The sequence below is a fragment of the Hevea brasiliensis genome, chromosome 1 (genome assembly GCF_030052815.1).
Source record: "Hevea brasiliensis isolate MT/VB/25A 57/8 chromosome 1, ASM3005281v1, whole genome shotgun sequence".
Classification (NCBI taxonomy): domain Eukaryota; kingdom Viridiplantae; phylum Streptophyta; class Magnoliopsida; order Malpighiales; family Euphorbiaceae; genus Hevea; species Hevea brasiliensis.
In genome coordinates this window covers 41,205,054-41,277,142 of record NC_079493.1, presented here as the reverse complement: position 1 = coordinate 41,277,142, position 72,089 = coordinate 41,205,054, and the positions used below count along the sequence as shown (strand labels likewise).

Below are 72,089 nucleotides of genomic sequence, written 5' to 3'. Positions count from 1 at the left end.
AACCAATTTTCTTCTTGAAAACCCATTTGTTCCCTATAGGTACAATACCTTGTGGGTCAACAAGATCCCAAACTTGATTCTTATACATAGAATCAATCTCGATTTCATAGCATCAATCCATTTTGAAGAGTCTATATCGATATAGCTTCTTCATAGGTAAGTGGATCATCTCCATGATCTACTTCTTCATGAGTAGACAACTCTTGTTCTTCTTCATGAAGAAAACCATATCTCACTGTGGGTGAGATACCCTGGTTGTTCTACGAGGAACAAATTGTAGATGTTTCATCAATGGGTATAGGTTGACTAGATGGATCTATATCCATCTCGACCATTGGTTGGTCGAATTCCCCAATTCTAACTCTATTTGCCTTCCTTTGCCTCCTTCTTGAACAAACCGTTGTTCAAGAAATGTGGCATCTCTACTTATCACAACCTTTGTGAAGTAGGCAAATAAAAATAATATCCAAAACTATCTTTTGGATATCCAACAAATCGACCTTTTTCTCGATCCGGTCTCCAATTTATCGGTGTTCACTTTTGATATAAGTGGACAACCCCAAATCTTAACATGCTTAAGACTTGGTTTTCTTCCATGCCATATCTCATAAGGTGTGGAAGAAACTGATTTTGATGGAATCCTATTCAATATACAAAGTCGATTCTAATGCAAATCCCCAAAAGGAGATTGGCATATCAAGATAGCTCATCATACTACGTACCATATCCAATAGGGTACGATTTCTCCTTTAGATACACCATTCGGTTGTGGCGTTCTGGAGGAGTCACCGAGAAACAATGCCATGCTCTCTCAAGTATTCATCAAATTCAAGACTCAAATATTCACCTCCACGATCCGATCGAAGAGCTTTAATATTTTTTCCTGTTTGATTTACTACTTGATTTAAATTCCTTAAACTTTTCAAAGGATTCATGTTTGTATTTCATCAAATACAAATACCCAAACCTTGATTTATCATCGAAAGGTAATAAAATAATGAAAGCCCTCTAGCCATTTCTTTAAATGGACCACATACATCACTATGTATAAGCTCCAAAATAATTTCAGCTCTAAGCCCATGTCCAACAAAGGGTGATCAAGTCATTATGCCCTGAAGGCAATATTCACAAGTTGGAGTAGGCTCAGAGCCCAATGAGGATAGAATCCCCATTTTCTACAATTTTGAAATCCTATCTTCTGCAAAATGACATAACCATAAGTGCCAAGTATATTTTGAACTTGAGTTGGTTTTCACCATGGCATTGCTTTCATTTAGATTGCTACACTGCCGGTGGAAACACTTTCTTCGGGCAATGGAAACACTTTCTGTTGGCAGTGGAAACACTTTCCTTTGCCTCCATCTGCTTTAGTCTTACTTTTCTGTTTTGCTATTTTCTTGGAAGGACCAGAATCGAGGTTTCTTTTCTTATTGCCTTTCTTCTTGTTGGACTTTCCAGTAAGAAGAAGCAACCAAAGCTACCTCTTTTTCTTTATTGCCTGGCATATTCTTTTGGGCAATAACCAGCATGTTGAGTAATTCAGCTAAGGTGCATTCCTGTTTAGTCATATGGAAATTTGTTACAAAATTCCCAAAAGACTCAGGAAGGGACTAAAGGATCAAATCCGTTTGTAGTTGGAAATCCATGTTGAAGTCAAGATGTTCCAACTGCTCAATCAGCCGAATCATCTTGTGGACATGATCCCCAACATTCTCATCCCTCGACATCCTCATACGGAATAGCTGTCTAGATATCTCATACCTAGCATTCACTGTGCTCACCATACAACTCTTGTAGGTGAAGGAGGATTTCACTCGCACTCTGCATGTTCTCATGTTGCTTCTGTAACTCATTACTCATGGAAGCAAGCATGTAACACTTAGCTCTCATATCATGCTCCTTCCACTTGTCTAAAGTATCATGTTCCTCTTGTGTGGCCTCTGGAGGTAAGGGACCAGGAACATTTGAATATAGAACATATCCTATATGTTCAAGGTTCAGGACAAGTTTCGAATTTCTTAGCCAATCGCATGATTAGGTCCTGTCAACTGTTGTGATCAAGTATGCTTGCAAGGATATTGGATGGTGGTGGTTGTTTTGTGCTCATTTTTATCGTAAAATTAATTGCAGAAAATAACCAGATTAATTAGTAAATGTATCATGTAATTAACCAAAATGATTATGGTCTTTTAATCAAATTAGTCCTCCCACTAACTTAGCGAATCCTACACTTCCAAAGTAGAAAACGGAAATCCTAGTTGGATGGATTTCTAGTGGGTGATTGAATTCTTATAATTCTATTGATCATCCTCAGGTACATCCATTATTGGAATTACAATAAACTATAAGTGAGCAACTCCTTGCCCATCACATCTCATGTGAGGTTCAATACTTTTACTAGCCCCTAATGCTCAAAATCTCAGGTACATCCAATATTGACTTATCTTGCATTAGTTAAGTTGATCCCATTGAGCCAGTAATTATGCAAATAATTTTAATGTCCTCAGGTACATCCAATATTGGCCACCAAACCATTTACATATTTACAACATCTCATGCTTAACAATTATTCTTAAGAAAATCTCTTAAATTAATTGCATCTCATGCAACTATTTAAAATTTCTTAAAATAATTGCCCCAATGGAGGGCTTATGTTATAATTACTTTAATTATAGCATTTCCAACTTAATCATTTGTTTGGAAGATTTTATAGCCATCCTAATTACTATTAAGGTCTCACTTTGCACATTATCCATTTAGCATGCATATATCATATAATTGCATACATTCCCATACATCTCATGCATTCATGGATAAGCGAGAAATATGGTATGATCATGGACTTTCTAAGGGATTCAATTCTGAGCCACCAAGAATTGAATCAGGGCATTCCTAGGTGCATTTCATTCATTCATTTTACAAGAGTTGCTGAAGGAGTACATAATCAACACTTGATCTTGAATTCCTCCCACTGGTCCCACCAATGCTCTTGACCTCCTTGAACTTCTTGCAATCCAATATTACATAGTAATCCTTGGCATACCAAGGCGAATTTACAAGAACTTAAATAAATGAAATTACAACCCAAAAATATTACAAACTTAATAATATATGCCCAAAATAAATTAAAATAAATTAATTTATAATCCCAAAGAAACATAAAAGAAATAAATCCAATCACATTGGTCTTTTATAGTCCATGATCATCCATCATGCATATCACTATTTAACAATTAAATAAAACATACATACTTATATTAAATTGAATATCTCATATTCAACTTAAAATCCAGATTTGAATATGATTCAAATAAATTTAAAAATTCAGATTTGAATCTCATTCAAACAAATTTAAAAATTCAGATTTGAATCACATTCAAACAACTTCAAAAATTCAGATTTGAATCACATTCAAATATTTTTTAAAAAATCAGATTTGAATCACATTCAAATATTTTTAAAAAAATCAGATCTGAATTTTATTGAATCAATTTTAAAAAATCAGATTTAAATATGATTCAAACAACTTTAAAAATTCAGATTTGAATCACATTCAAACAACTTTTAAAATTCAGATTTGAATCACATTCAAACAATTTTTAAAATTCTGATTTGAATCATAATTTAATTGTGTGATTAAAACAACTAATTAAACACTTTAATTAGTCAAAGAATAGGCCTTAGATCATACAACAATTGCAGAATTAAAAGCCAAACCTTGAACCACCCAAGGAACCATTGATGCCGCCACCAATGGTGGCTTCACCATGTGTGCCGCCACACCTCATTATCCAACCAGCAATAAATCTCTTGATCTCATGATCAAACACACAATTAAATTATATAATCAACAATCTAAATGGCAAATATAGTGGCTCTGATACCAATTGAAGGAACGGAAGCGTGAAAAACAAGATTATACCATTAAATTCAAAAATTTTCACCTAGGGTCACATGCACCATGCAAGATTTATTTTTATCTATTTGATTTCAATAATAAACAACATATTAAAACTCTTTTAATATGTTTTTGGATCTGTATTTGCCATTTAAGATTTTAAAATTAATCAGATTAATTTTAGAACCCTAGATTAAATCAAGAACGATTACACTAACCTCTTGATGTGCTGCAGCGTGTCTGCGCCTTTGAGATTCGTCTTCAGGACACCAGATGTTGTCCCTCTAGCTTGTCCACACCAAGAACACCTATGGCAGCCCTTGAACAGCTTCTAAAGCCTTTTCTATTAATTAGAAATTCAAGTTCTGCCTTTTAAGAGATTAGAGATATAAACAGGACACTAGAAACAATTTCTAGTGTTCTTAATTCAAGAGATTGATGGCTAATCTCTTTGAATTGATGAGAGATGAAGAAGAATGGCTGGAGAGGCTCAAAGTGGCGTGACAATTGAGAGGAGAGGCTGCTGGTTATGTTTTCCATTCATAACCACACTTAAATAGCTAGGTTAACACATTAAACCCTAGCCACATGTCACCTTTTGATTAGCTCTAGGTTTAAGTGACCCAATCACATTGTGCCAAGTGTCAAACCTATATTTAATCTTGATTTTAATCATCTTACATGATTAAAAATATTTGGCAAGCTTATTTGTTATGCCATGTGTCACCATCTCATGGTTCCAAGTGTCAAAATGTGAAATGACCAAAATGCCACTGTGTCTTAATTTTGATTTCTTAACCCAAAATAATTATTTTCTTCTTCTAATTAATTTATATCAAATATAAATTAATTAATTAATCTCTATTAATTAATTTCTCATCAATTAAATTCATATTTAAACACTTTAAATATAAATTTAATTTATACTACACATCCAATAATCTAGATTTGGTTTCAAGTCATGCTAGGGACTTTGCAATTTTATTGCAAACCAAATCTATTTAATTAATCAATTAAACTCTTTAATTAATTAATTAAATCATATTTAAATAGGTGATAACTTGTGTATGTGTGTGACTTACTAGGCTCATCACTAATTGGCAATGAGACATGATATCAACTCTTAATATCATCAGAACTCTTTCTTACCATAAATGATTTCTCTAAATCATTTTATGAACCTCATAGACCATGGTTAACACCTAGCATAGCATGCCATGGCCACCCAATTAGTAATAAGAGTTACCTTAAATGAACCTATAATCATATGTTACCATGCACTAAAATCTCTCACATAAAATCCCAACTCAAGCCGAGTCATGGTTTATGTCAAACTCCATTTGCTATGAATATTATGTTCTCTTTTAATTCCAGTTCTTGATTAAAAGATTTTTCTCATCGTAAACTCTTTTCGAATAAATCTATCTGTCTGCCAGGAACTTGAAACATCAAGAACAATTAAATGAACATAGGATTTTATCTCTATTTACTTAGAGGAACAGATTCCATCTTGATCAACACCTACCTCCATATATAACTAGCAGGAGCCAACACATGCCCATATACCCATACATAGTACAAGTATGAAAGCAGTATCAAACTCAAACTACCTATATACAAGATAACTGTGCTATCTCAGGTCTAAAAATTATATGCACTGATATGATTTATGACAAAACATTGACAAGAGTAAACTCCATGTGCTTGTCATAAGTGTCACTGGTTCGGCCTACTTATCATTTATAAGTGCCTATCATGTTTGTTATATGGCATGAGACTCACCATTCCATCTTATTTATATCTCATATAAATAACTTGGGAACAAACATGAATACAATCTTTCTGGATAAGTCATGTCCTTATTATGAAGTATCCTCGATTGTGAACCTATTTATGATACTTTGTGCTAGAAATATTGTCACTCATATTCTTAACAACTTAAGAATAATATTTCTAACAAAATATCAATGGACCTTTTCTATTACACATAAATATATTATGTAAACGGAAAAGTGGAAATGCCTTTTATTAATAAAATTATGTACAAGATACATACTAAATGATATGCTCTAGGGCATACTACTAACACTATGAGTTCTTGGTAATGCCATTCGGGTTGACTAATGCTCCAGCTGCTTTTATGGGCCTGATGAACACTATCTTCAGGCCATATTTAGATTAGTTTATTGTGGTGTTCATTTATGATATTTTGGTGTACTCAAAGAATGTAGAGGAACACGATAAACACTTGAGGATAGTATTGCAGACTTTAAGAGAGAAGCAGTTGTATGCCAAACTATTGAAATGTGAGTTTTGGCTAAAAAAGATTATATTTTTGGGGCATATTATATCTGCAGAGGGTATCCAGGTGGATCCTAGCAAAGTAGAAGCCATTCTTAATTGGAAGCCACCTAGAAATGTCACGGAAGTTTGGAGTTTCCTTGGTTTAGCCGGGTATTACCGAAGGTTTGTGAAGGGATTCTCCATGCTAGCATCTCCATTGACCAAGCTACTTAGGAAGGATGTAAAATTTCAGTGGACTGATCGGTGCCAGGAAAGTTTTGATGAGTTAAAGAGGCGTTTAATTGAAGCTCCAGTCTTAACCTTGCCCACTTTGGGTAAGGAGTATACCATATACAGTGATGCTTCTCATAACGGATTGGGCTGTGTGTTGATGCAAGATAGGAATTTCATTGCCTATGCTTCACACCAGCTTAAACCGCATAAGAGGAATTATCCTACACATGACTTGGAGCTAGCAGCCATTGTCTTTGCCTTGAAGATCTGGAGACATAACTTGTATGGAGAGATATGTTATACATACACAGATCATAAAAGTTTGAAATACTTGGGCACACAGAAGGAGTTAAATTTGAGGCTAAGGAGATGGTTAGAGCTGATAAAAGATTATGATTGCTTAATAGACTATCAGCCTGGAAAGGCAAATGTTGTAGCTGATGCTTTAAGTCGCAAGACTATGGCTAGTTTGAGGGTTTCTCCTTTGTCCATGGTGCATGAATTAAGGGCATTGCATGCTAATTTGGAGATTAATGAAGATGGGCAGATGGTAGCTACTTGGCAAGTGAAGCCAATGCTGGCAGAACAAATTAAAGCAGTTGCATAGAAGGATGATAAGTATGTGAAGTTGATGGAAGAGGCTCAGGATGGCAAGAAAATAGAATTATCAGTAAATGATGAGGGCTTGTTGTTATATAAGGGCAGAATGTGCATTTCTGAGAATGTTGAACTGAGGCAGACCATTTTAAAGAAAGCACATGATTCACCTTTTGCAATGCACCCTGGTGGAACCAAAATGTATAGAAGTGTGAAAGAGCACTATTGGTGGAGAGGAATGAAGAAAGACATTGCAGAATATGTTGCCAAATGCCTAACTTGTCAGCAAGTCAAGGCAGAATACCAAGTGTCTGCAGGGTTGCTATAGCCATTGCCAATTTCCCGAGTGGAAATGGGAAAGAATCACTATGGATTTCGTGACAGGACTTCCATGTACACAAAAGAATCATGATGCAGTTTGGGTTATTGTTGATAGATTGACCAAGTCTTCACACTCTTTGCCAGTGAGAATGGATTACAGCCTGGAAAGATTGGCCAAACTGTACATTGATGATGTTGTGAGGTTACATAGAGTGCCAGTGTCTATTGTGTCGGACAGAGACCCAAGGTTCACTTCTAGATTCTGGGGTAGTCTCCAAAAAGCCCTAGGAACTAGATTGAACTTTAGTACAGTATTCCATCCACAGACAGACGGCCAATCTGAAAGGATCATTCAGATTTTGGAGGACATGCTTCGGGCTTGTGTGATTGAGTTTGAAGGGAGTTGGGACACACACTTGCCTTTAATTGAATTTGCCTACAATAACAGTTATCAATCAAGCATCGAGATGCCTCCATATGAAGCACTTTATGGCAGAAAGTGTAGAACTCCCTTGTGTTGTGATGAAGTGGGCGAGAGGAAGTTGATTGGCCCAGAATTAGTGCAGCAGACGGAAGAAAAGGTTTAGCTCATTAGAAACAGACTCAAAGTTGCAACGGATAGACAGAAGTCCTACATTGACCTAAAGAGAAGAGATATTCGGTACAGTATGGGTGACAAGGTGTTCTTGAAAGTTTCCCCATGGAAAAGGATCATGAGGTTTGATAGAAAGGGGAAACTAAGTCCTCGCTTCATTGGGCCATATGAGGTTCTGGACAGAGTGGGTCCATTGGCATATAGACTTGCATTGCCTCCAGAGTTGGAAAAGATTCACAATGTCTTCCATGTCTCCATGTTGAGGAGGTATAGATCAGACCCCTCTCACATTTTGCCTGTAGAGGAGATCGAAGTGAATTTAGACCTGACATATGACGAAGAGCCCATAAAGATCTTAGCACATGAGGTGAAGCAGCTGAGGAACAAGCAAATACCTCTAGTGAAAGTGCTGTGGAACCGTCATTCAGGCCGGGAGGCTACATGGGAGTGTGAGGAAGACATGAGGAGATAGCACCCACAGCTATTCAAAGAATGAAACTAGGTAAATTTCGAGGACGAAATTTATTTTTAAGGAGGGGAGAATTGTAACGCCCTGAACCTCCGAGTTATGAATAGTACCATTTTTAGTCCATGACTAGTACTATGTAAAGACACCTTGAGGACCAAAAATAAATAAAAAATTAATTGAGGTAGACACAATAAAAATTCAAGTGACCCAAAAATATAAGGATTCACCGGGTATATTGAAAAAGAGAGATTATGAACCGACGAGGGGCAATTTGGTCAATTCACCTCAAGAGTTGACTTTTGACCAAAATGTTAATTAATTTAAGTGAAATTAATGAATTGAATTATGGAATAATTTTTTTTAGAAAAAGAATTCAAGTATAAAGTGAAAGGAAAATAAAAGAAACAAAAATCTAGAATTTTAGGTCCATTTTGACCCAATTAAAATTTTAGGACCAATGGGCTTTGAACAACTCAATAAAAATTAATTAAATAAATAAATAATTGGGATAAGTATAAAAGAAAGCCATCTTCCTCCCTCCCTCATTTAGTTGCCCCCCATACACCTCCTCTCCCTCTCTTTTCTTTCTTCTCTCTTCATTCTTCCACTTACAACCTCTCTCAACCATTGATTTTCCCCACTTTTTCTCCATGGGTTTTCCATCCAATTGGTAGAAAACATTAAATTTATCTTTCATTGAGAGATTAGAAGCTAAGAGAACAAAAGAGTTAGAAAAAATTGAAGATTAGAAGTGGTCACTTGAGGTAAGTTTCTTTTCATGTTAGATTAGTTGTATAAGCCTTGAATGAAGTTAACTTATGATGAAATTTCATGAGAAATTGAAAGGAAATATGCATGGAACCTAAACTAGGGTTTTGGCCAACTTAGGGAAAATTAGGGTTTTAATGTATTTTAGTTAAATTGATGATAAATCTAAGTTAAATTGAAGTAGTATGCACGATTGGGAGTAGTAAGATTTCATGGGATTGCATAAATTAAATTATGGAAGATTAGGGTTCATGGGAAAATTGGGTTTTGGTGCTAGAGAGTGAAATTGGTGTGTGTGTAGTGTTAAATTATGGTCATTTGAGGTTTATTTAGTTTGAATTGACATTGGATTGATGAATGGAGGTAATGAAATGGTAAGATTAGGGAAAATTACAAACTTTGATGCTTGAAAATTGTGGGGTTTGTGTTAAAAAGTACCATTGATGTGTCAATGATAAATTATAGTCATTTTGGGTGAATTAAATGTGAATTGAGATTGGTTAGTGGAAGTAATTGAAGAAATGAAAATTTTAACTTAGGGTAGAATTTTGCACACTGAATTCAGTGTGTTTGGAAGCCCATAACTTGAGCTACACAACTCCAATTGGTGTGAAACCAATTGGAAACGAAATGTAAGACATAGGGCTAAAATTTTTGTGAAGATACCCTGCCCCAAAAATGACCTTAAGCTATCCGAAATGAGCCTTGAACTTGGAGACAGAAATCTGGAACCTGCAGAATTTGACTATATGAACAGTAAATTTTGCATAGCCATAACTCTCTCTAGAAAACTCCAATTTAGACGATTCTTGATCTGATGGAAACCTAAGACATAATAGAACATTTCATATGAAGAACTTGAGGCCAAATTATGGACTTAACCCAATCAAATTGCTGAGCAAATTTGAATTACTACATCTGCAGAATTGCAGATTTACCATATGAATAGTAAACTTTGCATGGCCATAACTCTCTCTAGAAAACTCCAATTTAGGTGATTCTTGAACCGATGGAAACCTAAGACATAGTAAAAAATTTTGTATGAAGAAAATTAGACCAAATTATGAACTTAACTCAATCAAATTACAGAACAAATTCGGGTCACCGAATCTGCCAGAATCTGGGCACCTAAAATTGACCAAATGAATAGTAAATTTTGCAAGGCTATAACTCTCTAGAAAACTCCGATTTAGGCAATTCTTGAACCGATGGAAACCTAAGACATAGTAGAACATTTCATATGAAGAATATTAGACCAAATTATGGACTTAACTTGATCAAATTGCTAAACGAAGTTGGATTGATAAATCTGCCAGAGCTAAATTTGCAGCATGAACACTGACGTGAACAGTAATTGTGTTTTAGGCATAACTTGAGCTACACAGCTCTGAATTAGGCGATTCAAAAAAGAAAATAAATTTAAGACCTAAATGAACAATTTTCATGAAGAACACCTCACCTAATTATGATCGAAACTAGGTACAAATTGGGTTCAAAGATTGGGGCACCAAGCTGTCCTAAAACCAAAATATTCTAAAATTTTCAAACCTAACTTGGGATGCATTAGACATGCATATAATGAGTTCTTGGCAGCAATTGAGATTGGTATTGAGGTATTCTATTTGTGTATTTTCAGTAGAAAAAGAAGTTGGAACGGACAAGGAGAAGTAGGTAAGAAGGAAGGAGAATTATTGAAGGTTTGTGCACAATTAACCTTTTTCTTTGTTTTAGCTTCGTAAATTGATTTGAATAAGTTTGATTTGAAATGAGTTTATTTTGAATGAGGTATGTTTTTCTCTTGTATTTGAGGAATTTGTGTGTTGCCACCCCTTTTATGGGTTTTATGATGATTTGAATATGTTATTATTTTTCAAACGTGATTATTGATTTAGAAACTCTAGAAAGTTGTTTTGAAACCACAGTTAGCATGAAAGTCCCTTCGGAACTCCCCAGTAGTAACGGCTACTTGGGGTTTTATAATTGATATTGATTATGTCTCCCATTAATAATGGTTAGTGGGGTAAGACTACATGAGTACTCATTAGCTAGCTAGCCCTTCCCTCATTAATAACGGTTAGTGAGGTTGAGATTGCTTTGTCGTGGTGTACAACACGGCACTGATCGTGAAATTTTGTGTCATGGCCTGAACTGTGTGTTGATGTTGGCAACACTAATGCTTTGTGAATTGTGATTTATGAAGTATGATTTCTCATTTGAAATGTTATTCCAATAAATGGCTCTTATGAACTTAGAACTATTATGAAGTTTTCATGCTTAAGAAAAATGTGATTTATTATGCTTTGACAAATTGCATTTTACCTTAAGTTTTAAAGTTATTAGTTGTGCACCACTGAGTGATATACTCAGCGATAGCTTCTTTATGCTGTCGCAGGTAAGGGAAAGGAGAAGGCTGCCGAGTGAGAGACTTGGAAGCAGCATTTTGGTATTGTTTGTGAGTATATATTATAGTTATGCCCCTGTAATTTCCTTTTGATGTATTTTGCACCTATATGCATGGATGTACGGACATTGAGTAGTTTGTATTTAAAAGCATTGCATTGCTATCACATTTTGAGTTTGTAACTATTTTGTATTTTACTTTGAGACTTATGAAAATGTAACTTTTGCAATATTTAGTCTATCATTATTTCCAATGAATGTTTACATGGAATTTTAACTATTATCATGCAGTTTTTCGCAAAAGATTTGATAAGATAAAAAGCTATGGTTTGTATTAAAATCCTTTGTAGCATAACTAATGGGTTATCAGTAGGTGGAGTTTGGTGATTCATTAGGTATGCTACGGGAACATGTCGTGCCTTACAAGGGATAAGGTGTGACATGTTAAGTTGTCCAGGTGTGACTTCTGGTTGAATGAGATTTCATTCCTTAGACACATAGTGTCAGCTGATGGGATTAGGGTGGATCCCAAGAAAATAAAAGCAGTAATGGAATGGAAGCCTCCCAGGAATACAACTGAGGTCAGAAGTTTCTTGGGGCTAGCTAGGTACTATAGAAGATTTATGAAGGGATTTTCTTTAATAGCTACTCCAATGACCAAGTTGTTACATAAGAATGTCAAATTTGACTGGAATGACAAGTGTCAGACCAGTTTTGAGAAGTTGAAGGCTATGTTGACAGAGGCAACAGTGTTAACATAGCCAGTGTTGGGAAAGGACTTTGTGGTCTACAGTGATGCCTCTCATAATGGGTTAAGGTGTGTATTAATGCAAGAGGGGAGGGTGGACGCCTATGCTTCCAGGCAGCTAAGGCCACATGAACAGAATTACCCTACCCATGATATAGAACTTGCAGCAATTATCTTCGCACTGAAGATATGGAGGCATTACTTGTATGGTGAAAAGTGCTACATTTACACATACCACAAAAGTCTGAAATACTTAACAATCCAGAAGGAGCTCAACCTCAGACAGAGGCGATGCATTGAGTTCTTGAAGAACTATGATTGTGTGATTGACTATCATCCTGGGAAGGCAAATGTAGTTGCTGATACTTTGAGCAGAAAATCCATCACAGCTTTGAGATCATTGAATGCCCGTCTATCTTTCGCTCAAGATGGAGCTATTTTGGCTGAGTTGCAAGTGAGGCCAAACTTGCTATAGCAGATATTAAATGGGCAGACGGTAGATGAGAAGCTAAAGGCTATTATGAGCAAAATCCTAAAAGGGAAAGAAACTGACTATGAAGTGAAAATAGATGGGTGTCTGTACTATAAAGGAAGAGTATATGTACCAGATGATGGGGAATTGAAAGCCAGTATTCTGAAAGAGGCATACACCAGTGTTTATGCTATGCACCTAGAAAGTACAAAAATGTATCATGATCTGAAGCTTCAGTATTAATGGCTTGGTATGAAGAAGGACATAGCTGACTATGTGACTAAATGCTTGACATGTCAGCAAGTCAAGGCAGAACATCAAGTTCCATCAGGTTTTCTACAGCCTATACACATACCTGAATGGAAATGGGATCGGGTCACCATGGATTTTGTAAGTGGTCTACCTCTCACCCAGAAGAAGCATGATGCAGTATGGGTGATAGTAGATAGATTGAAGAAGTCAGCACACTTTCTGCTAGTTAGGACTGACTACTCACTGGAGAAGTTAGCATAATTGTATATCAGTGAGATAGTTAGACTGCATGGAATTCCACTTTCCATCATATCTGATCGAGACCCAAGGTTTACATCGAGATTTTGGAAGAAATTGCATGAATCCTTGGGCACACAACTCCACTTCAGCACAGCTTTCCATCCTCAGACGAATGGGCAATCAAAAAGAGTAATTTAGGTAAACAATTAAAACTAATTGAACTAATACAAATATTGAACTGAAATGATAATAATAACATGAAATATGAAATATATGTCAGGTCCTTGAGGATATGCTGAGGAGTTGTGTCATTGATTTTGAGGGAAGTTGGGATAGATACCTTCCACTGGCAGAATTTACATATAACAATAGCTACCAAGATAGCATTCAAATGGCCCCGTATGAAGCACTGTATGGGAGGAAATGTAGAACTCCCGTGTGCTGGACTGAATTGGGTGAAGATAAACTAGTAGGGCCAGACCTAGTGAAACAGACTGAGGAGAAGGTAAAACTAATCAAAGCCAATCTAAAGGTTGCCTCAGACAGACAGAAATCCTATGCCGACCTGAAGAGAAAAGAAATAGAATATGCAGTGGGTGACAAAGTGTTCCTCAAGGTGTCACCATGGAAGAAGGTATTAAGGTTTGGAAGAAAAGGTAAGTTAAGCCCTAGATTCATTGGCCCATATGAAGTCATTGAACGTGTGGGTCCAGTGGCCTACAGGCTAGCTTTACCACCAGAGCTGGACAAGATCCACAATGTGTTTTACGTGTCTATGCTAAAAAGTTACCGTCAGATCCTTCACATGTCATTTCCATGGAAGAAATTGAAGTACAACCAGATTTGACATATGAAGAAGAACCCATACGGATCCTGGCTCGGGAAGTGAAAGAGTTGAGGAATAAGCAGATTCCACTGGTGAAAGTGCTTTGGAGGCACCATAACACCGAGGAGGCAACTTGGGAAAGTGAAGAGACGATGAGACAACAGTTCCCTCAACTGTTTACATCAGGTAAATTTCGAGGATGAAATTTAAATTAGAGGGAAAGAGTTGTAACACCCTCCCTGTAGCAACTCCGTACATTCTACTGTTCCAGTGACTAGTATCGATCTGGACAATTAGAACGTCTGAAAAAATATTTAAATTAAAGTGAGGAACCATAATTAACTCAAATATTAATAAGAAAAATTTAGGAAAAATTTTAAAAATAAAATACAACCAAGTAAAATGAGCAGGTGCCCAAGTGATGGGTAACCCAATAGGAAGTTGCGGTTCTCGCAACTAGGAGCCCTAGACCAGGGGGAAAATTCATAAAATAATTTTTGAGACTCTAGAAAAGAGTCATTGAGGGTTCTATGGCATTAAAATGCCAAGAAAATTTTTAGAAAAAATTTTCAATCGGTACAGATAATTTTGGTCTGTTAAGCCAAACGGAGGGCATTTTGGTCATTTTGCCTTTAGAGGTGATTTTTGGCCGACTTTTCCAGTTAAGTAAATAATTATTATGACACAAAATATGAATAAATATTGCTAAAAAATTAAATTGAAAATGAGTAGAGAATAAAAGAAAAGAAAATGAGATTAAATGTCAAATTTGACATCATATGATGTCATTATATCCTTTTCCACCAATCACATTTAAAAGCTACTAAATTAAGAAATAAAAGAAGACAAATGAAACCAAAAAATATCAAAACAAATCTGCCTTCTTCCTTAACCAAAGACTAGCCTTCTCCCTTAACCAAAGACTAGCCTTCTCCCTTATCCCTTCCACCCAACCCTCCATGAAAGCTCCACCAAAGCTTCATAACTCACCAAATCTCACCCCAAAACCCTAAACACCCTTCACAAAAATTAATCCCCACATCAAGAGCAAGGTTTTGATTATCATAAAGTGAAGAAATTCCAAGGTTTATACAAGCCAATAAAGAGACCAAAGAGGTTAGTGCATGTTAATTACTTAATCTTGTTTATTTCTTAAAATTTAGTTTGGATATGAACAAATAATTAAGAAATTGAGATAAATCATGTGTGAAATTGAGAATGGAATTTTGGCCAGCTTTATGGGAGTGGTAGTTGATGATTTTGATGGATTTAAAATGGCTTAGAAATGGTGTTGATGTGTAGACATAAATTTGAAATGGATTAGTATGCCTAATTCACATGTGTTGTGTGAACCTTGAATTTGAGCTAGGGTTTGGACACAAAAACTTGGATCTTATTCATGTGTTGGTGAATGAAAGTTTAAATGGTCAATTAGTGATCATTTGGCTGTGTATGATGAAGAATTGAAGTGAGTTGTAGCTTGGGATTTGAGTTTGGCTGAGCTGCCTTGTGTGACCTATAGGTCTGGATGTGAGTCCAGCCTGTTTGGGCAGCTATAACTTGGGTTGTGTAGGTTCAATTGGTGCAAAGACAATTAGAAATGAAACTAGACACATAATGGCACAACTTTGGTATAGAAACCTTGCCCAGAAAACCAAACCAAGTTGACCTAAAAATTGCCCTAATCTGGGTGACCTGCAGTCTGCCTGGGCAAAATGACCAAATGAACAGTATTTATTCATTTAGTCATAACTCAGTGTAGAAAGGTCCAATTGACTTGAAATTTAACCAACAGAAAGCTGAGACATATACCTACAACTTTTATGAAGAACACAAATCCCAATTCTGACCATAACCTAGTCAAATTGCCAACCAAACTTAGGTTACCAAATCTGGCAGAACTAGTTTTGCCCAGAATTTTAGATTCTGTCCAATCCGGCCAGTTATGGTTTTTAGGCCATAACTTGAGCTACAAAACTCCAAATGGAGTGATTCAAAAAAGGAAATGTAACTAGACAAAATAAGGAACAACTTTCATGAAGACAATTTTACCAAATTCCTACTGTACAAATAACCAATAGAACAGAAAATATGAGGCTTGAAATCTAAAAATTTTGAATAACTAACACTAAGCTTAGAAATGGTATTGGCAACCAATACCAACAATTTTAGAATGCAAAATGTGGTATGTTGGAGTATTAGAACCAATGTACCTATTGTCTATGCAAAAGTCAACATTTTAGTTGACTAATGAAATGAATAGTAACACCTAAACTTAAATTTTCAAGAATTGTAAAATTTTAAAATATAACATGCCCTAGTACACCTAGCAAGATTGGTTTGGATAGGTTGGCATGCCAATAGGGTTCAGTTAGTAGTACTGCACATGGCATTATTTCATTCTGTGATTTCATGGCTTTTAGCCATTCTGACATTATGTTGATACTTGGCCTTGTGCCTAATGTTATTATAGCTTATTAGCTGTTCAGTTGCACACCGGGAGATACATATGTGACCAATGGTGTGACGGCCCGAGGTACTTGATACCCAGTGCCAGTTTACCCATTTATCCAGTCCAGTCATCCAGTATAGGTTACTTGGGTAACCAAAAATGAAAGTGGATAAATTTAATAAAATTATGAATATAACAAGTACAAAATAAATAAGATTACCAGTAATGATCGAAAAATTGTCTGCATAAGACATCAAGACATGCACTGAATATTTATTTACTGTTTTTTCTTTTTATTTTATTATTGACACCACTAAGCATTATTGCTTAGCGTATTGCTTTTTGCCACGTGTAGGTTCTGGGGAGACCGACCGAGAGCCCAGTAGACCACAGTCTGGGTGAGATCTTCTGGAGCTCTGCATAGTATCCGTATCACCTCACCAACATCAGTGCATTGGTAGGACACTAGGTTTCATTTTGGATATTTTGTAATTAACTTTTATTTTCTCATGTGAAATTGAGACTCATGTAATATATTTTGTTATCAATGTAAATAGTGGAAATTACGTTTATGAATGAAAAGTTGAATATTTATTTATGATTTGTACATGAATATCCTATGAAATGAATGAATGAGAATTGGGAGTATATTGAGAAATATTGAGATTTTGTTGATGAAATGGAGTTCAGGATTTTCTCAGGTTCCAAATAACTGTTTTCTTCATTTTTAGCCGGTACTCTGCCGGATTTTCTATAAAATTTGTGGAACCTCAAATAAATTTATGATTTCAATAAATGACTTCAATGAATGATATTTCACGAATTATACTTCATAACTATGAAAGAAATAAATTAGGAAGGATAAAAATGATTGAACTAAAATAGGGTGTTCTGGTACACTGTGTGATATATCTTACTCGGCTATACTATAGACGGGTAAGGGGTATCACATAGACAAAGTCTAATCTAATTCTATAACTCCAAGCTCTATATTCTGGCCCCTGACACTGCCCTAACTACATCATGCTCTACATCTCACACTGCTAAGTTCTATATCTCAATCACTACTCTCACTAATGTGGTCCCATTTTGGGTTCTCCATCCTTATCGTTTACCCTGCCTAAAATAATACCTAGCCTAGTTTATATCTTAACTTCGTTCTTCTTATTCTGGGCCCTTCAGGTTGTCCTTTAATTTATTTTTTTTATCTTACCCAAAATAGAACTCTGACTATTTTATTCCTAGCTCCACTCTTACTCTGGACCTGATAACTATAGTAGATAACTTTATAGATAACTTTATCTTCTAGTGTCTCTGCCAGGTCATCACACTTCTGTGCTATTCGAACTTTATCCTCTAACTACTCTAGCTAGCACTTCCACTACCATTTGGCTTATATTGCATCTACAATCAACTGTCCTAATTCTCATTTTTGCACTTCCTCTATCTATTGATATTCTGCAATTTGTCTCTATTGACCTATTACCCTTAACATTATTCCATTTTGAGTATACTATTGTCTCTCCTAAAAGGACATCACCATACTCTACAGCACAATAGAGTGTAAGAGGGATACTGTATCTACTACATTGCCATAATTATGTAAGGGTTTTTGCTCTCTTATCATACTACAAACTTTTCTAAAATATCATTTCATAGGCTATGAACATTATTCATAATCTTCGATATCCTTTAGGAAGTAGAGCCATACTCTGCACTTCACTCTTACACAAGGAGTACTATCTCTATCAAACTCTAGGCAAAACGTATACTGTAATGCCAAAACTATCCAAGATCCCATACTTAAGACTAAAAAATATCATTAAGACTAAAAAATATCACTTAGTAGGTTCCATCCTTATACTACTAATGTACTAAACCTCTAATCCATGACAACTCAAGCTATAACTTTAACTCATGTAAGGGTAACTGAGTCTCTGACTTTAGTTATCACCTAACTATGACATTTGATATTGTAGCTTAAGGGTTTAAACCTTTAACTAGGAGTTCCGAACCCCTCTGTACAAATAAAACTTTATTCTGGCATAACTATACCAAAACAGAGGCTATCTACAAACACCCTTAGGAAACACATTGGGGATGCATGCAGCTCTACACAATAATCCTATGTTGATACTGTAATCTGTAGCTTACAACACAAATAATGAAAGCATCATATAGATTGCTATGATGCATCCCAATAGACCATGTTTCCAGACCTCTTATCTCTCTTTAACCCACCGATACCATAAACTTGCCTTGACTGGGCTATCCATTAATAACTGCTAGCAGTGGTACCCTTACCTCCAAGTAGGACGGCTATACTGCCATAACTCATTTTTATGTACTCATGCCGTGTAGTAGATAGGCATGCCACTTAATCTCATTTTGACAAAACATAGCATTTCTTGGAGTACATATCCCTATGGCAAACCACAACACGTCTATTAGCTCAAATTCGCATCACCATGTACTCTACAAAAATCATGATAGTAAACTGAAGCACTCTTACACTACCCAAGGGATAACGTAGAATCAAGAAATAAGGAATTATAGAAGATGACAAAACAAGATCCTATACTTCGTATTTGACAACACATGACATTATTTCCTATGAATCTAGAGCCTAAACTTTGATACCAACTTTATCATGACTCAATTCCATAGGCCAAATCAACACTGGAACTTGGGCCAGTATAAAGCCTTCGAAGCCTGTAGTAAGCCTTACTGCTCCTAAACTTATGATTAGACCTAAAATCAAGGCCCAACATGCAAAACAAAAGAAAATAAAATAACTTGGGCCTTCAACTTGATAATTACCAGAAATCAACTACTAAGAAAGCCTAGCTCAACCTTAATACATACTATGTACAAACTATTTAATACCATTAATTTTCCTTAATTAATACAATATATTTATAAACTAGTATGATAATGAAGTTCTAATAGTTAAAAAAATAGAAAAATAAATAAATAGACACAATAAAAACTACTAATTAAGAAACACCACAACCTACAAAGAAAAATTATAGGTTAGACCCAAAAAAATAAACTTACTTCTCCTGCAACCTGGAAAAAGAATATTTGAATGAGAAATGAGGGTTTGACTCAGAAAGTTTAGATATTGATCATAGATACAATTCCTATAAGCATATAAAAATAGTGCAATTTTACCATGTAATACACATCCAACACATATACAAACAATTCACCCAATATTTGTATGAGAAGATAATTTATCTCTACTCACGCACCCAATGCATCACATTAGTACATAAATATAGGAGTTGATTCCCTATACAGTAGCTCTCTCAATCCAAATCCTGCCAGTAAGCTTAAATTAAGTTGGACTTTTACTTAAATCCAAGTGCGGGGGCCAGCGAGATCAACTCAAAGTCGTGCCTTACTTGACTTTTCATATCCACAAGGACTAAGTTCCAACAGACTAGCTCAAGTCACCACTACCCGTCCAAACCATATTCATCAGACACACACACACACACACACACACACAACGCATGCGCACAACTCCAAATTATCCCCACGGTGATAATCACAACTAATTATCAAAATAAAAATGCAACAACAGGAATGTCCCTAACATATTTTAACTAATTACATGCATAAATAAGTAAATATTGATAAAAATACATGAACATGAAAGATATATAAATAATATTAAAATTACCAAAACAATCAATATTTAAATCATAGATTGATCAACTTGATTGTAGCTGGTCCAACTAGAAAGAGAAGATGGCCGACACTGATCACTTATATATACACACTGACCTCTATCAAAAGAATAACAAAATTAACTAATTAATTCAAACTATAGAAGTAAGAATAAAGCTTAAGGTCTTGCTGAAATTTCGACAGAATCTCCCCTATAACTGGACCTAAACCCCTACAAGAAAACTGAATTAAAGGCAATAAGACAGGGCCTCAAGCCCATAACAACAATTATAATGCTCATCTGGGATCTACAAGAAACCTAATCTAGGTCCGATCTTTCAAACTCTAGCTCAAGTCCCTAACTCATTTACAATCTAAATAATTATTTTCAACACTTCAAAAATTATAAAAATATTCTTAGATGTCCTTTACATTGTCCTTTTATTATTTAAATTTATTTTACTTAATTTTACTAAGTCAAGAATATTTTACAGATTAATCAGTTAGCTTAGCTAAGGTAAAAACTACAACTTGAGTTTGAACTACTTTTGCAAATTTCGCTACTTGGAATGCATCTAGAATGCGTAAAAATATTGGAAATGACTGTAAACATAACTACCTTCTGGGTTAGCCCATCGAGCATCCAGACTGGGCTAAAAACTCAGTCTTGAGCACTAATTAGCTATCTTCGATCCGATTGCACCTATACGAAGCCCATAAATTGTTAATAATTATCATGTAATTATTTTTAATTTATGGGAATCAAAAAGCTACAAAATCTGACTATGTGATTTGAACCTTTCGATGATCACCTTTTTTTAATAGTGTCTTATTAGAGCAGGATTAGTCCCATCTCGAAGGTTTCTTCGCTCTGAGTTTAAAGTGGTCTGGGATCACTGATGTAATGATCAGATTGTCTGGAATCTGATCGAAAAGCTTTAAAGCTACATAATTTATCTGTCCTTGTCAGCATAAAAAATGGCAATCAAATTTGGCATTGTTGGTCCCATCTGAAAGTACTCTTCACCAAAAGTCCATAGCAATTGGAATCACTCCAATTGGATGTTAGGATCACCGGATATGAGCATTCAAAGTTTCAAACCCATTTCCTCTCCTTATTTTCTTTCTCTTTGTGCAACCACCATGCCTATCGCCATTCCTCGCTACTAGACAATCGCCAAAGCTTACTTGGAGGTGTTGGAGTGTCAGTTGTTGGTGGTCACTCCTTCCCTAGCTGGAAATGGATAAGGAAAGGGAGGGAAGGTAGGGGAAAGAAGAGATTGCATGGAAGGGGTTGGTTACTAGAACTTTAAAATTTTCATTTTCATTTCTTTAACCTAAAAGCAATTTGCATCCAGGTACAAGGCCATCTTTGGTCTTTGTTTGTTTTTGTTATTATTATTATTATTATTATTATTATTATTATTATTATTATTATTAAATACCACCAAACCCCAATAAAATCTAATAATAAAATTTAATTAAATTTCTTTATAAGATAATACCACCACTAAATATTTAAATTACCTCATTTAACTAAAACAACCAATATATTGAAATATTAATATTTCAATACTAAATAAAATATTTGAAATTTTATAATAAAATTTCAATATAAATAAAAGCATAATAATACTAATACTTTAATATTTAATATAATGTTAAACTTTAAAACTAACCATTTAAATTAAAATTGAAATTTCAAAATAATTTCACAATATATGTTTAATAGAAATAAAATAACATTAAAATAATCACTTTTATAATTTATTTAATTTTATATTTTTCAAGACATTTTTATGTTTGCTGCCCTGAGGATAATTTGGAGCTGAGGGTGTGCGTGTGTGTGTATGTGTGTGTGTGTCTATATATATATATATGAATGGGTAATTGTGGTTTGAGTCAGTCTCGTTGGAACCCGTTCCTTATGGTTATGGAAAGTCGGGGTGAGGCATTGCTTTGAGTTGATCTCGCTCGCCCCTGCACATGAATTTAAGTGAAAGTCTGGCTTGAGTTGAGCTCGCTGGCAGGATTTGAACTAAGAAAGTTGTATAGGGGATCAGCTCTAATATTTATGTATTAATGTGATACACAGAGTGTGTGCGTGGCTCTAAATTATTTTCTTGTCTGAATATTGGATGAATTATCTGTTATATGAAATGGTTGTGTATTTCATATTAGGATTGTACTAGTTTTAGGTAGTTATAGAAATTGCACCTATAATTAATATCTAAACTCTTTGAGTTGAATGCTTATTCTTGTCTAAATTTTTTTTTTCCTCAGTTTGCAGGAGGAGTAAGTTTATTTTCGAGTTTGATATGCATTTTTCTCTACAGTTCGTGGTACTACTTAGTTAGTAGTTTTATTTGTGTTTATTTATTTATTTATTTATGTATTTGTTTAATTATTAGAACTCCGCTATGACACCAGTATATATGTAATGTATCAATTAATGAAAATTAAATAGTTTGTACATACTGGGTATCAAGGTTGAATTAAGCTCCTCTAGTTGTGAATTCTGATAGTTATCGGGTTGAGTTAGCCCAAATAAATTTATAATATTTTATTTTACTTTGTTCTGCATGTTGGGTCTTGAATTTGGTCCTAGTTATGTGTTTGAGAATATTGAGGCTTACAACAGGCCTTAGGGGTTTTATGTCGACCTAGGTCCTAGTGTCGGTCCAGCCTATAGAGTTGGGTCGTGACATAACTTGGTGATGATTTATGATTCTTGATGTTCAATTTGAGTTAAATGTTCTTAAAGATTTTTGGATTTGAATGTTTAGGATTCTTGAATTTGTTGAGCCTACTCATGAGAAAATAGGAGTTGTGATGCTCAATGGATTGTTCATCAAGGTTTTCCTTCACTTGAAGAGATGAAGGGAGATGAAGGGGTGAGGGCACCATGGGAAGGGGTGAGGGAGAGAGGTCAAAAAGAATGGGCTATGTTTCTAGATCAAATGACTAATGCAGATAAAACCTGTTTTCAAGCAATGAGAATTGGTCCTCTCAATTCAACAACTCATTAATGGTGGCATGGCTGTAAGTTTAGTGATTCATAATGAAAAAGGTGAGATAATATTGGCTATTTTCAAAGGCCTTCAAGTTGGTTGGGATGCAAATTTGGCTAAGGTTCAAGTTGTTAAGTTTGGTCTAAATCGTGGCACAAGATGCGGGTTCTAAGAATTTATGGATTGAAAGTGATAGCTTGAATTCCATTCATGCAATCTTGAATGGCAAAGTAGTCTCTCCTCTTCATGAGTTATGTGCGGAGGATGTCTTGCATTAAGCTATTTCCTTTGGCAACACTTTTTTTTTTCCATGTAAATAGATCTGCAAATAAGTTAGCTCATATTTTAGCAAAGGAAGATCTTTTAGCATGGTAGAAAATGATTTGGATTGAAGATCTGCCTCCTTGTTGTGCGGCCATAACTGCTTCTGATGTTCAAACAATTTATGTTTCATGATATTATTCCTCTATTTGATGATTTCTGGGTTTGAATTTTCAATGTTATTGAATTTTTATTTTTTAATTTTAATTTAATTAAAAATAATAAATAATTTTATATTTTTTATCCTATGTGTCATGTGAGTCCCACACTAAAAGAATAAAAAAAAAGTCACATAAACTGTTATGTCACTTCTCCAATCTTAATTTCAAATTTGAATAAAATTTATTCTAATTTTAAAATTTTAGACAATTAATTCAAAATTAAAAGGATTGGATTGAAACGTAAAAATTATTCACAAATATTTGAATTTTGAGAGCCATTAGCATATATATATATATATATATATATTCTATAGGCGGCAGAGCCTGTCCATTAAGAATATATATATATTTAACAAAAATAAAAATTAAATTTGAAATTTAAATATGAATATACATGTATATATTCAATAGGCGGTAGAGCCAGTCCGCTAGGAATATATATACGTATATTTATGCAGATCAGGCGGTTGAACCGACCATATGCATGCAAAAGAAAGAAATATTTGTAATTTTATAAGAAAAGAATTGAAGAAAAAACTTACTTCAAAACTTTATAAAATTTGTAAGATTTGTACAAAGGTTTTGGAGATGTAATTCCGGGTAGGACTTACAAAGGTTGCTCAGCACATGAGCTTCCTAAGATCTACTACAAGGAAGTTACAGGGTTTGTAGGTTTGTAGGTGAGGTAGAGGTAGGGCAGGTTGGGAAATGAATCAACCTTCTTGCTCCTTTCTTCACCTCGGGGTGAAACTCCTTCAGGACCTTCTTCGGATTCTTCCGGCTTTGAAGGGGAGAAGCTTGGGCTCAAGAGGCTTGAAGAATGGTTTGAAGTGGCTTCCCTTTGCCTTGGATAGGTGCCCCCTTATATAGAAGTGACTAGGGGGCAGTTTTGTAATTTTATAGGTTTTGAACAGTGTCTGCCACTTGATGCCTTCACGTGTGAACAGTGTTTTTTGTCTCCTTCACATGTGAACAGTACAAGATATGATAGGTGAATAGTGTCCTGTCTGGTTTTGAAATAAAGGAAGAGAAAAAAGAGAATATTACAAAAGTAAAAATGATTACAAAAATTAAAAAGGGAAAAGAAGAGAAAATGGATAATTTTGCCGCCATAAATTTCTTTTGCCGGTCTTTTCTTTTCTCTTTTTTTTTTTTTATAATAGATTTTGTATTTGTGAAGAGGTACCACAACCTTCTTCATCATCATCTCCCAAGTCTATGATAGGTTCTGAATCAGAATTGGCTGCAGAAGAATTGGTTCTGTTTTGCAATAATTGTTCCATTATTGCAAAATATTCTTCATCATTTTTAGCTCCTGCTAATCTTGCCATGGCATGTGATTTTTGGGCCAAAAATAATTGATTTGAAAAGTTTTGTATAGGAGTTGGTGGTAAAAGGTTTTTTCCCTTAAGCCAAGTTTTTACTCCTTGGTTTGTAATTGTTTCCGGGATATTAAATGAATCCCACCATTTTACCTTGAACTTTCTGATGATTGTATTCAAATTTTGAAGAGAACAAGAGAAGAGGAGGAAACCTTTTCTCTTTGGGTGAGGGTTTGTAATGGGTTTTGAAAAGGTTTAAACTCTCTGATATTTCTGGTGTAAGAATTTCAGGTAGTGCACCAAAATACTTCCACCACTGAGCAAACCATGAAGGGGTTTTGGAAGGATCAAATATTTTTTGGAAATAGAATAGCCATGAATGACTATTCTTGTGATTTTGTATGAGAAAGGTATTGTACCATGCCTGTTAGCAATCCCAGTAATTGAAATGTTGGCAATGGTCAATCTTGTTTTGAAATGATAATGAGAAGATTTTTGGTTTTGTAAGTTCTTGCCCCCAATCAGAAGGATTAAGGACGTTTTGAATGTGGCAGGTTGAATAAGCCGAATCAGCATAATTTTCTTTTAGATAAAAATGTTTGAATTTTGCTGAGCCAGTAAATTCAAGTATTGCCTGGTAGTAGGCTCGAGTTTTGGAAAGATCCCAAGGTTTGTAATACCATCCTTTTGTAAAGGCTTTTGAAATTGCCATAGAGGCGTCTTGGTGTAAGAACTCATCCTCTATGATCAAAACATTTTGAAAATGGGTTTTTGTAATCCATTCCGAAGACTTCTTTTTTAATTTTGTTTGAGACAAAACTATTTGAGAAGAATTTGGTTAGGAAACATCAGTTTGAAAATCTATTTGCAAAATCTCATGGGCTTGAGAAATGTTTTGGAAAGTTTGAGAAAGGGTTTTTTGGGAGGAAGACTCTCCTTTCTCCTGGGTTTTGGAAATAGGTTTTATAGATTTACCTTTCTGGGCCTGATTGGCCTGAGTTATGTTTTGTAGAGCCTGAAGAACTTCAGGAGATTTGGATAGTGATTCAATCCATTTTTGAATCTGGCTGTCTGTTTCTGGAGCCTGAGATTCAATGAATTTTGTTTGATCTTCTTCTTCTGCTTCGACCATATCTGCCCAAGTTTGAATAGGTTTTGCAGAAGAGATGTTTGGTTTTGTAGGATTTGGTTTTGTAGAGTTTGAGGCTTCAGCCTTGGTATTTTTCTTTCTGGGCATTGGCCTGTTTTAGAGAAATTCTCTGGTTAGAAAGTCTGGGATGGAATTTGTATTTCCTTTTATAAATTCAATTTCAAAATAAAAAATACTTAAAATTGCTTGCCATCGTGCAAAAATTTGTTTTGATGCAAGATTTTGAACATCTTTTTGCAAAACTTCTTTGGCTGATTTGCAATCAATTCTAAGCAAAAATTTTTGATTTAATAAATCACTTTGAAAATTTTGTATGCACATGACAATTGCAAGAATCTCTTTTTTGATGTTAGAGTATTTCTTTTGATAATCATTCCAATGTGCAGAATGAAATTGAACTATTTGTTCTTTTTCGTTTTGAACTTGTTTTAAAATTCCACCACAACCTAACTCTGAGGCATCTGTCTCGACTACCTTAGGGGCTAATGGATCTGTTAAATGCAGACTAGGAATGGTTTGGACCTATTTTTTAATATGACGGATCACTACAGTGTGATGATCTGTCCATGAAACAGGGTTTTTCTTTAACCTATCATGCAAGGGTTTTGCTAGACGGTTAATATTTAGACAAAAATCTAAGACATAATTCAAGCTACCTAAGAATCTCTGTAGCTGGGTTTTATCCAAGATTTTGTCAGGAAATTTGTTTGAAAATTCTAGACTTCTCTCTATTGGAGTAATGGTTCCTTGGGATATGTAATGACCTAGAAACCTAACTCTGGTTTGGAAAAGAGAAATCTTTGATTTTGAAACGGCAAGGCCATTTCGTTTTGTAACAGAGAAGAATGTTTTTAAATGTTTGAAGTGTTGTTCAATTGACTCTAAGAACACAAGAACATCATCTATATAGACTATGCAGAATTTTGAATATGGATTAAAGATTTCATTCATAATTCTCTAGAATTCTGATAGGGCATTTTTCAGGCCAAAAGGCATGACTTTCCACTCATATTGTCCAAAGGGAACTGTGAATGCGGTTTTGTATCTATTTTTTGGATCAATTTGTATTTGCCAAAATCCTGATTTCATATCAAATTTGGAAAATACAAATGCAGAATGAAGTTTTTGTAAAAGATCTTTTTTGTTTGGAATTGGATACCTGATCCATTTCAAAGCTTTATTTAAAGTTTGTTATTAATTACTAATCTAGGAGTGCCTCTTTCTATTTCTGAATTTTTGTTTACATAAAAAGCTACACAACTCCAAGGAGATCTAGATTCTGTAATTAATCCTTTTTTCTTTAAATCCAAAATTTTTGAACGACAGTGTTGTTCTAGTTCAGCATTCATTTGGATTGGTTTGGCTTTTGTAGGTATCTGTTTTTCATTGAAATCATTTTCATATGGTAAATCTACCATATGTTGTTTTCGATTCCAAAAGGCGTTTGGTAAATCAGAACAAATTTCTCTTTCAATTTGGGTTTTGAAATCCGAAATTTTCTTTCTCACCAAATCATTTTGTAATTGTTTTTCAATTCTTGTTAAAGAAACATCTTTCTGTAAATACAACAAGTGTTGCTTTTTTCCCTCTATTAAAACATTAATCTCATTATTATAAATGGAACAAGCTTTTATAATATTGAGATTTCTTGTTTTTGGTTTTGTAACGAAAGGGAAAACAAGAGTTTGTTTTGTAGTTTTGAAGGAGATATTATCATCGTTAACCTTGTAGGGAGTTATTAAGTTAATGAAAGGAGTCCCTAAGATTACACTATGATGAATATCTTGAACAATTACGAATGAGGTTTTGAAAAGAAAATCACCATTAGCTATGGAGGCTTCTATCTTATAGCTAATAGCCAATTTTGAATTATTTGCAGTTGAAAGTTTTTCTGTGGTTTTTTCGTAAAATTTCTTTGGAAAAATTCCTTCTTTAATACAGTTCAAATATGCTCCTGTATCAAATAAGACAATTGTATTGATTTTGAAATCTTTTGAAAAAACTATGGTAATTTGTATCAAATATTTTCTGGAGGTGATCTGATTGAGGATGAAAAGAAAATCTTCTAGAGGTTTTTGAGTTTCCAAACTATTTTCTTTATTTTTCTCAGATTCTTTCTGGGGTTTTGAAAACAAAAGCTGGATTGCTTTTGAGTCCTATGCCTTTTTCTCTTTAAGTTGTTTAAGCTCATTCTTAGTGATTTTTATTTCTCTTTGGAGGCATTGGATTGGAGGGTTTTGTAGTTTTTTCTGATCTTCAGGATTTTCTTCATGTTTTAAAACATCTAAGACTAATTCTTGATTTTTTAAAAGCATGTTGACATTTTTTTCATTTTCTTCAAATTCAATTTTAGAATCTGAATTGGATGAATTATTAACTAATCCATCTTTTTGTAAAGGCGCATTTTCTTTAGACTCCTGGTTGGAGTTTGAAGGGGAAGTTGAAGGATTAGTACTTAAATTTTGAATGACTAATTCTTCTTTTTGCAATGATTTATGATTATTAATGGATTCAGAGATTTTGAATTCACTTTCCATTTGTAATTTTGGGATTGATTTTGGAAGAGGTTTGTTTTGTAATTCAAAGGTTTCTTGAGGGTTTTGTTCCTTTAAAACCTATTGTTTTGAATTCTTTTTATGAGGAGTTTGATTCCTAACAGTAACAGGGTTATCAGACAGTTTTTCTTCTGCTTTCTTTAGAAGAGCTTTTAGAGCCGCAATGAACTCTGATTGATTATCTTCTAACTCCTATTGTTTAGGTTTTGAAATTTGAGAATGTTTTGAAATTGGATCTGATTTTTTGAAAGTTTTTGGAGTTTTAGAAAACGGATATGAAATGTTATGCTATTTAGCATACATCTCAAACCAATCAAAGAAAAGAATATGAACTTTATGTTGGTGTATAAAGTTATAATATTCCTTTTGAATTTCCTTCCTTTGATCATTGAAATTTTTGAAAAACCACATTTGCCTTTTATGATTTTTAGGAGAATAAAAATCATCATGCAAATATTGTTTGTCTACTTCAAACTCTTTTTCAAGTATATTAAGTTCATAGTTTACATTTTCTGTAATGGCTAAAAAGGTAGGTGAAGTAGGTTCTGACTCTGTTTGGGTTTCATCCTGAACAGACTTGTTTTGTAAATTTGTATAAACTGGATGTGGAACATTTGTAGAGTAATTTATGTTTTGTAAAGTGGATCTAGGTATTTCTGAAGTAGAAAACCTAGAAGAGCTAGGTAAATCTGAGGTAGAATACTTAGGCTGAATATTTTGTATTCCAACTGGTTTTGTAACAGACAAACTAATGACAAAAGGTATACGAGACACTCTTCCTATGTCTACAGTACTGGACGTTGAGGAATCATCTTAAAACCTAAAGCTTCTATTAAAGCTAAGGCTGACTCTTCCATCGTCATACTGGGTTATTTGCCTAAGTTGAATATTTGGCTCAACTATTTTTGAAGATTCTGGATCTACTGCACCTTCTAAAATCCATTCTTCTGGTAGGGTTATGTCCTTCCATTGGATAGATCTAGGGATTACAGTGTTGGATTTTGTAAGATCAGTTTGTAAAAGCAAAGTTTCTCCTCTTTTACTTTGAAACTTATGTTTTGTGGCAAAAGCAGAAACCATAGCTTTGTAATGGATTTTGTATTAGTACAAGAGGAATAGATCCTTCAAGCATTTTGTAATTGTGAGTTTTGATTTGTAAAACAAGGGATTTTGTAATATTACTGTCGTTTAACGAAACAATAAAATTTGGATAGCAATCAAAAGATATTGGTCCACTGCACAAACTAGACTCGACTAAACTGAGCAAGGAGTCTTGGAAGTTTATGAACCTAGTATCTCTAAGAACCGCTAGGATTGAGGAGTTCAACCCTTCTTTTGTAAGCGGTTTAATTCCAACTTGGACTAAACCTATATGGATGTATTTGTATTGTTTTTCACGGTGTTTTTGTAAGGATTTTTGAGACAGAAGAGAAATCGTCTCAAAGGGTTTTGTAATCTGAAGATCTCTCTCTTCAGTTTTGATTGTGAAATCAGTTTTGAAAAAATTGAGTTTTGTAGTCTGATAGATCTGATCCTTTTGTACTTTTGAAATTTCCCAATTGTCTATACATTTTTCAAAATTTTCGATTATTATTTCTTCACTATTAACTATCTTTCTCGACTCAGAGGACGAGGTAAAAGAGTTTGAAGAAGAAACTGTCCTATAGAAAATTGGATTCATACTTAAAGAATTTTTCTAGGTTGATCTTTTGAGTTAAGTGAGGTAATCGCCAAAGGAATCACTGCCCTAAACACGCCCTCTCGGCTATAAAGACGGGACTTACAACTCAGGCCTGTTTACACCTCTAAAGAAGTTGTCTTATCACCTTAAGATCATCTTACCAACCTCTAAAAAATGTTTAAATGTGAATTCGAACTTTAAATAGAACCTTTTCCCCCCCAGGCTCTGATACCCAGGACGCACTGGGATCGAAAGGGGGATGAGCTAACAGGGAAGAAGCAATAATCTAGATTTTAAACAATATATAAATAATTAAAGAAATAAACAAAATGATATATATATATATATAAACTTTTTTATATAAAATTAAATTTATTACTCCCTCTCTCCCATTCCAAATGATGTTTAAAAATTTTCTTTTGTCCCACTTGCTTTTTTATAAAATTAAAGAAGTATTTATTATTTTTTTCCAATTGTATCTTGATTTATTGTTCATATTTATCACCTTTTTCTATCATATATCTATACTTCAATAAATTATTAATACTATTTTATAAAAATAATATTATCTAATTATTTTTTTAATTTTTATTTAAACATTTTAAAAGAGAATAATAATAATATCTTTTTTAAAGGCTTACTTGGCTCTCAAAGGTTCTTACATCCTTAAATGGAAAGGAAATATTTAATTCATGAAATGCTTTTTTGCATATAATCATGTTGGCTCAAAAAAGAAAAAAAAAAAAAAGGTCATAATCAACATGGCTATGATGTACTTTTATGCTAAGTCGCTGTGATTTTCTTTTTTTTTTTTTTTTTCCTCACTGTGACTTCAGTTAAAAATTGCAATTCCATTTGAAATTTATTAAATATATTTATTATTAATTTTATATTAAAAATTATCAATTATTTTTTAAAATATCAAATCAAATAAATAATTAATTATTAATCCATTTATCATCCCCATGTTCCTTTAATTATCATTTAATTACAACCGGACAAATTCACTTCCTTCTCGTTTCCTCGATTCTCACATAAATAAATAAAAGAAATATTTAAATTAGCGCGTATTATTAAAACGATTTTCAGAATAATTGTGGATGGACTCCGTTATTCTATTTAACACGTTAGCAAGCGGTGAAATCGTCTTTACGTCTTTACCTTCCCTCTTTTCTCACTCTTTTATTTCATTGTCTATAATTCTATATCTTACCCATATTATAAAGCTTTAATTTTTATTAAAATAAAAAATAAAATTTTCATTAAATAAAAATAAAATATAATTTTAAAATATAAAATTTTATACAATTATAATTTCACATAAAAAAATTTAAAATAAATTATTTATATAAAATATAATAATAATTATTTTAATTTAAAAGAGTTAATCATGTTGATAAAGTATTTAATTTGATCATTTAGTAGAAAGCACGTTTTACTTGATAGTAATTTATCATTATTCAATTTTACAATTTTTTTACGAAATTAATCTAAAAATTATCAAATTTTAATATATTTATATTTTTTATTATTACATTATTAATCAAATAACAAAATAAAATATCTAATAACTCAATGATTAAAAAAAAAATTCCTTACAATGACAGAGATAGTAAATCTTTGCACAAAAAGAGATACTAAATTTTTCTAGAAATGAAGAGAAAACTTAAACCTATCAATAACTAAGTACAAACATAAATTTGTTTCCAAATGATAAAAATCTAAAGATTATTAAGAATAAAGAAAAAAAAAAAAGGAAAAGAGGGAGGCTAACTGCCAATGAAAATACTCACTTGACAGTCACCCAAAAGCAGAGAAGAAAAAGAGAGAGAAAAAAAGAAAGAAAAAAGAAAAAAAGAATAGAGTTTAGAGAAGGAGGTGACTAGGGTTATGCCTTGAATCTTCATAAAAATTTAAAATTTAATAAACTTTCAATTGACTAAAATCTAAAATTTATAAATATAGAAAATATCTTATTTAAATGTAAATTTAAAATAATTTATAAAATAATATCATTTAAAATTCACCTTAAAGAAAATTTTTTAAATAAAATAATTTGATTTAAAATTTATGTTCCTCGTTTACTTTTATCTGTTATTTAATTTTTTATATAGTAATTAAGGATGTAATTAAATCACCTAAATTATAATAAAATACTCTTTAATTTGATTAAATTATTATTTATTTCATCTAATTAAGAGGAAAATGATAAGATGAATTTTAGAAATTTTATAATTAATTATTATATTTAGTAGAGATAAGAATAAAATTAAAAAAAAAATTAAGTAATACTCCTTAATCTTCTTAAAATGACAAATAATTTTAGACAAAATAAATTACAAGAAACGATAAACAAAAATAAATGAAAGAAATATTTTATTAATAATTTAAATTAAAATCAAATCCAAATATCTCATTTGAAATTTGGATATCCTCATATAACATTGTTTTTTTTTTACTTTTTTTTTTTTTTTATCATTTCCCTTTAATGCCTCAAAATTTCCTTCTTTTTTATTCCCTCTCCTCTTATTTCTTCCCACATTTTATTTCTCTCCTTCCTTCCCCACACACATTTGTTTGAGTTAAATATTTAAAAATTTAAATAATTATGTATTTAGAAAAAATAGCTTATAAGCAAATTTATTATTAAAATGATTAAAAATGATATTAAATGAGATTTATAATGAAATTTTAAAAATTAAATAAGATTAATATAATTAAATATTTGGTTAAACTAACTTATAAATATCAAAGTGAAAAACTAGGTTCCCTCAGCTCTCTCTCTCTCTCTCTCTCTCTCTCTCTCTCTCTCTCTCTCTCTCTCTCTCTCTCTTAAATTCAACTTATAAGTTTAAAAATTGTTATAAATAAATATGTCAGCATATTTTTTTTTTTATAAATTAAACTAAAAATCCTCTAATTTATAAAAACAATTTCATTCTAATCTCAAATTAAATCAAATACGAAAATAAATTTTTAATATATATATTTTTTAAAATTTAACTTGAATTTAAATTTTTTCTTAAATTTATGTCCCATTTTTTCATTTAAAAAAAAAATCCATTAAGATCTAGATTTGAGTGTTTTCTTTTTAATTAATATGATAATCATGTTGATTGATTTCTTGTTAAAAGAAATAGCTAGAAAAAATGGCAGAAGAGAATAAATGCTAAGCACGACTCTATATGGAATTTAAATGATAGTTATTTTTAGCGTTTTGCTAAATGAGTTGGCTCCAACTGTTTTGGATGTTAATCTGCAATCATTTGAATTTATCAATTGAATAAAAATTTGAAAAATTCTTTAAGGAAAAATTGATCCAACTCGATCAATCTTTTCATAGTAAAAAAGAATAAACTAGTCAAATTCAGGGAAATAACATAAATAAGTAATTTAATTTTAATTTTTATTAAAAAGAAAGATTAATATTTAATTTGTTAAAAAGAAATTCTTTGACTGTAAACATATCTGCATGCAAAATAATCTATCAATGTTCAATTATTTTGACAGAAATTCAAATCCATCGTAATAATCCATTGTCACAACTTACATTACTATTTCAATAATTCATTAAATAATTCCCAACTAACTACCTCGATTATATAGTTTTACATAATATTTTGTAATGGAAAGCATACTGCCACACGCCCAGCACGCCAAATTCCAAAATGTAGTTGAAATTAATGCAAGTGATCAAGAAAAAATATAAAATAATTTTTCTTGTTTTTTTGTTTCATTATCTTTTTCTCTGATTATGTCTGAAATCTGAATGCTTTTCACATTCTTTTCCACCGCTTACCCCGTCCCCATCTCCAAGGTGCACGATCTAAGTACAAAGAAATAGCTTGGAGTGTTTACTGACTATACTTAGTAAGAGTGAAAACAAGAAAACAATCATTCCAGAGAAGAGAAAGCATGGAAGAGAAGAGAGGTTGCATTGCCTTCTTCGCAACCTATAATCCACCGGTGCCTCTGGACATATTCTCATGTCCCGTTCCACCTACGTCGAAGCATGATGAGCTACAAATGACTGATGGTTTGTCCTACAATTACAACTGCCGAGTCATTCCGCCACAAGCTCTCAAGACCATTATCAAGCGTCCCAAATTGGCTTCTGAAGCCACAGAAGCTGATGTTGATTCTGGTCCTCTCTCAGGCTTGGTTTTTGTCTCCGAACGAGACAAGAACCTCGAGACGCTTCACATAGCTCTTCGCTTCACTAACAAAGTTAAAGTCTTCAGTTTCGCCGACGTCTACGGCACTTTCAGTGATGTTCGCATGGAAGACAGTGGCTGCATTGCCGGTGGTTATAAGGTTGGTAAGCGAACTATCGATCATTCTCTTGTCTATGTCACCACCAAGGACCCGGCGAAAGATCGTCGTCAACCGTGGACTGTCGTTTATAAAACCAATCTTAAGACCGGAAAAACTGAATCCCTCACCCCATCAGGTTCATTCTTAAATTTCTCTATTAATTACTGCGTATCTAGATATATATGTACCATATCATGCTTTTAGAAGATGAAGCAAAATTTGATTTTCTCCTTAACAGGGGTAAGTGATTTAAGCCCATCTGTGACACCATCTGGAAGAAAGGTAGCGGTGGCGTCATTCCAGGGAAAGGGTTGGAATGGCGAGATTGAAGATCTCCAGACTGATATTTATGTGATGAACGTAGAGAAGCCTCCCTTGGAGCGCAAGAGAGTTATAAAAAATGGTGGGTGGCCAACATGGGGAAGTGACACTGTCATATTTTTTCATCGAAAGGTTGGGGAATTTTGGGGCGTGTTTCGATACGACATTAGCAGCGGTGAAACAGTCCGTGTGACACCGGACGGTATTGATGCGATAACTCCGGCAGCCATCAACAAAACCAAAGTGGCAGTGGCAACTATCCGTCAGAAATCGAAATTCAGTGACGTTCGTGTAGAAGCACAATATCGACATATTGAGATTTTTTATTTAACTTCACCAGAACAACCCATAAAAATAACTCAAACTACGAGACCAAAGGCTGACCATTTCAACCCCTTTGCCATAGATGGTGGGAAGTGCATAGGTTACCATCGATGCAAGAGCGAACTTCTTAAGGTACCAACTAATAGGTTAATTATTAAATATGTTAGGAGCACTAAAATAATTTTTTTTTTTAATTATAGGAATGTGTTATCCTTTTCGGAGTGAATAATCTTTCGAACTAATAAACCAATGAATTCCTTTAAATTTTAGCAATGCTATCTAGTTAAAATGATTAATATGATAAAATTTAATTCAACTGAAAATTCATATGTTTTGAATACTTTTTAAAATAATAAAATTCATTTAAAATATTTTGATCAGAATAAGGGATAAGTGAAATGGATGTATTTATTTTTACCCTTTTTTATTAAAAAATAAATATAATTTAAGGTGCTTTAGGTATTTAATAGAAAATTTCATTAAATAAATTGAATTGTTGTAAAATAATGCTAATTTTGATATAAATTTATTTCTTTTAAAATAATTTTTTTTTTAATTAAAAAAGTTAAATTTTAATCATTTTAAACTTTTCAAATATAAAAATTAGTAAAACAAATTAAATTGAATTCTTTAATTTTAAACTTTTCAAAGCATCTATATGTTTAATTTAAGATTGTTATTTGCACGGCATGCAGATGATATCCGAAGAAATTTCTACAAGCTCCACTCTCCATATCCAGATATAGGACTGTTTAGGGTGTCGGGTGTATTTCCAACGTTTTCCAAGGATGGTTCCAAGCTTGCATTCGTTGACGACGAGTTCAAAGCCGTGTGGGTAGCCGATAGCCAAGGATTGCGCATTGTTTACGAGGTATAAATAACAAGAATATGAATTATACATAAAGGAAATTATTACTAAGAGTGTGTTTGGAGCACGATTTAAAAAGGGTAGTTATTATTCTAGTAATTTTTAATCTCTCGTTAATAGTATTTGGATATTTGAAGAGATTATGTTAATTTTTCATTTCATCAATATTTATGCTTTTTTGATAAATTAAATATTAATTTTAAGGGCTTAGGTTAAAGGTTAACGCTTGGGGATATAGGTTAATAATTACATTTTTTTAAAGATTAAAATTTATAGGGGTAATATTTAACTTTTAATTTTTTAACTTTCTATTAAATACACTATAAGACTTTTATTATGAATTTCATACTCAACATGAGACTCGCATATAAATTAGATGAAACTCATATATTTTTCTTTAAATGTATAAGTTTTTTTCATATATAATTAGTAATCCCCAATTAAAGTATGGAAAAACTTATTTAGATTGAGTTCATTATAAATTTAAGATACAAATATATAAATTTCATCTATTTTATATATAAATTTCATTGTATATTTTATGTCAAAGTAAGAATTTCACTTAATGGTATTATCATGTGTATAAAGCTGATGATGGGTTTTGTTTGTGTAGACGAAAGGCCCACACAACATATTCTCACCAGTTTGGAACCAAGATCCACGAAGGGATATACTGTATGTTTGCATGGGACCTTCTTTCAATGCGGGCAAAATATTGGAAATCTGTGCTATACCCGATGTGTCTAGTGGTGTACGGCAGCGTCGAAAGCTCACAAAAGGATTCAACAATGCCTTCCCATCCACCAGTCCAGACGGTAACTAACTAGCTTCCTAAATGTTCCTTGATGAATTGCTTTCAAAAAAAAAAAAATAAAAAAATTAAGAACTAATTATAATACTATACGTTGTTTCACCAATCCTTGGGCAACCATCAGCATTTAGCAAGTCAATTGACCAAGGGCATTCATTATAATAGATTATGCTTTTGCTTTTTCAATGACAAAAGGCCCTTTATTATATTATTAATTTCTCAATATTTTTTCAAATGGGTTGAAAATTGTAATAGGGACGAAACTAGTTTTTCGATCTGCAAGAGATGGAGGCGATAAGAAATACAAGAATCTATACATAATGGAGGATGCAGAAGTAGGGGAATATGGGGATGGAAAAATAACAAGGCTAACAAATGGGTATTGGACTGACACACATTGCCAATGGTCCCCAACGGGAGATTGGATAGTATTCTACCAGAAACTGACAATGGCCTCGACCCAGGATACTTTTCAGTATTTCTAGTGAAAGCCAACGATCCATCGGTTGTGGTAAGAGTGATAAAAAGTGGAGATGATCTTGCAGGGCATGTGAATCATCCATTCTTTAGTCCTGATGGAAAAAGCATTGCTGTGGCTTCAGATCTTGCTGCAGTTTCCGTTGATCCAATTTCTTTACCTCTTTTCTTGCATTCTGTGAGACCTTATGGAGATGTCTTCACTGTTGATATTGACCCAGATGACCTAAATAAGAACAAAGATGTGAAGAAGTGCCATCGCATCACACATAGTAGATATGAGAATTCCACTCCTAGTTGGACCATGTTCTCAACTGATGATCCGAATGCAAAATGGAACCTGCAATTACAGGATCAATATACGCCGTCATGCCCTTATGTATATCCTGATGGAGGTGAAAGTTGGCACATGACTGGCCACCTTTGCATCCCAAGAAGATGTTGTTGATTGATTTTTTGTCCATGTACATGGCTTGTTTTCATGCGGTACGTACGCTATCGTTTCGTCTTCCAATAAATGTAAACCCACGGCTACAAAATTGTATACTTCCTGTTTTCAAACTTGGTTTCTTGGTTTTAAAATGAAGTTGATGAATTGCTCTTGGATGTGTGCATGCATTGTGTGTATCCTACCATACTCTTATTAGTTTACTGGAATTTCTTTAGAATGCTTATCACTGCGCATCTCTAACTTGATAATTTAACTCTTCTCTATATTTGTCAATATATCATAATAAAATTTTGATGGCATTTTTTTCCATAAAAAATCATAATTTATAAACAAATTATGAAAATTTCATCTGTAATAATTAATTATCTGCATAAACAAGTTTGAGCAAATATTAATTAGAAATAATTTTTTAACTGAATCAACATATATGAGAAAAAAATTGGTAATTCGTGTATATATATATATATATATATATATATATATATATATATATATATGTATATAATTTCATTTTCTGCCATTTTTTCCCCTAAATTCACTCTTCTATTTAAATTCCAAACCCTATTTCTATAATTTTTATCGAACTTATCTATGTAGATTGTGCAACTCGTACACTTCTATAAAATACAAAATATAATACAGAGCTATTGGATTTCTCAAATTGTTAAATTTGGATTTCTTGTATGGTGATATTACAACATGAATGGTATTAATATTTAAAGGTTACTTGAATTGAAAGTGATTTTGTTTCAATGTTAAATTCAATTGAAATATTGATAGTTTGAGAGATTTTTTTTTGGTTTGATAATAAATGAATTTTCGTTAGCTCAAAGAAGCAAAGAATCATGACCTACAAGAGCTGAAACAGAATGATAAAGATTATCCCATGTATATCTCAGTCTAGTTTATGTTTATCTCTGTAACAAAGTTGTGTCAAACTCAATCATCTTTGTACCTATATATGCTTATCCATGCAATAAAAAAATTTATAGCGCTTGAGTTCATACCAATTTGATTATGGTATCACAACCCGTATAGCCTAAAAGGTCCAATATATCCACTCCTCAAGCTTTGATTTTTAGTTCCTCAAATTAAACAGTGTCAAACATTAATGTCTCCTTACCTAATGCCTTTCAATTTCTCTCTATTAAACTTACCTCAAACAATTTTCTTTTGTGATAAGCACAACTTATGCCTCTTTTACGTAGTTCTAATTTAGCAAACCATATTTTGAACTCCAAATCCTCAATTTGATGTGTGGTTTCGTCATTATTGTTGTAGTATTGAGATTTTTCTAGAAAACATAAGATCACTTTTTTGTTTTGTGTAATCCTAAAATTCTATTATCAAACTTGTTAGGTGCATGTGTATGTCTTTCCTTGATTTAAGAAAATTGATTAGAAATAAGTAAGTTGAAACTTATTATAGTAGCTATGGACTATGCTTTTTGTACTACTGTTGTTGCTATATAAGCAGCCTAATCTAATGAAATCAGTGTCTACATTTTCTATCTTGATTTGTGTGAGGTAGAGAACCTTTATTTTTATGTGAGTTTGATGTGACAAGAAAATTAAACAAATGGTATGTAACACCTTCATTCTAAGTAGTTCCGTACATTCTACTATTCCGGTGACTAATGTCTGTTTAGACAACTAGAATGTCTAGAATTAAACTTAAATCACATAGAGAAGCTATAAATAAAATTGATAAAAATCACATGAGGATAGATGAAAATAAGAGAAACAAAGCACAAATCGGTAAAATGAGCCGAAGGTCCCAGCGATGGGTGACTGACCCAGGAAGTGACTGAGAGCTCAGTTGCTATCCTAAATTCGTGTGGGACCCCATGACATCCTTAATTAAGGGTTAATTGCGAAATTATTAGGAATATGAAAATCATAGAAAGGAAAAGAGAATAAGTATAAATAAGGGAATTAGAATTAAAGGACTCATCGGGCATTATGGAAAAAGATGAACTATAACCGATGAGGAACATTTTGGTTAATTCACTTCAAGAGGTGACTTTTAACTTAAATGTCCATTAATTTGAGTAAGATTAAAATATTGAAAAAGAAGTAAAAATATGAATAAGTGTATGGAAAGAAAAGAAAAGCGATGAAAAATCCAAATTTTAATTGAATTATGATATAAGCATGACATATTCATGATACAATTAAAATTATACATTAAATTATTTAATTTTTTAGAATAATTATCTCTATATATATAAGACAAGAAACAAATTAAAAATTAAAAAGAAAAAGTCCTCATCTTTTCTCTCTCTTTGGCCAGCTCCATTCCCTCTCTCTTCCTCTTCATTTTTCTCCATTAATAGCCATTCCAAGCTCCTAAAACCCTAGTTTTACTCCATGAATTTCAAAGCCACTTCAATAAAAACTTGATATTTGGGTTTGATTAGAAGATTGGAAACCAAAGTAGCAAGGAATTTGAAGAGTTTTGGAAGACTTGAAGTTGGTCAAGTTAGGTAAGTTAACTTTCATGCTTAGTCATAGGTGTATTACTTGGATTCAAGTTTAGTTGAGTAGAAATTAACTTGAAAATGGATGAAATCATGATTGTTAGAAGAGATTGGAATTTTGGCCAGCCTTGGTATGATAGGGTTTTGATAGGTTTAATGTAAATTGAACATAAATTATGATTTTTGAGAAGTGCTAAACTTGAATTGCATGTGGAACTTGCATGGCATGCATGAATTGGAAAGAGGAGAAATTAGGGTTTATCGGAAATTAGGGCTTTTGTGGTATGTTATGCAATTGATGTTTATAAGAGTATATTATGGTCATTTGATATGATTTGGTTGAGAATTGATGTGAATTGATGAAAGAAATCAATGGAATGGTAGTGTGTTGAATTGCTGGAATCTAGACATTTGAGTCCAGTGTGCTTAATAGCCTATAAATGGAGCTAAAGAACTCCAATTGGTATGAAACCAATTGGAAAAGAAACCTAAGACATAATGCTAAATTTTTCATGAAGAGAGTCTGCCCAGAAAATGATCATAAGTTATCCTAAATGAGCCTTGAATTCAGATTGTAATTCTGGACTTGATAAAAAATGACTAAATAAACAGTACTTAGTAAATTAGGCATAACTCACTCTAGAAACCTTCAAATTAGGTGATTCTTGAACCAATGGAAACCTGAGACATAGGAGAATAATTCTTATGAGGACCATAGAGCCAAATTATGACCCTAACTTGATCAAATTACTAGACAAAATTGGTTCAGTAAATTTACCCTGATTCTGGACTAACCTGAAAATCCTGAACAATGAGCTATCCGATCAGTTTTGGCGAAATTGTCATAACTTGAGCTACAAAATGCAAATTAGGTTACTCCAAAGTCAAAATTCTCATAAGACATAGAACCAAAAATTTCAAGTTTTGACTAGAACTTAATTCTTAGGGCAAGGCAAGGGAATTGTTGTGATAAATAAGGAATCCTAAATCTGGAATTCTTGTTCCTTAGCTATTTGGCCTTATGACCTCTGAATGGTTATCAGGCCATAACTTCCTCTATAAAACTCTAATTGAAGTGATTAAAAATGATTTGGAAATCTAAGACAAAGACCTAAAACATTGTTTTAGGGACTAGGGCAAATTATGAGCTTAAGATGCCCGGATATAGAATGCAAAGTTAAGATACAAATATGAAAAACCTGGAATTTCAGGATATGGCACCTGGAATAGTATTTAATATTTTAGCCACAACTTGAGATCCATAACTCCAAATTGAATGATTCAAATTGAAAAATAAAACTAAGACATAGAGGAATAATTTTCATGAATAACACTTCACCAAATTATGACTAAAACTAGGTTGAAATAGGGTTGCAAAGTCAGAGTCTAGAACTGCTCTGAACCTAGAATACATTGAAATTTCAAAATCTACTTAGGGATGCATTAGGTCTTTATTTGATTAGCTATTGGAGATAATTGGGATGAGTATTAAAGCTTAGTAATTGTGTGATTTCAGTGGACAAAGAGACTTCCAAGGAAGGGAGGGCTTAAGACACAAATAAAGAGACTCATTTAAGGTTTGTGCATAACTAACCTTTTACATTGGTTTTAACCTTGTAAATTGATTTGAATGAATTTATTTTGAATGAGTTATGATTTTTCTTACAATCGAGAACTTTAATTTATGAAATGAATTTGTGAATGTGGAAAGACGGAAGTTGGCCCTTTTATATCATTATAGTATGGGGTGGGCCAATTTTGAATGCTTTTAGAAGTGTTTGGAAATTGTGTATTGCCAACCCTTTTGGGGTTTTATGATAATTTGAATGTGGTTATTATTTTGCAAATATGATCATTGATTGAGAAACCTTTGAAAATTATTTTTAAACCACAGTTAGCATGATAGTCCCTTACTATGTTCCTCCTCCTTTTATGGAGTTGAGTTTGATTATGTGATCCTCCCTCCCTGGTTTACCAGTTGAGGTTGAGTTCGGATGAGTACTCATATGGCTAGCTAGCCACCTCCCTTATTAATAATAATTAGTGAGGTTGTAGATTGCTTTGTCATGATATACAACACGATATTGATTGGAAATTTTGTGTTATAGTCTAAACTATGTGCTATTGACAATACTTGTGAAATGTGACTCTTAAAATGAAATGTGATTTTAATTAAATGAATTGCTATTGATTGGAAATTTCTATGATGTTTTCCTGATCATGAAAAATGAAATTATTATGTTTTGATAAATTATGATCTATATTGAGTTTTTAAATTATTAGTTGTGCACCACTGAGTAAAATACTCAATGATAACTTCTTTATGTTGTTGCAGATAAGGAGAAAGGTAAAGCAGTAGCTGTGGTTGAAACTATGTTTGGATCAGCTTCGAGTATATTAGTTATACCCTTAGTAAATTCATTTTGATGTAAATTTGTCCATATGTATCTAAAAGACAAAATGAGCAGTTATACAAATGAAATTGTTGTCATACCCTACCCCTCCGTAAGGCATGACATGATCTCATAATATACCTAATGAATTACCAAACTTCGTCTACTGATAACCCATTAAATACACTACAAGGGATTTTAAACCTTTTCTTCTTTTTACAGTGGTGAGCACTATTGACAGGTATTAAAAATTTTCTTTTACTAAAGTGAAACCAAATAACAATTTAAAGTATTAATAATTTCTATAAAAATTTTGGCAGGGTGTCATCTGTATTTTGAATAAATAGTTCTTCCAAAAAAAACATGTAAAAAGCACTTCCAATACGTCTCTCAATCCTAAACTCCAAAAATAGTTTAACACAATAAATTTCTCAATATTATCAATTCAGTTCAACAATAAATTTTTCAGTATTTCCAAAAGCTGAGATAAGATAAATATACCACAATATTTTTACAAGCTAAAATAATTTACAATTTTAGTTTATAACTGCTCAAGACCAAGTACAATATATACATACAGTGCAAATACATTACAACAAAAACTACACAATATGGTATACTCGATATACCCGGTGAAAGCTTAAAATGTGGTACAAGCAGCCTACTCTACTGCTCTGTTCGTCTGTCTACCTGCGACAGGAATGAAAAAGCTATCGCTGAGTAAAATTTACTCAGTGGTGCACAATAACAATTTAAATGCGGTATATGAAACTTTTATTGACAATTTACAATTCAAATAATTCATAATTTTTCAAAGCTTCCATAACACAAATTTGATCAAACAATTGAATAACACAGTGTTGCCAATCAATAATACAACTTAGGTCATGACACAAAATTTCCAAACATGCCGTGTGTACATCACGACAAGGCATACTCACCCTAATAATCAAAATCAATGAGGGAGGTAACTAGCTAAATAATGAGTACTCATCCACACTCACCTCAGACTGACAAGTCAAAGAGGGAGGAATATAATCACACTCATCCCATAAATGGAGGAGGAACATAATAATATTGTCATGTCAAGTGTGAATCAAAATAATTCTAAATCACCATATTTAAATATTTCATACAAACCACAAATCATATTTTATCTCAAAATTTCCATTTGCAAAGTAGAAAACACAATAATTTCCAAATACAATTCTAAAAGTTAAAACAATAAAAAATTATTCATAACTCAATTCTTTAAATAAATTTTCTAGTAAAAGCAGTGAATATAAAACGTATTGTGCATAGACCTCTGATATATGCCTCTTAGCTCTGACTCAGTGTTCCTTATGCTTCTCAATATCCTTTTCAACTGAAATACACAATTTAAAGTGTTTCAGTACTCAATGAATTTTTTTCTAACAATAAAATCTAATATTTAAATTTTCTTGGTACTATTCCCTTCAATTCATTTCATTAGTCAACCTATAATGTTGACCCTTGATGCACTCTAAGTGAGTCAATTCTAATGTCACCAATATGTCACATTTTATAGCTCTTTAGTGTTGGTATATGTTATCAAATTTATTTTTAAGTGTATTGCATTTTATTGCAATTTACCAGATTTCGGTATACTATTTTGACCTAACCGAATGACCTAGTTCCCTCGATTTTCAGGTTTCGGTCCAAACTACAAACTTGTAGGTCTATGTCTTATTGCACGCGGGGCAAAATTTCAGGTCATTCTGAGTAGTGTAGACCAAGATATGGTAAATTTACCAATGCTGGACAGAATGCACTAAAATGGTAGGCTTAGGTCATTTTTAGGTCACTTTTGGTTCAGCCAGTTTTGGTACCTAAATTTGTGCAAGCTATTTGGCTTGGTTCTGGCCATTTCTGGGCTTTGGTGTCTTCATAAGAATTGTATATCTGGCCATTTCTGGGCTTTGGTGTCTTCATAAGAATTGTATAGCTATGTCTGAACTATTCATGATAAAAATTTCAGGTCATTTGGACCTGTTTTGATTAAGTTATGGTCAAAACACTAACTGCTGCTCAAATGGTCAATTTTCAGGCTTTCAAGTCACTAATCCGGATTTGGTCATTTTTCAAGTTACTTTCTGGACAGAATTTAGGTAGGCTTTCTTCATGAAAGTTGGCATATTTTGTGTCTAGTTTCACCTCCAATTGGTCTCATACCAATTAGAGCCACACACTTAGGGTTATAGGTCCATTTGCACACTGCCCTCTATATCTTTTTCAAACACCAAACCAAACACATGTTTACCAATTATATTTTTACTTCCCATGCCATTCTGCATTTGGTACTAACCAAAACCATTCAATTCTCTACATTATAGGTCAACTTGGACAGAATATAACCACTTCAAATACACCAAATGCAGTTACCATTTACAAAGTTCAATCCCAACAATGTATACACATAAATACTTCTAATTATCACACAAACTTCCATCATCAAATTACATACCTATCACTACTATTCCACACAAATATATGCTACCAAATTTTGGTACAATATTTCAACAACATTTCATGAATTTGAACCTTACCAATTTCCATTTTGAGGCTGCCCAAAAATCACACATACACATCAACTTCCATTTTCACTTTTCAAGCTTAATATTCAAACTTCACACGTGGAATTCAACTTTAATACAATTCAACATTTAAATCAACATCCCAAACTACCATTTACATACAAAAATTAAGCTGTACATGGTGAGGTTCCATGGCTGCCGAAATGGCTCAACTCCAATAATTCATTAAATCTCAAATTTCTTCCATAATTCAACTACCCACAACCTTAGTTATACTTTTAATGAAATAAGGATTGAAAATAACCACTTACCTCTTTTGGACTTCTTCAAAAACTCACCAAAACTTGTCTTTCTTGCTCCCTTATTGCTGCCCAAGGTGTGTAGGTAAGGTTTAGTGAAGGAACCTAGTGAAAAATATGGCTAAATCATGGTTGCATGGAGCTTGATTAAGCTTTGGCCATGGAGTCCCATGGACTTTTGAGAGGAAAATGGGTTCGGCTGGTTTTTTTGTGAAGGTTAAAGATGATCAACTTCTACCCACTAAAACTTATTTTATGTCCCTCATAATGTAGTTAGTGGAGCACTAAACTTTGGTTAATGATTTAATAATCCAAAGTTTCCAATTTTGCAATTTGGTCACCATTCTTCCACTATTTACATTATGTACCACAATTTAATTTTTTTATGACATTTTCAAAGTTTAATATCATTTATTTTTAATGAAAATTTAGGTCAAAAGGCAACTCAGGGTATCAATTGACCACAATGCCCCTATTCGAGTTGCTTTTTGGCTTTTTCGGTAACACCGATTTTTGTCGGTTTCTCGATTTCTCATTTTTCTTTGTACTAATTACTTAATTTTTCTTTGACATTTCCAATGTCATTTATACTTCAATAGATGTTTATTTAAGTCTTAAAATATTTCCCAGAGTTCCCCGCAGTCCAGGGCTAGTCAACGGTCCTTGCTGCAACTTCCCGGTGCGGTCACCCATCGCTACGGTTTTTGGCTCGTTTAACTTGGTTGCATTTCATTGCTATTTTTTTTCCTTTATTTTTTTCTTGTATTTTCCTCTATTGTATTTCACTACCTTATATCTCCACACTAATATTTAAATATAATTCCAAGCATCCTAGGTATGCAGACAGGACAACATCAGAACAAGAGAATGCACTCTAGAATATAGGGGTGTTACAATTCTCCCCCCCCTTAAAATAAATTTCATCTGCGAAATTTTACCCAATAGCCGTCTTACAATATTCACACATTTATTTTCTGCTTTTTATATGATCGTATAATCTTTTTTACTCTGAATTTGTGTAAAATTTTTAACAATTTAATATAATATTTACTTTGTTTATATAGCACTAATCTTTTCTTACTATCGTTCCATCTAATATTTCGATTCATGTTCCCTTTTTGAAAGACCATTGAGGTCATGTTAAAATTATTTATCTAATCATGGGTCCTTTGACCATTCTAGTCAATAATCTTACTCACATTCATAACATTTCTTTGTTATATCTGAACCAACTATTCAAATTTTTACTTCCACAACTCTTTTTATCTATTAATATTCTATAACTTACTGCCTTTTGTACTGAACTATAACCTTTCGATGATATAATTTTTGAGTTTTAACTCCTTAAGTAGGATTTCCAAACTCATTTCCAGCAATAAAATTTTGTCCTGGCATAACTATACCAAAACAGATGCTGTTGACAACTATTCTCATCTTGGTGTACTATCGATTAGTACGTAGCTCTACACAATAATCTCAAGTTAGTACTGCAATCTACAGCTTATAGTATAAACATCAAGAACATTGCATAGTTACTACGATACATTCCAATAGATCAAACTTTTCTATCTTTTATCCTTTTGAATTTACTGATATTCGAATTTTATTCTGATTACAATATCCATTGACAATTACTAACTGTAACATCTTTGTCCTCATCTATAGCAATTCCATTACTATAACTCACTTTTAGATAACTGAAATTTTTTTTTATATGAGGGACAGTAGGAAGGCAAACAATACTAGCACTAACATAAAAGTATGCAGACCCCGGGTTAAACAATACATATATATATCTTAGTTACTAATCGAGAAAGTACCAGCAATAATGTCAAAAGTCTCAGCCTCTTCTCTTTATCTCATTGCATAGACTCTGATCGGAGCACTGCCTTGCTCTGACTGATTCACTGTGCCTTGGTTGCTTGATGGACTACCTCTACCCCTACCTCTACCTTTGCTAGGTGGTTGTGAACCTCTGGTGACAGGATTTTGAACTGACCCTTCAGCAGTAGTAGGAGGTGGCCCAACTCTACGAGCATTGGTGTAGTCCTTGGCAAAGTGTCTTGTGCCTCCACAGTTATAACAGGCTCCTATGGCCTTATAGCATACCCCACTATGATTTCTACCACAAGTTTCACATTAGCGGGGAGGGTAGGAACTTCTAGTTGTTCGACGATTGGACCTTGGTGGTCTCTGCCCTGATGATCCACCTCTGTTATATCTTTGAGCTCGGGGCTGCTCAAATTCTTTTCTCTTCCCCAAATTACTGTTCGAGCTCTGACCCATAGGTTTCTCCCTCTTCTCTATTTCATGTTGCCTTTGTGGGGGGTTGGGTCTGTACTTGAGCTTGAGCTGACAGAGTATCAGCCATTTGCTAAAAGAAAGTGGCCATTTGTTTGGCCATTTGTGCAGTAATTTGTATCGGTAAAATTGGTACAGTCAGGCCTTCGACACTTTGTGGAGCTGGGGACTCAACTTGTACTTCTGCTATCACAGACTATTCTATTGTCTCATTTTTCTTTTCCATATCTTTTCACAGGATTTTCTATTTCCTATACAACCAACATAAGGGGATTTCCTCTTGTTAGTGCATATTTATAATGTAATGTACTGCATGTATCAAACAATAACATTGAGCAGTTGTACTATGAAGAAAGAATATTCAAATTACAGGTCAAATAGAATTTAAAAACTAGCTCTGATACCACTAAAATATGTCACATTCTACCCCTCCATAAGGCATGACATTATCCCGTAGTATACTTAATGAATTACTAAACTTCGTATACTGATAACCCATTAAATACACTACAAGGGATTTTAAACCTTTTCTTCTTTTTACAGTGGTGAGCACTATTGACAGGTGTTAAAAATTTTCTTTTACAAAAGTGAAACCAAATAACAGTTTAAAGTATTAATAATTTCTGTAAAAATTTTAGCAGGGTACCATCTGTATTTTGAATAAATAGTTCTTCCAAAAAAAATCTGTAAAAAGCACTTCCAATATGTCTCTCAATCCCAAACTCCAAAAATAGTTTAACACAATAAATTTCTCAATATTATCAATTTAGTTCAACAATAAATTTTCCAGTGTTTCCAAAAGCTGAGATAAGATAAATATACCACAATATTTTTACAAGCCAAAATAATTTACAATTTTAGTTTATAACTACTCAAGACCAAGTACAATATATACATACAGTGCACATACATTACAACAAAAACTACACAATATGGTATACTCGATATACCCGGTGAAATCTCAAAATGTGGTACAAACAGCCTACTCTGCTGCTCTGTCCGTCTGTCTACCTGCGACAGCAATGAAAAAGCTATCGCTGAGTAAAATTTACTCAGTGGTGTACAATAACAATTTAAATGCGGTATATGAAACTTTTATTGACAATTTACAATTCAAACAATTCACAATTTTTCAAAGCTCACATAACACAAATTTGATCAAACAATTGAATAATACAGTGTTGCTAATCAATAACACAACTTAGGTCATGACACAAATTTTCCAAACATGCCGTGTGTACATCATGACAAGGCATACTCACCCCAATAATCGAAATCAATGAGGGAGGTAGCTAGCTAAATAATGAGTACTCATCCACACTCACCTCAGACTGACAAGTCAAAGAGGGAGAAATATAATCACACTTACCCCATAAATGGAGGAGGAACATAGTAATATTGTCATGCCAAGTGTGAATCAAAACAATTCTAAATCACCATATTTAAATATTTCATACAAATCACAAATCATATTTTATCTTAAAATTTCCATTTGTAAAGTAGGAAACACAATAATTTCCAAATACAATTCTAAAAGTTAAAACAATAAAAAATTATTCATAACTCAATTCTCAAAATAAATTTTCTGGTAAAAGCAGTGAATATAAAAAGTATTATGCACAGACCTCTGATATATGCCTCTTAGCTCTGACTCAGTGTTCCTTATGCTTCTCAATATCCTTTTCAACTGAAACACACAATTTAAAATGTTTCAGTACTTAATGAATTTGTTTCTAACAATAAAATCTAATATTTAAATTTTCTTGGTACTATTCCCTTCAATTCATTTCATTAGTCAACCTATAATGTTGACCCTTGGTGCACTCTAAGTGAGTCAATTCTAATGTTACCAATATATCACATTTTATAGCCCTTTAGTGTTGGTATATGTTACCAAATTCATTTTTAAGTGTATTGCATTTTATTGCAATTTACCGGATTTTGGTATACTATTTTGACCTAGCCGGATGACCTAGTTTCCTCTATTTTTAGGTTTTGGTTCAAACTACAAACTTGTAGGTCTATGTCTTATTGCATGCGGGGCAAAATTTCAGGTCATTCTGAGTTGTGTAGACCAAGATATGATCAATTTACCAATGCTGGACAAAATGCACTAAAATGGTAGGCTTAGGTCATTTTTAGGTCACTTTTGGTTCTGCTAATTTTGGTACCTAAACTTGTGCAAGTTATTTGGTTTGGTTCTAGCCATTTCTGGGCTTTGGTGTCTGCATAATAATTGTAGATCTATGTCTGAACTATTCATGGTAAAAATTTCAGGTCATTTGGACCTGTTTTGAGTAAGTTATAGTCAAAACACTAACTGCTGCTCAAATGGTCAATTTTCAGACTTTCAAGTCACTAATCCGGGTTTGGTCATTTTTCAAGTTACTTTTTGGACAGAATTTAGGTAGGCTTTCTTCATGAAAGTTGGCACATTTTGTATCTAGTTTCACCTCCAATTGGTCTCATACCAATTGGAGCCACACACTTAGGTTTATAGGTCTATTTGCACACTGCCCTCTACATCCTTTTCAAACACCAAACCAAATACATGTTTACCAATTATATTTTTACTTCCCATACCATTCTGCATTTGGCACTAACCAAAACCATTCAATTCTCTACATTATAGGTCAACTTGGACAGAATATAACCACTTCAAATACACCAAATGCAGTCACCATTGATAAAGTTCAATCCAAACAATTTATACACATAAATACTTCTAATTATCACACAAACTTCCATCATCAAATTACATACCTATCACTACTATTCCTCACACATCTATGCTGCCAAATTTTTGTACAATATTTCAACAACATTTCATGAATTTGAACCTTACCAATTTCCATTTTGAGGCTGCCCAAAAATTACACATACACATCAACTTCCATTTTCACTTTTCAAGCTTAATATTCAAACTTCACACATGGAATTCAACTTTAATACAATTAAACATTTAAATTGTGACACCCCTTACCCGTCTACAGTGTAGCCAAGCAAGTTATGCCACTCAGTGTGCCGGAGCACCAATTTATATTTTAATTACAATTTATCCCTTTTAACTCATTTATTTTCAATTTTTGATAAATCTGAATTTTTTCAAAATTTTTATAGAAAATCCGGCAAAGTGCCGGCTGTAAATTGGAAAAACAGTTCTTCTGAACCTGTTTAAAAACACCTCCAATATAATTTCCAAATCCAAACTCCATTATACACACATATCTCAACTCAATCTCAAAATCTCAATATTATTTTCAGAAATTTTTCTTTTCTGTTCGCATCATCACTGGAAGCTCATTCATAAATATTTTTCAACATTTCATTTATCAACATACATTATACAGAAAATTTCAATAACATGAAATTTCATATATTTACATCATCAAATAATTTCAAGAGTTTATAGCTACAATCCAAAACTAATACAAAATACAAAATACAAAATGCTACCCCAAAGTCCTAATGTGTAACACCCTCCCGGTAGCAACTCCGTACATTCTACTGTTCCGGTGACCGGTGTCTGTCCGGACAGCTAGAACATTCGAAAAAATATTTAAACTAAAGTGAGGAACCATAATTAACTCAAATATTAATAAGAAAAATTTAGGAAAAATTTTAGAAATAAAATACAACCAAGTTAAATGAGCCGGTGCCCAAGCGATGAGTAACCCAGAGGGAAGTTGCGGTTCTCGCAACTAAGAGCCCTAGACCCGGGGAAAAATTCATAAAATAATTTTTGGGACTCCAGAGAAGGGTCATTGAGGTTCCTATGGCATTAGAATGCCAATAAAATATTTAGAAAAATTTTTCAATCGATACAGACAATTCTAACCCGTTAAGCCAAACGGAGGGCATTTTGGTCATTTTGCCTTCAGGGACGATTTTTGGCCGACTTGTCCAGTTGAGTAAATAATTATTATAATATAAAATATGAATAAACATTACTAAAAATTAAATTGAAAATGGGTAGAGATGAAAAGAAAAGAAAAAATAAAGAAAATTTGGGATAATGACATCACATGATGTCATTATCTTACTCCCAACCAATCACAAGTTAACAAGCATTCTTAAAACACTTAAAAGAGTCAAAATAGACCAAAAAAATTCTGGTCTTCTTCTTCTCCTTCAGCCAGCCGAAACCCTTCTCTCCTCTCCCTCCATTGATTCTCAATCAAAGCTCCCTTTCTCTCTTTGTTTCACTACTAAACCCTAGACACCTTTCATTAAAACTTGTCTATACCTCTTGGGAAAGTGTTTGGCAGCCTAGAAAAGGAAAGAAAGTGAAGTTCAAGTTTGGAAAATTCTACCCTACAAGAGGTTAGTGCTTATTTATGCATATATTTCTTTTATTCCATGTTAGGGACTTGAAATTAATATGAAATTGTGAATTAAATGGACTAAAACTCATGTGTATGTATACCATGGAATTCGGCTGCCTAGTGAGGGTTATGACTTTGATGGTTTAGATGGGCTTAGAGTGGATTAGAGAGGGTGTTTAAAGTGTATATATATATATATAAGGAATGAAAGTGTTAACTAAGGTGTATGGTGTGAATCATAATGGGAAATTAGGGTTTTGGGAGTGAAATTTGGACTTGGCTTATGAAATGATAAGTGAACATTCTAATGGTCAATGAGTGACCATTTGAGGTAAGTTGACCATAATTTGAAGTGAACTAGAGTGTTACAAACCAAATTGGTAGGCTGCCTAGTGACAGCAGCAGGTGAGACTGTGAGTCCAGCCTGTTTGGACTGCCATATCTTTGGCTGTGTAGGTTCAATTGGTATTTGGCCAATTGGACATGAAACGAGACACATGATGGCACAATTTTTCTGAAGAAACCATGCCCAAAAGACCAAAGCAAGTGGACCAAAAACTGACCCCAATCCGGATACCCTGCAACCAGAATCTGCAGAATGACCAAATGAACAGTAATTGTTCATTTGGCCATAACTCATTGTAGAATGGGTCAATTGACCTGAAATTTTTACAGCAACAAGTTAAGATATAGAAAAACAGCTTTTATGAAGAAACCTACCCCAAATTATGACCAGAACCTATCCAACAAGGCAGTTGCGATCCACTGCTCATCAGATCGTAGATATGGTCAATTCTGCAGTTTTGTAATCTGGCCAGCTGTGGTTTTTGGACCATATCTAGAGCTACAAAACTCCAAATGGAGTGATTCAAAAAACGAAATTCAACCAGAAAAAATAAGGAACAACTTTCATGTTTACCATTTCCTCAAATTCCCACTGTAACAGTCATAAATGGAACAGTAAATTTGGTGTACAAAAACTGAAAATTCTGCTCCCTTAGTTTAAGCTTAAGAATGGTATTGGTGATCAATTCCAACAAGTTTTAAATACAAAATGTGGTACATTGGGAGTGTTAAAACCAATGTACCCATGTTCTATCCAAAAGTCAACATTTTTGTTGACTAATGAAGCGAATAGTGACACCAAAACTTGAAATTCAAAAATTGAAGAATTCAAAAGTATCAAATGCCCTAGTATAGCTAACAAGATTGGTTTGGATAGTTTGGCATGCCAATAGGGTTCAGTTAGCAGTACTGCACATGACATTATGCCATTCTGTGATTTCATGGCTTTTAGCCATTCTGACTTTGTGTTGATATTTGGCCTTGTGCCTATTGTCATTACAGCTTATTAGCTGTTCTGTTGCACACCGGGAGATGCACATGTGACCGATGGTGTGACGGCCCGAGGTACTAGATACCCAGTGCCAGTTTACCCGTTTATCCAGTCCAGTCGTCCAGTATAGGTTACTTGGGCAACCAAATGAATGAAAGTGGACAAAGTTAAAGAAATAAATGGATATACAAATACAAAATAAATAAGACATATACATTCAATGCATATTTATTTATGTTATTTCTTTCTATTTTATTATTTGCACCACTAAGCATTATTGCTTAGCGCGTTGCTTTTGCCACGCGTAGGTTCTGGAGATACTGATCGAGAGCCCAGTAGACCGTAGACTGGGTGAGTCCATCCTGCAGCTCTGCATAGTATCCGTGTCACCTCACCATCTTCAGTGCATTGGTAGGACACTAGGTTTCATTTTGGTATTTTGTAATTAACCTTTATTTCCTTTTGTATAATTGAAACTTACGTAATGTATTTTGATGTTCATGTAAATAATGAAAATTTTGGTTATGAATGGAAAAATTTGAGTATTTATTTATTGCTTATATATGAGTACCATGAGAAATGAATGATTGAGAAATGTTGTTGAAAAATATTGAGATTTTGATGATATTGGAGTTTGAGAATGATTGAATATGGCTATTGGAAGTGTTTTTCACAGGTTCCGAAGAACTGTTTTCTCCATTTTGAGCCGGTACTCTGTCGGATTTTCTATAAAATTTTCGGAACCTCAAATAAATTATAATTTCAATAAATGACTTAAATGAATTATATTTCACAAGTTATATTCAAAACTATGATAAAAATTAATTAAGATAAAATAGAGTGTTCCGGTACACCGTGTGATATAACTTACTCAGATATACTATAGACGGGTAAGGGGTGTCACATTTAGTGGTATCAGAGCGCGGTTTAGGCGTTTCTGGGCCTAGATTGAGTCCATACAATGCATTGCATTTGTAAGAGTCGAGGTGATACTAATGCAGATCTGTTTGTCTTTCTTATTTTGAATAGGATATGGACCCTACATCACAGAGGGCAGTTGAGGAGGAAGTGGAGAGTCATGCTCCACCTGCAGCAGCTGAGACTGGGGGTATGGGAGAACCTGCTCCACACTCAAGCAGAGCCTGCCACCTCCACAGCCATGTTCCAAAGAAATGGCCGAATTCTTCAGACAAATGGCCGGGGTAATGCCAGCACCAGCACCACCACCACCACCTCCACAACCAAAATCACATCTAGAAAAATTGAGAAAATTTGGAGCAGTGGACTTCTTTGGCAAGAGAGAAGATGATTCTGTGGCAGCCGAGAATTGGTTGAACAGAATAGGCAGAGTTTTGAAACAACTCCACTGCACTCCAGAGCAAAACTTGGAAGCTGCCATATCTCTGTTACAAGATGATGCATATGAATGGTGGGATACTGTGTCCAGTGAAGTGTAACCAGAAGTTATAACTTGGGACTTCTTCCTCTCTGAATTTAAGAAGAAATATGTGGGTAGTGTATACCTGGAAGAGAGAAGAAGAGAGTTCATTAATCTGAGGCAGAGACAACTATCAGTGGCCGAGTATGAAAAGGAATTCGTCAGATTGAGCCGCTACGGAAGGGAGATAGTCCCTGATGAGGCCGAAAGGTGTAAGAGATTTGAAGAGGGATTAAATGACAACATAAAGATCATGATCACTGCCTTGGGAATCACCGACTTTACCAAGTTAGTGGAAGCTGCAATAAAAGTTGAAAAAGTGAGAATAAGTGAGCAAACTAGAAGGGAGAGACAGCAGAAGAGGGGCCCAGGTCAGTCTAGTTCATCTCCTGCATTTGGGAAGAAGTTCAAGGGTCCACCTGCACAGAGTTCAGGTCAGCCACAAGGTCAAGGTCAGTCTCAGGGGCCCAGGCCACAGTTTACCCCTAGGAGAGGTCAGTCCACACCATCAGTGGGTAGCTCTCCAGGGATGGGGTTCAGGGGACCAGCCCCAGCATCTTCTGCATGTCCACATTGCCTGAAGTGGCATAAGGGGGAGTGTTGGAGAGTGACTGGTGCCTGCTTAAGGTGTGGGTCGACAGAGCATCAGCTGAGGAATTGTCCACGCAGAACTACTACAGCTGCTCCAACACAAGCAGACAGACCTGCTCCTGCACCACAAAGGGGTAGGAAATCTGGCAAATCTGACGCAGTGGGACCATCACAGAGGCCTGCATCTGAGCCAGCAGAGAGGCCTGATAACAGACCACCTGCCAAAGCTTATGCCATTAGAGCTCAGGAGGAGCAAGATGCCCCGGACATCATCAGGGGTACGTTCTCCCTCTACACTACATCTGTGCATGCATTAGTGGATCCAGGATCCACTCATTCATACATCTGCATCAACCTACCCGTAGAAAAGGCGATACTAGTAGGGGAGAGTGACCAAGACATTCTGGTCACTAATCCATTGGGCCACAGTGTAGTGGTGAACAAAGTATACAAGGGTTGCCCGTTAAGGATTCAGGGGTATGAATTTTTGGCAGACCTGATTGAGTTGCCCTTCCACGAGTTTGACGTGATTTTGGGAATGGACTGGTTGTCACGTCATCAGGCAATAGTTGATTGCAAATTAAAGAGAATTTCTCTGAAAACTTCTGAGGGAAATGAAATCATTGTTGTGGGTGAAAGGACAGATTTTCTGTCCAATGTTATCTCAGCCACAGTTGCAAGAAGAATGATGAGAAAAGGCTGTGAAGCCTACCTAGCACATGTGGTGGATACTAGGCAGGCTAAGCCAAACCTGAGTGATATACCCACAGTAAGAGACTTCCCAGAGGTATTTCCTGAAGAATTGCCCGGTTTGCCACCAGAAAGGGAAGTTGAATTTGCTATTGAGACACTGCCGGGTACAACACCCATTTCCATTACTCCTTATAGGATGGCACCCACTGAATTGAGGGAGTTGAAAACTCAGTTGCAAGAGTTACTTGATAAGGGGTTTATACGCCCCAGTGTGTCACCATGGGGATCTCCAGTGCTGTTTGTGAAAAAGAAGGATGGGACTTTGAGGTTATGCATCGATTACCGGCAGTTGAATAAAGTGACTGTGAAGAACAAATATTCATTGCCTAGAATTGATGATCTATTTGATCAGTTGAAGGGAGCAGGAGTATTTTCTAAGATTGATCTCAGATCAGGGTATCATCAGTTGAGGGTGAAGGATGCAGATGTTCCAAAGACTGCATTCAGGACTCGATATGGGCACTATGAGTTTCTGGTGATGCCCTTTGGCCTAACAAATGCACCAGCGGCATTCATGGACCTTATAAACCGTATCTTGCATCCACACTTAGATTGGTTCGTAGTGGTCTTTATTGATGATATTTTGGTGTATTCCAAGACCAGGGAAGAACATGATGAGCATTTGAGGATTGTTCTGCAAACCCTGAAAGAAAAGAAGCTGTATGCTAAGTTGTCCAAGTGTGACTTTTGGTTGAATGAGATTGCATTTCTTGGACACATAGTGTCAGCTGATGGGATTAGGGTGGATCCCAAGAAAATAGAAGCAGTGATGGAATGGAAGCCTCCTAGAAATACAACTGAGGTCAGAAGCTTCTTGGGGCTAGCTGGGTATTACAGGAGATTTGTGAAGGGATTTTCCTTAATAGCTGCTCCAATGACCAAGTTGTTACATAAAAATGTCAGATTTGACTGGAATGACAAGTGTCAGACCAGTTTTGAGAAGTTGAAGGCTATGTTGACAGAGGCACCAGTGTTAACACAGCCAGTGTCAGGAGAGCACTTTGTGGTATACAGTGATGCCTCTCATAATGGGTTAGAGTGTGTATTGATGCAAGAGGGGAAAGTGGTCGCTTATGCTTCCAGGCAGCTAAGGCCACATGAACAAAATTTCCCTACCCATGATCTAGAGCTTGCAGCAATTATCTTCGCACTGAAGATATGGAGGCATTACTTGTATGGTGAAAAGTGCTACATTTACACGGACCACAAAAGCCTGAAATACTTGCTAACCCAGAAGGAGCTCAACCTTAGACAAAGACAATGGATTGAGTTCCTGAAGGACTATGATTGTGTAATTGACTACCATCCTGGGAAGGCAAATGTAGTTGCTGATGCTTTGAGCAGAAAATCCATCACAGCTTTGAGATCATTGAATGCCCGTCTATCTTTGGTTTGAGATGGAGCTATTTTGGCTGAGTTGCAAGTGAGGCCAAACCTGTTACAGCAGATTTTAGATGGGCAGAAAGTAGATGAGAAGCTAATGGCTATTATGAGCAAAATCCCAGGGGGAAAAGCAACTGACTATGAGGTGAAAGTAGATGGGTGTCTGTATTACAAAGGAAGACTGTGTGTACCAGATGATGGGGAATTGAAGGCCAGTATTCTAAAAGAGGCACACACCAGTGTATATGCTATGCACCCAGGAAGAATAAAGATGTATCATGATCTAAAGCTCCAGTATTGGTGGCCTGGTATGAAAAGGACATAGCTGACTATGTGACTAAATGCTTGACGTGTCAGCAAGTCAAGGCAGAACATCAAGTTCCATCAGGTTTGCTACAGCCTATACGCATAACTGAATGGAAATGGGATCGGGTCACCATAGATTTTGTAAGTGGTCTACCTCTCACCTAGAAGAAACATGATGCAGTATGGGTGATAGTAGATAGATTGTGAAAGTCGACACACTTCTCGCCGATTAGGACTGACTACTCACTGGAGAAGTTAGCAGAATTGTATATCAGTGAGATAGTTAGACTGCATGAAATTCCACTTTCCATCATATCTGATCAAGACCCAAGGTTTACATCGAGATTTTGCAAAAGTTGCATGAGTCCTTGGGTACACAACTCCACTTCAGCACAGCTTTCCATCCTCAGACGGATGGGCAATCAGAAAGAGTAATCCAGGTAAACAATTGAAACCAATGGAATTAATACAACTATTGAACTAAAATGATAACAATAACATGAAATATATGTCAGGTCCTTGAGGATATGCTGAGGAGTTGTGTCATTGAGTTCGAGGGAAGTTGGGATAGATACCTCCCAGCGGTAATTTGCATACAACAATAGCTACCAAGCTAGTATCCAAATGGCCCGTATGAAGCAATCGTATGGGAGGAAATGTAGAACTTCAGTGTCTTTGGACTGAATTGGCGAAGACAAGCGGTGGGGGCAGATCTGGTGAAACAGATCGAGGAGAAAGTGAAACTAATCAAAGCCAATCAAGGTTGCCTCGCATGCATGTAAATCTTATGCCGACCTGAAGAGAAAAGAAATAGAATATGTGGTTGGCGACAAAGTGTTCCTCAAGGTATCACCGTGGAAGAAGGTATTGAGGTTTGGAAGGAAAGGTAAGTTAAGCCCTAGGTTCATTGGCCCATATAAAGTCATTGAACGTGTGGGTCCAGTGGCCTATAGGCTAGCTTTACCACCAGAGCTGGACAAGATCCATAATGTGTTCCACGTATCCATGCTCAGAAGATACCGCTCAGATCCTTCACATGTCATCTCCAAGGAAGAAATTGAAATACAACCGGATTTGACATATGAAGAAGAACCTCTACGGATCCTGGCTCGGGAAGTAAAAGAGTTGAGAAATAAGCAGATTCCACTAGTGAAAGTGCTTTGGAGGCACCACAACACCGAGGAGGCAACTTGGGAAAGTGAAGAGACGATGAGGCAACAGTTCCCTCAACTGTTTGCATCAGGTAAATTTCGAGGATGAAATTTAAATTAGAGGGGAGGAGTTGTAACACCCTCCCGGTAGCAACTCCGTACATTCTACTGTTCCGGTGACCGGTGTCGGTCCGGACAGCTAGAACGTTCGGAAAAATATTTAAACTAAAGTGAGGAACCATAATTAACTCAAATATTAATAAGAAAAATTTAGGAAAAATTTTAGAAGTAAAATACAACCAAGTTAAATGAGCCGGTGCCCAAGCGATGGGTAACCCAGAGGGAAGTTGCGGTTCTCGCAACTAGGAGCCCTAGACCCAGGGAAAAATTCATAAATTAATTTTTAGGACTCCAGAGAAGGGTCATTGAGGTTCCTATTGCATTAGAATGCCAAGAAAATATTTAGAAAAATTTTTCAATCGGTACAGACAATTCTGACCCGTTAAGCCAAACGGAGGGCATTTTGGTCATTTCGCCTTCAGAGACGATTTTTGGCCGACTTGTCCAGTTGAGTAAATAATTATTATGACATAAAATATGAATAAACATTACTAAAAATTAAATTGAAAATGGGTAGAGATGAAAAGAAAAGAAAAAATAAAGAAAATTTGGGATAATGACATCACATGATGTCATTATCTTACTCCCAACCAATCACAAGTTAACAAGCATTCTTAAAACACTTAAAAGAGTCAAAATAGACCAAAAAAATTCTGGTCTTCTTCTTCTCCTTCAGCCAGCCGAAACCCTTCTCCCCTTTCCCTCCATTGATTCTCAATCAAAGCTCCCTTTCTCTCTTTGTTTCACTACTAAACCCTAGACACCTTTCATTAAAACTTGTCCATACCTCTTGGGAAAGTGTTTGGAAGCCTAGAAAAGGAAAGAAAGTGAAGTTCAAGTTTGGAAAATTCTGCCCTACAAGAGGTTAGTGCTTATTTATGCATATATTTCTTTTATTCCATGTTAGGGACTTGAAATTAATATGAAATTGTAAATTAAATGGACTAAAACTCATGTGTATGTATACCATGGAATTCGGCTGCCTAGTGAGGGTTATGACTTTGATGGTTTAGATGGGCTTAGAGTGGATTAGAGAGGGTGTTTAAAGTGTATATATATATATATATATATATATATATATATATAAGGAATGAAAGTGTTAACTAAGGTGTGTGGTGTGAATCATAATGGGAAATTAGGGTTTTGGGAGTGAAATTTGGACTTGGCTTATGAAATGATAAGTGAACATTCTAATGGTCAATTAGTGACCATTTGAGGTAAGTTGACCATAATTTGAAGTGAACTAGAGTGTTACAAACCAAATTGGTAGGCTGCCTAGTGACAGCAGCAGGTGAGACTGTGAGTCCAGCCTGTTTGGACTGCCATATCTTTGGCTGTGTAGGTTCAATTGGTATTTGGCCAATTGGACATGAAACGAGACACATAATGGCACAATTTTGCTGAAGAAACCATGCCCAAAAGACCAAAGCAAGTGGACCAAAAACTGACCCCAATCCGGATACCCTGCAACCAGAATCTGCAGAATGACCAAATGAACAGTAATTGTTCATTTGGCCATAACTCATTGTAGAATGGGTCAATTGACCTGGAATTTTTACAGAAACAAGTTAAGATATAGACAAACAACTTTTATAAAGAAACCTACCCCAAATTATGACCAGAACCTATCCAACAAGGCAGTGGCAGTCATCACATCAGATCAGATATGGTCAATTCTGCAGTTTTGCAATCCGGCCAGCTGTGGTTTTTGGACCATATCTAGAGCTACAAAACTCCAAATGGAGTGATTCAAAAAACGAAATTCAACTAGACAAAATAAGGAACAACTTTCATGTTTACCATTTCCTCAAATTCCCACTGTAATAGTCATAAATGGAACAGTAAATTTGGGGTACAAAAACTAAAAATTCTGCTCCCTTAGTTTAAGCTTAAGAATGGTATTGGTGATCAATTCCAACAAGTTTTAAATACAAAATGTGGTACATTGGGAGTGTTAAAACCAATGTACCCATGTTCTATCCAAAAGTCAATATTTTTGTTGACTAATGAAGTGAATAGTGACACCAAAACTTGAAATTCAAAAATTGAAGAATTCAAAAGTATCAAATGCCCTAGTATAGCTAACAAGATTGGTTTGGATAGTTTGGCATGCCAATAGAGTTCAGTTAGCAGTACTGCACATGACATTATGCCATTCTGTGATTTCATGGCTTTTAGCCATTCTGACTTTGTGTTGATATTTGGCCTTGTGCCTATTGTCATTACAATTATTAGTCGCTCATTTACTGCCGGAGATGCACATGTGATCGATGGTGTGACGGCCCGAGGTACTAGATACCCAGTGCCAGTTTACTCGTTTATCCAGTCCAGTCATCCAGTATAGGTTACTTGGGCAACCAAATGAATGAAAGTGGACAAAGTTAACGAAATAAATGGATATACAAATACAAAATAAATAAGACATATACATTCAATGCATATTTATTTATGTTATTTCTTTCTATTTTATTATTTGCACCAATAAGCATTATTGCTTAGCGCGTTGCTTTTGCCACGCGTAGGTTCTGGAGATACTAATCGAGAGCCCAGTAGACCGCAGACTAGGTGAGTCCATCCTGCAGCTCTGCATAGTATCCGTGTCACCTCACCATCTTCAGTGCATTGGTAGGACACTAGGTTTCATTTTGGTATTTTGTAATTAACCTTTATTTCCTTTTGTATAATTGAAACTTACGTAATGTATTTTGATGTTCATGTAAATAATGAAAATTTTGGTTATGAATGAAAAAATTTGAGTATTTATTTATTGCTTATATATGAGTACCATGAGAAATGAATGATTGAGAAATGTTGTTGAAAAATATTGAGATTTTGATGATATTAGAGTTTGAGAATGATTGAATATGGCTATTGGAAGTGTTTTTCACAGGTTTCGAAGAACTGTTTTCTCCATTTTTAGCCGGCACTCTGCCGGATTTTCTGTAAAATTTTCGGAACCTCAAATAAATTATAATTTCAATAAATGACTTAAATGAATTATATTTCACAAGTTATATTCAAAACTATGAAAAAAATTAATTAAGATAAAATAGAGCGTTCCGGTATACCGTGTGACATAACTTACTCGGATATACTGTAGACGGGTAAGGGGTGTTACATAATGTCCTACCATATGCACTGCAGATGTGAGGTGACTCTGGACTCCGGATGCAAATTTGAAAGCTCACCCGGTCTGATGTCTGCTGGGCTCCCCACTAGGTCTACAGTACCTGTGCGTGGCAAAAGCGACACGCTAAGCAATTCTGCTTATTGGTGACAATATAAAATAAAATAAAATAAAATAAAATAATTATGCAGAATATATGTTTACATTTTTTTTGGTAGACTTAATTTCTGATATTTATTGCAGTATTATTCGATTAAAATTTGGTAAAGACTGGATTGGATAAACGGGTAAACAAGCACTGGATACTAAGTACCTCAGACCATCACACCATCGATCACATTGTGTCTCTCGGTGTGCAACAGAACAGCTAATAAGCTGTAATAATTATCAGGGTTAAAACCCAAGTATATCAACGCAAATAACATAGCCAAAGGCTATTATGTCACAGAATGGCATGGATAGCCATGAAACACAGAATGGCATAAAGCCATATGCAGTACTGCTAATAGAACCCTATTGGCATGCCAACCTATCCAAGCCAATCTTGCTAAGTATACTAGGGCATTTTACACTTTTAAGTTTCACAATTTTTGAAAATCAAGTTTTAGGGTTACTATTCCATTCATTAGTCAACAAAAATATTGACTTTTGCGTAGGCAATAGGTACATTGGTTTTAATACTCCCAACATACCACATTTTACATTCTAAATTTGTTGGTATGGATTGCCAATACCATTTTTAAACTTAATGTTAATTGGACAGAATTTTCAGTTTTCATGCTTTGTTTTACTGTTCCATTAGTCATTTTTGCAGTGGAAATTTGGCAAAATGATCAACATAAAAGTTGTTCCTTATTTTGTCTAGTTGCATTTCCTTTTTTGAATAACTCTATTTGGAGTTTTGTAGCTCAAGTTATGGCCTAAAAATCACAACTGGCTGGACTAAAATTTTTTCTAGAATTTCTGGACTGACCAAATCTACAGTGTTAGGAACAGTGACTGCAACTGACTTTTTGAATATGTTTTGCTCATAATTTGGGTTATGTTTCTTCATGAAAGTTTTTGATCTATATCTCAGCTTGTTGCTGGTAAAATTTCAGGTCAATTGGACCTTTCTACACTGAGTTATGGCCAAATGACCAAATACTATTCATTTGGTCATTTTGCCCAGGCAGAATACAGGTCACCCAGATTAGGGCAATCTTTTGGTCCACTTGATTTAGTTTTCTGGGCATGGTTTCTTCACTAAAGTTGTGCCATTATGTGTCTAGTTTCATGTCCAATTGGCTTTACACCAATTAAGCCTCTACAACTCCAGTTATTGCTGCCCAAACCTGCTGGACTCATGCTCAGTTCTGCAGGTCAGCCAAGGCAGCAACACTAACTGCAATTCCCACTAATCAAACCACCTCATTTCTTGTTTATACTAACTAAATGGACACTAATTGACCATTAAAACTTACTTTCATTATTACATGATTAAAGTCTCCATTTTATACCCAAACCCTAACCCTAACATCTCAAATCATGCATTTAACTTGCATTTCATCATCCTAAACAATAGGTTAGTGTTAAGGGCAGCTAGGGTATCATTTTAATTCAAGAAAATCTTCAAAACCCTACCAAGCCCAAGGCTGCTAGAATTTTAAGAAAAGTTTACACATGGTATATTTTTAATTTTCATGCAAATTTACATTCCACTCCACTCCTTTAACATGAATCAAAAGAGAATGAGTGAGTTTAGTCACTAACCTTTAATGAAGTAAATTCCAAGCTTATTAAAACTCCTCCTTTCTATTTCCTTTTGCTGTCTTTAGCTTGCCCAAGATGTATGAACAATTTTTTTGTGAAGACAAAGTTGAGTTTCAAGGTAATTTAGTGGGTGATTTCAAGCTTTCCTAAGCTTCCATGGAGTTTCTCTTCTCTTTCTCTTTCTCTAATATTCCCGTTGGTTTGGAAAGAAAATGGCTGTTGGAATTTTCTTCTTTTTTTTTTTTTAATCTTATTTTGTGTCCCTTTTATCTCTTAAGTCATTTTGTTAAGTGGTGATTGGGTGAAAACTCTTAATTACATAAGCATGACATAATAATTCCCAATTTAACTTCTTTTTTTTTCTTTTCTTTTCTACTAAATTTCAATTCAATTTTTAGCAATATTTATTCATATTTTGTGTCATAATAATTATTTACATAACTGGACAAGTCGGCAAAAAATCATCTCTGAAGGTGAAATGACCAAAATACCCTCCGTTTGGCTTAACAGACTAAAATTGTCTGTACTGATTGAAAAAATTTTCTAAGCATTTCCTTGGCATTCTAATGCTATAAGAACTTCAATGAACCTTCTCTGGAGTCCCAAAAATTATTTTATAATTTTTCCCCCGGGGTCTAGGGCTCCTAGTTGCGAGAACCGCAACTTCCCACTAGGTTACCCATCGCTAGGGCATCGGCTCATTTAACTTGGTTGTATTTTATTTCTAAAATTTTTCTTAAATTTTTCTTATTAATGTTTGAGTTAATTATGGTTCTTCACTTTAGTTTAAATATTTTTCCGGACGTTCTAGCTGTCCGGACCGACATTGGTCAACGAAACAGTAGACTGTACGGACTAGCTAAAGTGAGGATGTTACAACTCTTCCCCTCTAAGAAAAATTTCGTCCTCAAAATTTACTTGATGCAAACAGTTGGGGGAACTGTTGCCTCATCATCTATTCACTTTCCCAAGTTGCTTCTTCAGTGTTGTGGTGCCTCCAAAGCACTTTCACCCGTGGAATTTGTTTATTTCTTAGTTCCTTCACTTCCCGAGCTAGGATCTGTATAGGTTCTTCTGTATATGTCAAGTCCGGTTGGATTTCAATCTCTTCCATGGAAATGACATGGGAAGGGTCTGAGCGATATCTCCTCAGCATAGAAACATGGAATACATTGTGAATTTTATCCAGTTCTGGTGGTAAAGCTAGCCGATAGGCCACTGGTCCCACACGTTCAATGACTTCATATGGGCCAATGAACCTAGGGCTTAACTTACCCTTTCTCCCAAACCTCAGTACTTTTTTCCACGGTGAGACTTTGAGAAACACTTTATCACCAACTGTGTACTCTATCTCTTTTCTCTTCAAGTCGGCATATGATTTCTGTCTATCTGAGGCAACCTTCAGGTTAGCTTTGATTATCTTCACTTTCACCTCAGTCTATTTCACCAGGTCTGGTCCTACCAGCTTATCTTCACCCAATTCAGTCCAACACACTAGGGTTCTACATTTCCTCCCATACAGTGCTTCATACAGAGCCATTTGAATACTAGTTTGGTAGCTATTGTTATATGTGAATTCCGCCAGTGGGAGGTATCTATCCCAACTCCCCTCAAACTCAATGACACAACTCCTTAGCATATCCTCTAGGATCTATCACATAATTCACATTCTTACTATCATTTCAATTTATTTACTATGAAAATTCAATTAGTTCTTAGGTTTACCTGGATTACTCATTCTGACTGTCCATCCTTCTGAGGATGAAAAGCCGTGCTAAAACAGAGTTATGTGCCTAAGGCTTCTTGCAACTTTTTCTAGAATCTCGATATAAACCTTGGGTCTCGATCAGATATGATGGAAAGTGGGATTCCATGCAGTCTAACTATCTCACTGATATACAATTCTGCTAGCTTCTCCAGTGAGTAGTCAGTCCTAACTGGAAGAAAATGTGCTGACTTCATCAATCTATCCACTATCACCCATACTGCATCATGCTTCTTCTGGGTGAGAGGTAAACCACTAACAAAATCCATAGTGACCCGGTCCCATTTCCATTCAGGTATGCTTATAGGCTGTAGCAATCCTGATGGAACTTAATGTTCTGCTTTAACTTGCTGACATGTCAAATACTTAGTCACATAGTCAGTTATATCCCTCTTCATACCAAGCCACCAATAATGAGGCTTCAAATCATTATACATTTTCGTGCTTCTCGGGTGCATAGCATAAACACTAGTGTGTGCTTTTTTCAGAATACTAGTCTTCAGTTCCCCATCATCTGGCACACACACTCTTCCTCTGTAGTACAGACACCCATCTACTTTCACCTCATAATCAGTTTCCTTTCCCTTTGGAATTTTACCCATAATGGCAATTAATTTTTCATCTGCCTTTTGCCCATCTTGTATCTGCTGTAGCAGGGTTGGCCTTACTTGCAACTCAGCCAAGATAGCTCCATCTTGAGCTAAGGACAGATAGGCATTGAGTGATCTTAAAGCTGTGATGGACTTCCTGCTCAAAGCATCAGCAATTACATTTGCTTTCCCAAGATGGTAATCTATCACACAATCATAGTCTTTTAAGAACTTAATCCATCGCCTCTGTCTAAGATTGAGCTCCTTCTGGGTTGGCAAATATTTTAAACTCTTGTGGTCTGTATAGATATAGCATTTTTCACTATATAAATAATTCCTCCATATCATCAGTGCGAAGATAATTACTGCTAACTCCAGGTCATGAGTAGGGTAGTTCTGTTCGTGTGGCCTTAACTGCCTGGAAGCATAGGCGACCACTTTCCCCTCTTGCATCAATACACACCCTAGCCCATTATGTGAGGCATCACTGTAGACCACAAAGTCTTTTCCTGACACTAGCTGTGTTAACACTGGTGCTTCTATCAACATAGCCTTTAGCCTCTCAAAACTGGCTTGGCACTTGTCATTCCAGCCAAATTTCACATTCTTGCGCAACAACTTAGTCATTGGAGCAGCTATAAGAGAGAACTCCTTCACAAATCTTCTATAATACCCAGCTAGCCATAAAAAACTTCTGACCTCAGTTGTATTTTTGGGAGGCTTCCATTCTATCACTGCTTCTATCTTTTTGGGATCCACTCTAATCTCCTCTGCTGATACTATGTGTCCAAGAAAGGAGATTTCACTCATCCAGAAGTCACACTTGGACAGCTTAGCATACAGCTTCTTTTCTCGCAGGGTTTGTAGAATAATCCTCAAATGTTCATCATGTTCTTCCCTGGTCTTAGACTACACCAGAATATCATCAATAAAGACCACTACAAACTGATCTAGATATGGATGAAAGATACGGTTCATAAGGTCCATAATTGCTACTGGTGCATTTGTTAACCCAAACGGCATCACTAGAAATTTATAATATCCTTACCGCATTCTGAATGCAGTTTTTGACACATCTGCATCTTTTACCCTCAACTAATGATACCCTAATCTAAGATCAATTTTTGAAAATACGCCGGCTCCCTTCAACTGATCAAACAGATCGTCAATTCTGGGCAATGGATATTTATTCTTCACAGTTACCTTGTTCAACTGCCGGTAATCAATACACAATCTCAGGGTTCCATCATTCTTCTTCACAAACAGCATCGGAGCTCCCCATGGTGACACACTAGGGCATATGAACCCCTTATCTAGTAACTCTTGCAACTGAGTTTTCAACTCCTTCAATTCAGTGGGTGCCATCCTATAAAGAGCAATTGAAATTGGTGCTGTACCTGGCATTACCTCAATAGCAAACTCGACTTCCCTTTCTGGTGGTAAACCAGGCAACTCTTTAGGAAATACATCTGGGAAGTCTCTTACTGTGGGTATATCACACAAGTTTGGCTTAGCCTGCCTAGTATCAACCAAATGTGCTAGGTAAGCTTCATAGCCCTTTCTCATCAATCTTCTTGCAACTGTGGCTGAGATAACATTGGACAGGAAATCTGTCCTTTCACCCACAACAGTAATCTCATTACCCTCATAAGTTTTCAGAGAAATCCTCTTCAATTTGCAATCAACTATTGCCTGATGACGTGAAAACCAGTCCATTCCTAAAATCACGTCAAACTCGTGGAAGGACAATTCAATTAGGTCTGCCGAGAATTCATACCCCTAAATCCTCAACGGGCAACATTTATACACCTTATTCACTACCACACTGTGGCCTAGTGGATTTGTGACCAGAATGTCTTGATCACTCTCCTCTACTGGAACTCCCCTCTCTATGGGTAGTTTGATGCAAATGTAGGAATGAGTGGATCCTGGATCCACCAATGCATGCATGGAAGTGTTATAGAGGGAAAACGTACCCCTGATGACATCCGAGGCATCTTGCTCCTCCTGAGCTCTGATGGAATAGGCCCTAGCAGGCCCTCTAGTATCTGGCCTCTTAGCTGACTCGGATGCAGGCCTCAGTGATGGACCAGCTGCCATAATTTACCGCGCTTCCTACCCCTTTGTGGTGTAGGAGCAGGTTTGTCAGCTTGTGTTGGAGCAACTGTAGTAGTCCTCTTCGGACAATTCTTGATCTAATGTTTTGTCGATCCACACCGTAAGCATGCACCGGTCACTCGCCAACAATCCCCCTTATGCCACTTCTGACAGTACTGACAGGCAGAAGATGCTGGGGCTAGTCCCCTAAACACCATCCCTGGAGAGCTGCCCACTGATGGTGTGGACTGGCCTCTCCTAGGTGTGAAATGTGGTCTAGGCCCCTGAGACTGACCCTGACCCTGTGGTGGTCCTGAACTTTGAGCAGGAGGACCCTTACTCTTCTTACTGGGAGCAGAAAATGTACTAGACTGACCCGGACCCCTCTTATGCTGTCTTTCCCTTCTATTTTGTTCATTTATTCGGACCCTTTCCACTTTTGATGCAGCATCTACTAATTTAGCAAAATCTGTGATTTCCAATGCCGTGATCATGACTTTGATATTGTTATTGAGTCATTCTTCAAACCTTCTACACCTCTCTGCCTCTGTAGGGACTATCTCCCTCCCATACCAACTCAGTCTGACAAACTCACGCTCATACTCTACCACTGATAATTGTCTCTGTCTCAGACTGATAAATTCCCTTCTTCACTCTTCTAAATACACTTTGCTAACATATTTCTTCCTGAACTCTGTGAGGAAGAATTCTCAGGTGATCCGTTCCGGTTGCACCTCATCGGTTACTGTGTCCCACCACTAATATGCATCATCCTGAAGTAGGGACATAGCACCCACCAGGTTCTGCTCGGGGGTGCAGTTTAGATGTTTTAGCACTCTGATGGTTCTATCCAACCAATTTTTTACTGTCATGGGATCATCCTCCCTCTTCTCAAAGAAGTCTACAGCCCGATGTTTTCGCAGTTTCTCCAGATGAGATTTTTGTGGTGCTGGTGGAGGTTGTGGCTGTGGTTGTGGTGGTGGAATTGCCCCCATCATTTGTCGGTAGAATTCGATCATTTGCTGGAATAGTGCAAACTGAGGTTGGGCAGGTGACTCAGCTGCTGGTGGAGCAGATTCTCCCCTACCCCCAGATTCAGCTCTTGGTGGAGCACGACTCTCCACCTCTTCATCAACTGCTCTTTGCGAAGTAGGATCCATATCCTATTCAAAATACGAAAATAAACAGATTTGCATCAGTGTCACCTCAACACTTACAAATGCAATGCAATGGTATACACTCTATCTAGGCCCAGAAACGCCTAAACCGATGCTCTGATACCACTAAATGTGACACCCCTTACCCGTCTACAGTGTAGCCGAGCAAGTTATGCCACTCAGTGTGCCGAAGCACCAATTCATATTTTAATTATAATTTATCCCTTTTAACTCATTTATTTTCAATTTTTGATAAATCTGAATTTTTTCGAAATTTTTATAGAAAATCCGGCAGAGTGATGGCTGTAAATTGGAAAAACAGTTCTTCTGAACCTGTTTAAAAACACTTCCAATATAATTTCCAAATCCAAACTCCATTATACACACATATCTCAGCTCAATCTCAAAATCTCAATATTATTTTCAGAAATTTTTCTTTTCTGTTCACATCATCACTGGAAGCTCATTCATAAATATTTCTCAACATTTCATTTATCAACATACATTATACAGAAAATTTCAATAACATGAAATTTCATATATTTACATTATCAAATAATTTTAAGAGTTTATAGTTACAATCCAAAACTAATACAAAATACAAAATACAAAATGCTACCCTAAAGTCCTAATGTCCTACCATATGCACTGCAGATGTGAGGTGACTCTAAACTCTAGATGCAGATTTGAAGGCTCACCCAGTCTGATGTCTGCTGGGCTCCCCAGCTGGGTCTCCAGTACCTGCGCGTGGCAAAAGCGATGCGCTAAGCAATTCTGCTTAGTGGTGACAATATAAAATAAAATAAAATAAAATAAAATAATTATGCAGAATGTATGTTTACATTTTTTTTGGTAGACTTAATTTCTGATATTTATTGCAGTATTATTCGATTAAAATTTGGTAAAATTTATTATCATTGCCCGAGTAACCCATATTAGTCGACTGGACTGGATAAACAGGTAAACTGGCACTGGGTACTAAGTACCTCAGACTATCAGACCATCGGTCACATTGTGTCTCCCAGTGTGCAACAGAATAGCTAATAAGCTGTAATAATTATCAGGGTTAAAACCCAAGTATATCAACTCAAATAACATAGCCAAAGGCTATTATGTCACAGAATGGCATGAAAAGCCATGAAACACAGAATGGCATAAAGCCATATGCAGTACTGCTAACAGAACCCTATTGGCATGCCAACCTATCCAAACCAATCTTGCTAGGTATACTAGGGCATTTTACACCTTTAAGTTTCACAATTTTTGAAATTCAAGTTTTAGGGTTATTATTCCATTCATTAGTCAACAAAAATATTGACTTTGCATAGGCAATAGGTACATTGGTTTTAATACTCCCAACATACCACATTTTACATTCTAAATTTGTTGGTATGGATTGCCAATACCATTTCTAAACTTAATGTTAATTGAACATAATTTTCAGTTTTCATGCTTTGTCTTTACTGTTCCATTAGTCATTTTTGCAGTGGGAATTTGGCAAAATGATCAACATAAAAGTTGTTTCTTATTTTGTCTAGTTGCATTTCCTTTTTTGAATCACTCCATTTGGAGTTTTGTAACTCAAGTTATGACCTAAAAACCACAACTAGCCGGACTAAAATTTTTTCTAGAATTTCTGGACTGACCAAATCTACAGTGTTAGGAACAGTGACTGCAACTCACTTTTTGAATATGTTCTGCTCATATTTTTGGTTAGGTTTCTTCATGAAAGTTGTTGATCTATATCTCAGCTTGTTGCTGGTAAATTTTAGATCAATTGGACCTTTCTACACTGAGTTATGGCCAAATGACCAAATACTGTTTATTTAGTCATTTTGCCCAGGTCACCCGGATTAGGGCAATCTTTTGGTCCACTTGGTTTAGTTTTCTAGGCATGGTTTCTTCACCAAAGTCGTGCCATTATGTGTCTAGTTTCATGTCCAATTGGCCTTACACTAATTAAGCCTCTACAACTCCAGTTATTGCTGCCCAAACCTGCTAGACTCATGCTCGGTCCTGTAGGTCAGCCAAGGCAGCAACACTAACTGCAATTCCCACTAATCAAACCACCTCATTTTTTGTTTACACATAACCAAATGGTCACTAATTGACCATTGAAACTTACTTTCATCATTACATGATCAAAGTCTCCATTTTATACCCAAACCCTAACC

General features: G+C 34.9%; 2 protein-coding genes across 2 annotated transcripts; both read left to right on the top strand.

The window, feature by feature from the left end:
* The first annotated feature begins 34,235 nt into the window (after positions 1-34,235).
* LOC131178679 (uncharacterized) lies at positions 34,236-35,623 on the top strand. The gene is made up of 2 exons (XM_058144047.1): positions 34,236-34,881; positions 34,984-35,623. The coding sequence occupies exons 1-2, from the start codon at positions 34,347-34,349 to the stop codon at positions 35,613-35,615; spliced, it is 1,167 nt and encodes a 388-aa protein (XP_058000030.1). The 5' UTR covers positions 34,236-34,346; the 3' UTR covers positions 35,616-35,623.
* A 410-nt stretch (positions 35,624-36,033) lies between these two features.
* On the top strand, positions 36,034-38,160 carry LOC110651893 (uncharacterized). The gene is made up of 3 exons (XM_021807365.2): positions 36,034-36,261; positions 36,872-37,073; positions 37,325-38,160. Exons 1-3 carry the CDS (start codon positions 36,049-36,051, stop codon positions 37,552-37,554), a joined length of 645 nt encoding a protein of 214 aa, XP_021663057.2. The 5' UTR covers positions 36,034-36,048; the 3' UTR covers positions 37,555-38,160.
* Positions 38,161-72,089: the final 33,929 nt, after the last annotated feature.

Excerpts from the sequence above, each read along its gene's own strand:
- LOC131178679 (XM_058144047.1), top strand. The coding sequence starts at position 34,347 with ATGGAAGAGAAGAGAGGTTGCATTGCCTTCTTCGCAACCTATAATCCA. Across the intron at positions 34,882-34,983 it reads TGAATCCCTCACCCCATCAG|GGGTAAGTGATTTAAGCCCA; the intron begins GTTCATTCTTAA and ends TCTCCTTAACAG.
- LOC110651893 (XM_021807365.2), top strand. The coding sequence starts at position 36,049 with ATGTTTAATTTAAGATTGTTATTTGCACGGCATGCAGATGATATCCGA. Across the intron at positions 36,262-36,871 it reads GATTGCGCATTGTTTACGAG|ACGAAAGGCCCACACAACAT; the intron begins GTATAAATAACA and ends TTGTTTGTGTAG. Across the intron at positions 37,074-37,324 it reads CCCATCCACCAGTCCAGACG|GGACGAAACTAGTTTTTCGA; the intron begins GTAACTAACTAG and ends AAATTGTAATAG.